Here is a 72,089-nt window from a genome sequence, read left to right on the forward strand (position 1 = left end):
CACCGCAATACAGACACAAGTTATTCTGGCGTCTACGCAGTCTTTCCTCACTGGTGAGAGGGGTTCGAACCAGTCCGAGTTGCATGGGTTCCGGGTCTGGAAGACTGCCGTGTTGAGGAGCCACAGGAGGGGATGCAGCTGTAACTACCCTGGGTGGAACCCAAGCAGGGCGTGAAGTCTGGAAGCGCTCAGTGCGTCGTTCTCGTAAACGTCGGTCCAGCTGGGTGGCGGACTGGATCAAGGCCTCTAACGAAGCGGGAGCCTCGGTTCTTGCCAACTCATCCTTGAGAGTTTCTGAGAGTCCCTGGCGGAATTGGTATTTTAGTGCTGCGTCATTCCAGCCGGTGTCAGCTGACCATTTGCGGAATTCCGCGGTATAATCCTCTACCGGACGCCTCCCCTGGGTTAGATTATGGAGGACGGTCTCAGCAGAAGCCATACGCTGCGGGTCATCATATAACTGAGCCATATGATCAAAGAAAGAGTCCAGTGAATCTAGGATCGGACTTTGTTTTTCCATTAGGCTGTGCGCCCAAGCCTGGGGTTCTTCGGACAAGAGGGAAATAACAAATCCAACTTTCACGGCCTCGGAGAAAAAAGTTCTAGGCTGGAGGTCCAAGTATAAAGTACACGCGTTTTTGAACGCCCGATATTTTCGGCGTTCGCCAGAAAAACGCTCCGGAGGAGGGACCCGAGGTTCCGGGTGGATCAATCCGACAGCTGAACTGGGAATGGACTGTGATGAGGAAGTCCCGACAGCAGATGCAGCAGGTGGGGGTGCTACACCAGGAGACCCAGTTAACTGTTGTAGACAGCCATCGACTTGGACATATCCCTCCTGAAGTTTCTGCACCGCCTCGGTAAGCGCGGACACCTGCTGGCAAAGTGTCTCGAAAGGTGAACGCACCCTGTCGGTCTGGGACATTTTTTTGTTTTTGGCTGGTTTATACTATCAGGAATCAAGTACTCACCGAGACCGAACTGCCGAGGGTGGTTCACCTTTACGACCAAGCGCGCCCGCCCACTGAGTTTTGGAACAGGTGGCAGAAGCACGAGGCGGTACCGGTGCCAGTGGAGAAGCGTTGACCGGTGACGGTTGTAGATGACAGGTGCTTCTGGGTGACTGCAGACGGAAACAGGAACAAACAATACTGAAGCCGGATAACCGGTACTGAAAGAGTCCAAGAAACAAACTGGAAAGTCCGGGGTGCAAGCCAAGGTTCGGGGAGCAGAGAAGACAGCAGATCCGGGTCACAAGCCAAGAGGTTCAAGGGCAGGAGAAACAACAACAGAGTCCAGGTCACAAGCCGAGATCGGGGTCAGAAGAGTTCAATAGAGTGGTGAAGCAATCCGAGGTCAGGTTCCAGGTGAGAGGTGAGTCGAACGGAATTCCAACAGGAAATGGTTTCCAGAGACACAGGTTCAGGAAGTAGCTGACGATAAACCAGCAACCTGTCTACTGACAGGAGCTGGTTTAAATAGGGCGGTCACGCTGGTGATGGGCCCCGAGAGGTCACATGCATATGCGCACACGCCTAAAGTGCCCAGTTAGCCGCCGGGAAGCCAATCTACTACGCTGGTGTGTTAAAGGAGGAAGTACAGCGCTTTGGCCCTGACACTTTACAATCACTTTAATTTCTGTAATATAGTCTATGCTAATGTCACAGCCTTCTAAATAACAATACGTGCTAAAGTGGGAACATGATCTGAATTTGGAATTAGATTTTGAGGATTGACACAAACTAGCTGGAAATGCTTCCAGATATGTTAACACGTCTCTCAAAGAAGCTAATTATACATTTTAGCTAGATAGTATATGGTCTTGATAAGGTTGACCTCTTATGTTCCTGGAGCCTCATCATGCTACTTCAAAGGTTGTGGCCAAGAAGGTTCATTCCTCCACACTTGGTGGGAATGCCCAACAGTCTGCAGATTTTGGGTTTGTGTCTACAATTTCTTATATTCCCTAATAGATATTGTAACGGAATGACCTGTGACAACCAGAGTCTTTGGAAGGATGCGGGGTACTCCTGTGCCAGCGTCACTAATGACTCTTGGGTCTAGGGTCACCCTGTGCCCCTTTTGGGCATAGGGTGACTGAGTAATATTAATTATAAATTACATGAGATGGGACATTACTGATAATTCATGTATTGCAGGAGATCTGGACATATTACAGGTGATTTAATTCTGACCCCCAACCGGTCAATATGAGTGTCTCCTTCAATACTAATACTGTTTTGTGTGAAAAGTCTATTGATGATAGAGGTGTTGTGAGTTAGCAGTCTAAAGGTCAGATGTCTCCTTTTAGGGGTAGGGAATCAGCATGTCAATTATGTTTAGTAAAGGAACGTGTATTATGAAGTAGGTGAGAACAGCTTGTGGAGCCATGCTGTCTGGATAATGTTTAGTAATTATCCCATCTGAAGGTATATTGAAGCCCCCCCATTGTGTGCTGTGTGGGTAGAGAGTTCTTTGTCCCTGTGATTAACTTTAACATTCTGTACTGTATATAAGAAAGCTAAGATACCATTAAAAGTGTTCATACATTTTGAAACCAGTAACTAGAGCTTGTGTCTCGGTTATTTGGGAAATGGATGGATCATGTCTGTTGGATGGTTGGAGTGTCAGATAAGCTGGCGTGGTTGATGGAATGGGAATATCGTAAACGGTGGTGACCATTACAGTGGTGGCAGCAGTGGGATGTTTTCATCACCAGAAGAACAGCTACAAGGACACAGGACAATGGAGACACAGTATGAACGGCTGAAGCTCTCTTCCCTCATCGACTTACTGGAGAGCCGGGGCAGACCGGCCAGCAACCGTAAGAAAAGGGACATTATTGCAGAACTTGTCAAAATGGATAGAGCTGAAAGGCCCAGTGTAACAGACAGGACACCCGAGGAAGAAAGTTTTGATCGGGCTGTTAAATGTGGACTGGCACAGTATGGTCCTAACCCTCCACTGGAGATCATAGACCTGGTTATAGCGGCTGTGGATGCCACTTGGCTGCATCAAAGAGGTGCTGCAGCAGCAGAAGTCACAGAAGAGAGAGGAGTGGTACAGATACCAGTCTCCATGGAAGAGGAATTCCGAAGGAGGTTACAAGAGATGCAGGTACAGCACAAAGGACCAGTATCAGAGGAGGCCCTGCTGGGATGGTCGGATGTGATTTGTTGCCAACTCTGGAAGGAAGCGCTAGCTCTTGAGCAGCAACACCAGGGGAAGGTTCTCCCCTCCATCCATGTAAGGTACTGGCCACAGTATGATGCACGAATGCCGTTGTTGGGGGAACAATTAAAGCAGGAGTGGACAGCTGAGTTAAGCAGGCTGATCCGGGCAGAGATGCGGCTGGACAAAAGCTACAGAGCCCTCCGGTGGCATGTAGCCCAAGAGTGCCTGTGGTCAGCGGATGACAGCCCCACAGAGGGCTTTGATTATGATGGCCTGGGACTATTGTATTGGAGGATGTCCAGTGATCCAGACTTCGGGGATGATAGGGAGTGGCGTTTGGAGGACATAATGGAGCACAGAGAGGAAAAATGTAATGTCTCGGAAGGGCACTGGTTACAGGAAGATTTGGAGTTTCTGGCCATTCAGGAATGGGAGCTGGAGATCGCCTTCAAGCAGGTGCTAGACTCTGCTTAGCAGCAGGGTGGGGCTCCCATTGCCTGGGACTATGAGGAAATTTCAGATGACAGCTCTGAAATCCTAGCTGATGAATCGGCAGTGGAAAATATGGAGATTGCCATTCCCAAAGCTGAAGCGGATGGTGTGGAGTTCCAGGGAGCCGGGGCAGTTGGCCCCTCTCTCCAGCAACAAGCTGAGGTGGTAAAGCTTTTACTCCCAGCTGAATCACTGGCAGCAGGGCAGGATGCTACTGGCCACTGCACACAACTGCAGCTTGAGCTGACATCGGTGGATGGGACTGTGGTCTCCACTCACAGCAACTCAGCCAAAGAGCTGGCAATAGAGCAGAGTGCCACGAGCCTCTGCTCTCAACTAGCAGGAGAGGGAGTTCCTGTGGTAGTGGATGGGACTGTGGTCCCCACTCACAGCAACCCAGCAGAAGAGCCGGCAACAGAGCAGAGTGCCACAGGCCTCTGCTCTCAACTAACGGAAGAGGGAGTTCCTGGGGTAGTGGATGGGACTTCAGTCTTCACTGACACAACCCCAGAAAATGGTGCGGCACTGAGACAGGAGGATGTCAGCTTTGCTTTGTAAGCACCGGGAGATTTTCACCTACCACCAGTGGATGGGACTTCAGTCTCCATTGGTATACCCCAGGGGTTGGGGCCAGTGCCCAGATCCCCAACAGCATGATGGACTGAGCCCAGTCACCCTGTCTTCTCTCCAACGGCTGAAAGGACTCCAGGGAGAAGGGCCAGTCCAGGCCTCTCCCCAGCGGCAGGCATGTTCTCTGAGAGAGGCAGAGGTTGGCTGGGTGAGTAATGCTCTGTTTGGAGCAATTTATTTGGGGTACGGTATGGATACCAGCATTGGGGGACTGGAACTACTGACTAACTTCAGAGTCAACCCTTTTGGGGTTCCCTCCTGTGTCAGTCTCCCACCGAAAGGGGAGAGATGTAACGGAATGACCCGTGACAACCAGAGACTTTGGAAGCATGGGGGGTACTAGATATGTGCATTCCCGTTCGTACGAATGTTATTTTCGTACGAAAATGTTCATTTTCGTACCCGCAGAATAATGTGTACATACGAAAAAATTAAAGCACCAAAATACGAAAACGACAGGATTACGATTGAGCCGCATAACGAACAACCGCAAATACGAACGAACGATCTGACAAAAATACGACAAAACGAAAACGGCAAAAGGACGAAAATTACATCTATAACAAAAGATTTGCATTCTGTATCCTGTTTGAATCCCCTCTCTGCTCGTATCCTCAGCCGCATGTCCACATGACACCTACAACAAAAGATTTGCATTCTGTATTTTGTTTGAATCCCCTCTCTGTTCGTATCCTCAGCCGTATGTTCACACGACATCCACAACAAAAGATTTGCATTCTGTATCCTGTTTGAATCCCTTCTCTGTTCGCACCCTCAGTCGTATGCTCATATGACATCCACAACAAAAGACCCGCACTCTGCATTTTGTTTGAATCCTTTCCCTGTCCGCATCCCCAGTCGCATGCTCACACGACATCCACAACAAAAGATTTGCATTCTGTATCCTGTTTGAATCCCCTCTCTGTTCGTATCCTCAGCCGTATGTTCACACGACATCCACAACAAAAGATTTGCACTCTGTATCTTGTTTGAATCCCTTCTCTGTTCGCACCCTCAGTCGTATGCTCACACGACATCCACAACAAAAGACCCGCACCCTGTATTTTGTTTGAATCCTTTCCCTGTCCGCATCCCCAGTCGCATGCTCACACGTCATCCACAACAAAAGATTTGCATTCTGTATCTTGTTTGAATCCCTTCTCTGTTCGCACCCTCAGTCGTATGCTCACACGACATCCACAACAAAAGACCCGCACCCTGTATTTTGAATTCCTTTTTTCTGTTCGTATTTTGGATTCAACAGAATGCAAATCTTTTGCCACAGATGTCACAGGAACACACGACCGAAAACACCAAAAGAAAAAGGACCCAAAACACAGAATGCAAATCCCTTGCCACAGATGTAATTTTCGTTTTTTTGAATGGGCAGTGAGTATAGTTAGTAAAGCAGCTTCTCTTTTGTGCTGAGTAGTACAGTAAAGCCAAAGGGAGATCAGTTGGCCAGACTTTTGAACCCAAAAATGGTTTTCTGATGGAGTTTAAAAACGAACAAATTTTCTGAGAACGAACGGAAAACGATAGTTTTTATGTTTGTTGTTGAAAAAGTCTGACCAAGTGTATGGGGCTTAACAATCGTTAATATGGATGAGCCGCGTGTTGAAAGTGCTGCGAATCCCGCGATATATTTACGAAAGTACAAAATGACGAAAATCCTTTTTCTGTTCATATCTTCAGTCGCATGCCCACATGACATCCACAACAAATTGTCATAGATGTCACACGAACACATGACCGAAAACATGAACAGAAAAAGGAATCCAAAACACAGAATGCAAATCATTGAAGAAAATTCACGAACATGAATTAAACAGAATAACGAACCATCCCGCATGTACGAAAATAAAACGGTAACGAAAATACGAAACGATCGGAATACGAAAAAATCTCGTCGTACGAAAAACAAACGGGAACGAACAGGAAAACGGGCGTCTTACGAAAAATGAACGGAAACGAACCTACGGAACGATACGAAACAGAACAAAAAAAACATTTTTTTTTCCTGTCTAGGGGGTACTCCTGTGCCAGCGTCACTAATGACTCTTGGGTCTAGGGTCACCCTGTGCCCCTTTTGGGCATAGGGTGACTGAGAAATATTAATTATAAATTGCATGAGATGGGACATTACTGATAATTCATGTATTGCAGGAGATCTGGACATATTACAGGTGATTTAATTCTGACCCCCAACCGGTCAATAAGAGTGTCTCCTTCAATGCTAATACTGTTTTGTGTGAAGTCTATTGATGATAGAGGTGTTGTGAGTTAGCAGTCTAAGGCCTGAATCACACTAGTGCGTTGCGTTTTGGAGCTCCGTTGTCTTTGCGAATTTCTCTATAAGGTGTTCTGCAGATCAACTGCGTTTTAGCTGCAGATCAGGTGCGAATTTGGAGACCTGGGAGAGGGGAGGGGGAGGGGGGAAGTGTATTGAACTGAATGAGACAAATACTGATGAGAAATGAACACATCTGCGAATTCAGCTGCGTACCCATAGAAGATAATGGGACTGAATTCGCACCTGAGCCGCACCGCAAGACATAAAAACCGCACACGGTTTGGAGGCAATGCGCAGTGCGGATGCATCGCACATATGTGAACCAGCCTCATTGAAAACAATGTATTTTGAAATGTCCTGCGAATTAGATGCGGTTTAAGCTGCACTCAATTCGCATAGGTGTGAACCTGGCCTAAAGGTCAGATGTCTCCTTTCAGGGGTAGGGAATTAGCATGTCAATTATGTTTAGTAAAGGAACGTGTATTATGAAGTACGTGAGAACAGCTTGGCGGAGCCATGCTGTCTGGATAATGTTTAGTAATTAGTCCATCTGAAGGTGTATTGAAGCCCCCCCATTGTGTGCTGTCTGGGTGGAGAGTTCTTTGTCCCTGTGATTAACTTTAACATGCTGTACTGTATATAAGAAAGCTAAGATACCATTAAAAGTGTTCATACATTTTGAAACCAGTAACTAGAGCTTGTGTCTCGGTTATTTGGGAAATGGAATGGATCGTGTCTGTTGGATGGTTGGAGTGTCAGATAAGCTGTCTTGGTTGATGGAATGGGAATATCGTAAACGGTGGTGACCGTTACAGATATAAATCTTAAAAAAAAAAAACACACCAGGCTTTATTGGGCTGACCCATTTTAGAAGCCCTGTGGCATTTGAGAAGGCTGATCTCTTTTGTGCTTTTAACCTCCCTGGCGGTAAACCCAAGCGTGACTCGGGGGTGGATTTATTATGCTATTATCGGTATCCCCGAGTCACGCTCGGGGTGGATGTGCAGAGTGTGCAGCGGCGTGCAGCGGCTTACCTTCTCTCTGGATCCACAGGCAAGTTACTTACCTTGTCCCTGGATCCAGCGATGCATACCCTCTATGTGAGCGAGCGGGTCCTCGCTCGATTCACAGTGTCCCCGTGTGCCGCCGATCTCCGTTCCCTGCGACGTTACGACGCACGGGGCAGAGAACGGCGCCAAATTAAAAAAGTAAACAAACACATTACATACAGTTTACTGTAATATTATAGATTACAGTACTGTATGTAAAAAATACACACCCCCTTGTCCCTAGTGGTCTGCCCAGTGCCCTACATGTACATTTATATAATAAAAACTGTTCTTTCTGCCTGCAAACTGTAGATTGTCCATAGCAACCAAAAGTGTCCCTTTATGTCAAAAATGGTTTTAGATCAGCTAGAAAAGAGCAATAATAAATTATAATCACTTGCAGAATTGTGCGATAGCGATTTGTGGGGAAATTCGTCATAAAAAAATAAAAGTAATGACAGCGACAATTCTGCAACTGAGCAAATTTCAGTGATTTTGAGTTGATTACATTATTGAATCATTTTTATTATAATTATATTATTATTTGTTATAATTATTTATAATTATTTATTATATTATAATTTATAATTTTGTTTTTAAAAAAAAAATCATACCCGGGATGCCTACAAGACTCTTGTTTGGTCAGATTTAAATGAGTTATTCCTAAAAATTACAGGCCTACAGTATAAAACGCCAAATTTCCTTGCAAAATAATTGTACCGCTTTTGGTACATAATTCCAGACAGAATCATACCGCCAGGGAGGTTAACAGTGATTGCGATATTGCGATAGCTAGGTTGTGGAAGTTACATAGTTACATAGTTACATAGTTAGTCAGGTTGAAAAAAGACACAAGTCCATCCAGTTCAACCACAAAAAATAAAAAAACAAAATAAAAAACACTGTACAATCCTATACACCCAACTCCATACCCACAGTTGATCCAGAGGAAGGCAAAAAACCCCAGCAGAGCATGATCCAATTTGCTACAGCAGGGGAAAAAATTCCTTCCTGATCCCCCGAGAGGCAATCGGATTTACCCTGGATCAACTTTACCTACAAATCTTAGTACTCAGTTATATTCTGTACATTTAGGAAAGCATCCAGGCCTTTCATAAAGCAATCTACTGAGCTGGCCAGAACCACCTCTGGAGGGAGTCTGTTCCACATTTTCACAGCTCTTACTGTGAAAAAACCTTTCCGTATTTGGAGGTGAAATCTCTTTTCCTCTAGACGTAAAGAGTGCCCCCTTGTCCTCAGTGTTGACCGTAAAGTGAATAACTCAACACCAAGTTCACTGTATGGACCTCTTATATATTTGTACATGTTGATCATATCCCCCCTTATTCTCCTCTTCTCAAGAGTGAATAAATTTAGTTCTTCTAATCTTTCCTCATAGCTGAGCTCCTCCATTCCTCTTATCAGTTTGGTTGCCCTTCTCTGCACTTTCTCCAGTTCTCCGATATCCTTTTTGAGAACTGGTGCCCAAAACTGAACTGCATATTCCAGTTCTCACTATATTATTTTATATGATTAAGACTAAACTCTCCTGGATAATGGTCAACAAGAAAACTATCGGCTATCTTAAATGATAAATTCTTTTTAGGTTGAAAAGACTTGGGAGCCCTGGATCACATATCTTTCAGGGAACACCTGGAGTCCACAAGCGATCCTGAAGCTTAGGTACTGAGTATTTTGATTGCACAGACTACTCTATACACATTTATTTTCTTCCTTTCTTTTCTCTTATTCCTCCTGGATGTATTCTGTAACCCCCAGATTTGTTATTTTGGGAATTGTCTAATGAGTCTGGGAAATATTGCTATCCAGGGGATGATAAAAAAAAAATCTCTTTCTAGGTTTTTTGAACGTTACTGTATGCTGATTATGTTCAAATACCAACTTTCCAACAGTTTGTATTTGTATTGTATGCATAATTACAATTTTCTCTCCCATGAAATCAGATCAATGTTAATAGATTCCAGAAGGCGCTAGAACAATTCTATAGATCCAAAGTATGGAGTGTGAGGCCTACTGAATGACCGTTTTCATCGGTCAAAACCGATCGCGTGTGGGCCCCATAGGTTAGTTATCCTTCGGTCAAAAAAATAGGAACTTGCTTTAAAATGTAACCAACAGACGCCTAACCGATAGGTCAAAACCAATCGTTAGTATGCAAAAGCATCAGTTAAAAACCCGCGCATGCTCAGAATCAAGTCGAAGCAGTGAACTTTGTTTTTTTCAGCATGTCGTTGTGTTTTACGTCACCGCGTTCTGACACGATCGTTTTTTTAAGCGATGGTGTGTAGGCATAACGGACCATCAGTCAGCTTCATCAGTTAACCGATGAAAACGGTCCATCGGTCCGTTCTCATCAGATGGACTGATCGTGTGTACGCGGCATGAGACATGTGTGGTTCATTCCATTCTGAATTGAAATTCAAACAAATTTTTCATTATTCCCAAAATGCGGATGTATCTAAATTCCGAAATTACAATAGTAAGAAATGTAAACAAATCTGAATTAACAAATTCAAATTTCGGCCGAAATTCGAATTTGAATAGTTTTCAAATCAAATTCAAATTTCTGAAGAGATTAAAATATAATAGAAAATAAAGGAATAGAACAGAAAATAAAAGAATAGAAGAAATTGAATAGAAAAAAGAAGAATAGAAAATAAAAGAACAATATAAAATAGAATAGAAAATAAAGGAATAAATGAAAAAACATAGAATATAGTAAAATAGAATGAATATAACCATCTTTTGAACTTTGAATTTCAATATAGCAGAAAATAATGGAATGGAAAATAAAAGAATATTAGCATTTCCCAAAATTCTAATAAATCTAATTTGAATTAGAATAGAATAGAAAATAACACATTAGCATAGAATAGAAAAAAAATAGAAATTACTATTTGAGTAGAAAAAAAAAGAATATAATAGAATATATTAAAAAAAACAATAGAAAATAATCATCTTAATAAATTTGAATTCAAATAGAATAGAATAGAAAATAAAATAAACTAGAAAAGAATAGAATAGAATAAACAATTGAGAATATAACATAATAGTGTGGAAAGAGAATAACAATATAATCATTTTCCGAAATTCCAATTTTGAATAGAATACAAAAAATAGAATATAACAGAAAATAAAAAACAATAGAAAATAATGGAATAGAAAGAATAATAATTTTCCAAAATGTTAATGTTGAATAGAATCAATTTATAATGGAATTAGATTCAAATTTAAATGGAATTTAAATGGAATTAAAAACAATTCTAATTGATTTGAATACACAAAACCAGTTCCAAAAATGAATTAAACTTCTAAACAAATGTAACCAAACAAATTTATGTAAATAACTAATCGAAATGAAACAAAACAAAATCATTTTCTTTTTGTTCTGCACATGTCAAGTCTCACTCGCCTAATGGTTATGCCTCCCATATAATGCTTGACATAAATTCTTCAGAATGCACCACAGGGTCTTCCTATACACTGGTATTAATGGTAATCTAGTGGTTTCTCAGATATTGGGCAAGGAAAAGGGAACTCACATAGTGTATCACCATAAAAACATTTAAATGTATTAAACATCCAATAACTACTTACAAACATAAAGATGTCCAAGGCATATCATTTATTCCAGCTGATCACTTAGCAGCAATTGGCTGTCCACACATCTTCAGCAAAACTTTCAGGATATGTGTAGTGTCAATACAGATTGCCATGCAGCTGCACCCTGACGCAGTGTTTCACCCACTGATTTTTTTCAAAGGTTATTGGAGTTATTGGATGATTAATCAATTTTAATGTTTTTATGGTAGTACATTATGTATTTTTGCAAGTTTCCTTTTAAGTAGGGATGGGCTTGATGTTCAAGTCAAATGTAACTTTGAGTCGATATATACAGTATATATATATATATATATATATATATATATATATATATATATATATATATATATATATATATATATATATATATATATATATATATATATATATATATATAGTAGTAGACAATATATATACACAAAAACTGTCTATTGTGGTTTTTACCCTTTGACACATAGGGGGGCGGGATCTGGGGGCCTTGAAGGGGGATTCCAGATTCTGCTACACCCCCACCTGCAGACCCCGACAACCAATGGCCAGGGTTGTTGGCAAGAGGCCATTGTCTCCATCAACATGTTGTTTTCTTCCTTGTTTTTGCATCTATATTGCCAGGAGCCAGCAATACATTACAGCCGCAAGCAAGTTTAAATTACATTTTCTCTTTTAAAAATGTAATTTTGCTGCAGGACTGTTCTACACATTGAACAGATGTGCCACTTTACAGGCAGATTAAGGGGACTCCACAGGCACAATATTTAAAGGAATATTTCATTTTTATCGTTTTATAGCATTACTAAAAATCAATGCTCCTAAAAAAGCACAATTTTTAAAACTTTTTTTGCACTGACACATGTCCCCCCGGGCATTACCCAGGTCCCCATACACTTTTTATGGCAAAAACTTTTAACATTTAAAATGAGAACTTTTGATTCTTCATGTTCGTGTCCCATAGACTTTAATAGAGTTTGCATGTTTGGTAGAACTATTTCCCTGTTCGAGATGGTCTGGTGCAAACTGAATATGGGGATATTCGGCCCATCTCTAATTCTGAGCGATTTATTCTGAGCATTTATATGCAAGGCATAACCATTTGGAGAGTGAGCACTTGAGGTGATTACTTGTGGAGTGAGCATATTAACACAGCTATTTGCAGTTATATTATGTATGTACTTTTGCACTGATGTTTTAATGAACTTTAAAACTTCATACTTTGGATTTCTATTAAAGTGTTTCTTAACCCATAAAAATATATATACTGTATATATTTTGGTCCCTTAAAGTAGATTACACAGCACAGTGTTTGTGCTGTGTAATCTGTCCCCCTCTAAACTGTAAAAAAAACTTCCTGATCATGCCACTTCCTGTATGCTCTCTCTATACTGACCAAGATAACCAGGGCCTCGCCCTTACCACCGTGGTCAGAGTACGTCCCTCCATCATATGTAGCTGTTCTCTCTGCTCTCCTTTCTCGCCCTCACCCCCTCCTTCCTGCCTGTTAGTGCCTTCTCTGTGTCTCTGTCTCAGCCCCGCCCCCCTATTAAAAATAAAAACCCTACATTGGTCAATACTAGCCCCTCTATTAGAGGCTGGCATACCACAATATGCAAGTCCTTTGTAAAAGCTAGCATTCTAAATACCTCTTTAGAGCTGTCTTCAGGTCGGTCACATGACTCGCTGCCACTTTACAGCTCTGAGACATCGCTTCTGCGGGAGGTCACATGATCTCCCCGGATGATGTCAGAGGGAGATCGCGTCTAAGGTTAATTTTTACAGCACGGTGTTACTAGATTTTTATTATACTTACGATTAGGGATGAGCGCGATGTTCAAGTCGAACATAAGTTCGACTCGAACATTGGGTGTGTATCTGTTCGCCAAATAGTGAACAATTTGGGGTGTTCGCGGCAAATTCGAAAGCTGCAGAACACCCTTTAAATGTCTATGGGAGAAATCAAAAGTGTTAATTTTAATTTTAAAGGTTAATATGCAAGTTATTGTCTTAAAAAGTGTTTGGGGACCTGGGTCTTGCCCCGGGGGACATGTATCAATGCAAAAATAAGTTTAGTTTTAAAAACTGCCATTTTTGCGGGAGTAGTGATTTTAATAATGCTTAAAGTGAAACAATAAAAGTGAAATATTCCTTTGAATTTCGTACCTGGGGGGTGTCTATAGTATGCCTGTGTAGCACACCCCTGAGGGAGCTGTTTTTGTTTGTTCAGTCCGTTACTCTGCCTATCAACCCCAATGAACTGTCCCAGCCCCTCTGGCACACTTAGCAATGTGATTAAAGGAATAACTCAGCAGGAATACACAACACAGTTCTTCTTGTAGTTTACTTGAAGAAAAGTAAAATTCAGGTTAACATTAGTCAGCCAGGACCTGTGTAAGCACCCAGGACTTGGTTGAAACAGTTTAAAGAAGTCAGGAACACTATGCAAACAACAAAAGCAATAGGTAACAATATGTACAGATTAAATAGACTCCCCAATAACTTTTGGTGTGTGTGGAATTCTGTGGCTAAAGGGGAACTCCAGGCCAGCCTACGATACCTCTATTACACACCCAGTGAAATATCAATACCCGTGGTGTGTCTCCTTTAAGAGCAACCATAGGAATGTCCTGGAGACAAAGATTTGTGTTTTATTATCTTCATCAGCAATGTATGAGCTCTGTGAACAATACTTGGGTGTGGTATTCTTTGAAAAGCATTAAAGGTTCCTGGGCAAAGCCCCCTCACCAAATCCTGTACACAGTCAGTGGTCCTCCCCTGAGCAATCGATCGATATTAGATGCAGGTGTGTCGCAGTGGCATTCAGTCCTTGAGCTGTTGCAGGATGTCCGTCTTTAGCATTGACAGTCTGTTCCTCTGGGCTGGATCTGCGTGAACAATTTGTTCCTCTGGGCTGAAGCTGCATGCACAATCTGTTCCTCTGTGCTAGAGGCTGTGTGTCCCCTGGTAGGCCGCAATTCCACACACATGTAGAATGCAGATGCTCTCCTGATGGGGTGCAGGCAAAAAGAGGCTCTGGCCTAGTTCCTCTAGCTTTTAATCCTCTTCCCCACAGTCCTTTGCTGCCGTCTAATGATTGGCTCAGGTTCTTCCAATAGGGAGTTTACAGACAACCTCCAATAGGGAGTTCCCAAACAAGCAGCTCTGAGTGTTTGTGTGAAGAGAGAAAGGGGGGGGAGTGAAAAAGCCCACGCTGTTGCAGCAGACAGCTGTCCCCTAATAGATTAGATCAGTCTGGAAAAGTAACTGCTACACCTGTAAAGTAGTGTGTTGTTCCCGTGTTTAGAACAGTCTCTGCACAAAATGACATTTCTAAAGAAAAAAAAGTCATTTAAATAATGAATTGTCGGGTCCCGGCAATACAGATAAAAGTCATTGAAAAAAACCAGCATGGGTTCCCCCCCAGTCCATTACCAGGCCCTTCAGGTCTGGTATGGATATTAAGGGGAACTCTGCACCAATTAAAAAAATAATGGTGTAGGGGTCCCCCTCAAAATAAAAAAATGGTGTGGGGTTCTCCCCAAAAATCAATACCAGACCCTTATCCGAGCACGAAACCTGGCAGGCCGCAGGAAAAGAGGGGGGGCGAGAGAGCGGCCCCCCTCCTGAACCGTACCAGGCCACATCCCCACAACCCTTGCCCGGTGGTTGTGGGGGTCTGCGGACGAGGGGGGTTAATCAGAATCTGGAAGCCCCCTTTAGTAAAGGGGACCCCCAGATCACGCCCCCCTATGTGAATTGGCAACTGGGTACATTGAACCCCTACCATTTCACAAAAAAAGTGTCAAAAATTTTAAAAACCACAGTAGACAGCTTGGGACAAGTTCTTTATTAACCACATACCTACCGGGCCATAGCCGAAAGATGGCTACAGCACAGTTGGCTTATTCTGGGAGGGCGTCCATGGACGTCCTCCCAGAATCTTTCTCCCCTGTGCTCTCCTGGAAATATCCTTGGCTGCTGGGTCCGGAAAACCCGGCACATCACGGGTTAACGGTGCTGATAGCAGCCATTTACCACGTGATCACTTCGTCATGACGGAGCGATCACTTGTAAACAAACCATTTCTCTCTCCCCTCTCTGTACCGCTCGGTACATTGTGAGAGGAGAGGGGGAGAGATTGTTTGCAGCAGCGCTGTGGGCTGGATCTGTAGTGCCCACAGCGCTGCTCATTGCCCATTCCAGCCATGCCAATACTCTGCAATACTCTGCAATATCCTGCAAAATACTCTGCAATACCCTGCCAATACTCTGCCAATACCCTGCCAATACCCTGCCAATACTCTGCCAAATACCCTGCAATACCCTGCCAATACCCTGCCAATACTCTGCAATACTCTGCCAATACTTATCCATACTCTGCCATACTCATCCGTCCATCCATACTCTGCAATACTCATCCATCTATCCATACTCTGCTATACTCATCCGTCCATCCATACTCTACAATACTCATCCATCCATACTGTGCAATCTTCATCCATCCATCCATACTCTGCAATACTCATCCGTCCATACTCAGCCACACCCAGCTATACTCAGCCATACCCACTCAGCCATCCCATCCATACCCAGACATCCACATCCATGGCTCATCCATGCCACATCAGTTTGCATCCATGCCACTACAGTGCCTCGAAGTGTAATAGATAGTCAAATTAGACTTGAATTGTATGCCCCTAGAACGCCTGCTGGTGCTCCCTGATTGTTGGGCCTCTTTATGTGTTCACACTGTGTAAAAGTCTGACATGTGGTATCGCCATACTCAGGAGGAGTAACAGAATGTATTTTGGGGTGTAATTTGTGGTATGCATATGCTGTGTGTGAGAAATAACCTGATAATGACAATTTTTTTTTTTTTTTGCAAAGAATTGTGGGAAAAAAAATCCAACTTCAAAAACCTCACCATGTCTTTTTCTAAATATCTTGGAATGTATACTTTCCAAAAAATGGTAATTTGGGGGGTATTTGGACTTTCCTGGCATGTTAGGATCTCAAGAAATGAGATAGGGCTCTTTCACACATGCAGACCGTATGTCCACTTTTTCATCAAAAAAAATAAACGGGTGGACCTCTGCTTTTAAAATTGATTTGGTTAGGAAGGGGGTTTAAGTGTCCAGTGGTTAAAAAGAAAAAAGAAATCCAGCAACGTAAATCCTTTCTCGAGCGGAGGATATGGAGAACACACAGACACGATCCTGTCTCCATGGGAGGCACCAGCCATATGATGCTCTCCCACCATTACAGCTCTTATATAGCTGAGGGCGGGGCCACCCATCAGGTGACGCAAAGGGAAACCCATGTTGCATCCGAGGGGGCTGGGTCATCCGTACATGTCACTGGGTAACTCCGGTGTTTCCCGTTGTGTCAGAGGGGGCGGGTAACCAGAGTGATGGGTGGCCCTGCCCTCCGCAATATAAGAGCTGTTACAGCGGGAGAGCATCAAACGGCTGGTGCTTCCCATGGAGGCAGGATTGTGTCGGTGTGTTCTGTGTATCTTCTGCTCGAGAATGGATTTACATTGCTGGAATTCTTTTCTTTTTTTTAACCACTTGACCACTGGGCAGTTAAACCTAACTAGAACAATTTTCAGCTTTCGGTGCTCTCACACTTTGAATCACAATTACTCATGCAACACTATTCCCATATGAAATGTTTGTCCTTTTTTTCACACAAATACTGCTTTCTTTTGATTTTTCATGTTCATGTCCCATAGACTTTAATGGTGTTTGTGTGTTCGAATACATTTTTTGCTGCAAACTGAACCAAGGGGGTGCTCGGATCATCCCTATTTACAACGTTGCCAATAAAAAGGATTGGAGAAATAAAATCTTAAAAAAAAATTGTCATTAAAAATATTTAAACATGAAATCTATGAATTGAGTTTAATGTGTGTGCGTACATCAAATTGGATAGAATATCTAGGGAATAATATTACAAATGATGCACAAGTTCTATATTGTTGCAATTATAGACCAGTGTATAGGGAACTTTTTGTGTTTCTTAAGCACTTATTGCAATATATCAGGGATCTCCAAACTTTTCAAACAAAGGGCCACTTTATTGCCCTTCAGACTTTAGGAGGGCCGGATTGGGGCCAGCAAGGAAAGAAAATGTCACGGGCCCGGCATCAGTGAGAACAAATATGGCCCCAGGGTGGTCAATAGGAAGAGGAGTATTCCCCCTATTAGTAGGAGGAATAGTATCCCATCATTGTATCAGTGGATAATATAGTGCCCCATTGTTGGTGTCAATGGGAGGAATAGTGCCTCATGTCAGTGGGAGGAATTGTGCCCCAAGGGTCGGATAAAGGCTAGCAAAGGGCCACATCTGGCCCTCTGGCCGCAGTTTGGAGACCCCTGCAATATATCATAGATAGATATCATAGATATACAGTATACTGTATTATATTATTCTCCAAAATTTGACTTTTAGGTCACTGCTGAGCTTAGTATGCATAACTAAAAAAAATAGGTGCGCAATCCCAAGATATAATGTGCAAAATAATGAAATAGTGAATAATGAAATAGTGAATATATAAAAAATCGTGCGACAAAGCAGACAAGGGGTGAATATAAACCAAAAAGGTGATTGGTTAAGAAACAATTTTTATTTATTTACCGTATTTTCCGGCGTATAAGACGACTTTCTGGATGCAAACAAATGCATCCAAAGTCGGGGGTCGTCTTATACGCCGGGTACGGTCTCCGTGCTGTGATAGGTGGAACACAAATCTTCCCAGCAGCGCCTCTGTTCTGTGTTCCTCCTATCACAGATGCCTTCTCATCCTCGGACGAGATGAGAAGATGTCCGTGATAGGCGGAACACAGAACAGAGGTGCTGCTGGGAAATTTTGTGTTCCGCCTAACACGGGACAGTCTGAGGAGAAGGCGCGTCTTTTAAATCATTGATGCTCGCAGCACGGAGACTGTCACCGCACCGCCTATTCAGAAAAAAAGTGAGTGATGGCACTGTTTGCAGTGATTGCACTGGGGGCAAGTTCAGGCACAGAGAGGGGCAAGTGATGGCACAGAGAGGGGGCAAGTGATGGCACAGAGAGAGGGGGCAAGTGATGGCACAGAGAGGGGGCAAGTGATGGCACAGAGAGGGGGCAAGTGATGGCACAGAGAGGGGGCAAGTGATGGCACAGTGAGGGGCAAGTGATGGCACAGTGAGGGGCAAGTGGGGGCAAGTGATGGCACAGTGGGGGCAAGTGATGGCACAGTCAGGGCATGTAATGTAATGACACAGTGAGGAATGTAATGTAATGTAATGGCACAGTGAGATTTGGAAAAAGCCTGTTTCTGTCAGCGGTTCTGGCTACCCCTCAGCTTCCAGAAAGACTAGTAAGAAGGGGGTAGTCTTATACAGTGAGTATATCCCAAAACCAACATTTTTCCAGGAAAATTAGGGGGTTGTCTTATACACCCAGTCGTCTTATACACCGGAAAATACGGTATTTTTTTTTTTATTATTTTTTTTTATTATTAACCAATCACCTTTTTGGTTTATATTCACCTCTTGTGTGCTTTGTCGCATGATTTTTTATATATTCACTATTTCATTATTCACTATTTCATTATTTTGCACATTATATCTTGGGATTGCGCACCTATTTTTTTGTATTGTATGTGTTCTTGAGCTTTTGGTATTTAAGCCTTTATAGGCTGCAGCATCCCTCTTTTTGTATCACATTTGTATTCACGCATCCTAGATACTTTTTTACTAAGTTATTTTTTAAATTTTTCTCATCACATGTGAGTGGGTTTAGCGCAGAGTTATTTATTTTTTCTTTTTTGTTTACTAGAATGCATAACTGATATTATTAGATTACAAAACACATACAATAAAGTAAAAGATCCTGAATTGGGTTGGGAGTTACTTATATAAGAAACTACTGCAGATGTATATTTTTCAGCTCTTCATAGTCTAAAAATATGGGTAATACAGTCCTTAAGGACACCTTAACGAGTTTGGTTGTGCTGATATCACTTTCACACAGTAATCTGAGCTGTTAAATAAATAAATAAAATACAGAGATTTACATGTTTTCACACTGGGTCATCTCGCTAGTTCATTTTATTTGATAGATGTCAACTTATCCTCTCAGCATGAGATAGATTTAGCATAAAGTGAGCTCTTGAATCTTGCTCTAGTCTAGATTACCGTAGTCCATGGTTTAACAGCAACATAATCAATACATAAAGAATGGGCATTATTATCCGTAGAGAAGGTATTGAATGATTTCAGGCATCAAAGGATCTCAACAGGCAGTGTATGCTATTCTTATATTTACCAGTTCAGTGTTGACAACATAAATAAGTGGTCCAATTTAATGTCATAGCCAAGTGTACTGTAAGCTGTGAGAATCAGAATTCAGTTTTCATCTGTACTACACTGCACTGATGTGGAGAACATCACATGGCTTGCAACACACATTTGTGTTTTTTGCCTGATGCGATTGCCATTGTAATGAATTTAAATGCTTAAAAACATATAAACAAATGCGGTTAAAACATACATCAACACATGACAATACATGTGTAGCACTACCCCCGGAGGAGCTGCTGGTTTGTTTTGGGTGGCACATTAACTTGTGGCTCTCCGAATTCCTAGGGGTGTATGGTGCATATAGCAGCAGTAAAGGAATGTCCGCAACAGGTGTCTCTTTATTACCCAGCTGGGTAAAAACAATAAACTTGTGGTGAAAGGATAGAGTTGAATGAAGAAGGAGAACAGCAGATTCAGGCGTAGTATTTGGAAACAGTCCTGCTCCCATATGTAACACTTTCTGCACCACTCCTGCCTGAGTGGGCTTAGCGTACCCGGACAGTAGGGATGAGCCGAAAACCCCCTCGTTCGGTTCGCACCAGAACCGTCGAACGGACCGAACGTTCTCGCGGACATTTAGAACCCCATTGACGTCTATGGGACTCGAAAGTTCAAATTAAAAAGTGCTCATTTTAAAGCCCAATATACAAGTTATTGTCGGAAAACGGGTTTAGGGACCCGGGTCTTGCCCCAGGGAACATGTATCAATGAAAAAAAAGTTTTAAAAGCTGTCGTTTTTTTTCTGGAGCAGCGATTTGATGCTTAAAGTAAAAAAAAAATGCAAAATTCCTTTAAATATCGTACCTGCTGGGTGTTTATAGTATGCCTGTGAGGTGGCACGTGTTTAGAACTGTCCCTGCACAAAATGAGATTACTATAAGAAAAAAGTAATTTAATACTGCCTGCGACTTTAATGTAATGTTTGGTCCCTGCAATATGGATGAAAATCACTGAAAAAAATAGCATGAGTTTCCCCACCCCCACTCCCCCCAGGTCATGACAAGACCCTTTGGCCCTATATAAGAATAAATAATTTTTTTGGGAAAGAAAAATTCTAGAAAAAAGGGGGGTTGCCATCCGGGGCCCCCTTTGAACGAATTCTGTGAAGAACTCCTGTTCTCTGAAGGCCTCCATCATTTCTGCAAGTCAAAATTAAGCAAAAAAGCTAATATCAGTCAAGCCTCTACTACTAAGCTTTCTCCTAATATCTAACCCACAAACTCATCCACTGATCATAAAGTCCAAAATCAAGTTACGTACCGTCGTAGTACATGGTCGTTTCTTCCGCCTTCTTCCACAGACTGTGAACAACGTTTTCACTCACGCGGTATCCCTTTATACACTGCGCATGCGAGAAGCTCCGCACGTTTTCCCGCCCCTGACGATCGTTATAGTACTTTCCCTGCCCCTTCTCGGTCGTTTACTGCAATACAACACGGAGGACGCTCGTCAAATTGCAACCTCAAGCCAGGAGCGAAGCCAGGCGGTAGCACACACCAGATACAGGAGCAGGAGGTACAAGGCCACAAATATGGCGTTTGAGGAGATGGTGGAAATGGTGGCAATCTTAAGGAGGGAGGATTATGATGGAAAACATGGCCCTTACAATAATCCAAACAAAGTGAAGGCCCAAATCATGGACAATGTGCTGAAGGGTCTCCACCATAAATTCGGGGTGCACAGGTCAAAGGAACAGCTCCGCAAAGGTGGTCTGACCTTAAATTAAGAGAGCCGGAGCAAATGGAGAAGATTAAAAAAGTCATTAGAAGAAGTAAGTCAATTGCATGTGTACTCTGATTAGTTTTTTTATTATTGTGCGGCATGTGCTTTTTCTTTCAGGTTGTATATATACAGTTCAAGAATAGATGTCTCAAGGTTCATGTTTGTGGGCATAATAATTGGTCGTATGAGTCGTCGTTCATTCGCTCACTAATAATAAAATACAGACAAAAAAAATGTATTTTATTAATAGTGAGCGAATGAACGACGACTCATACGACCAATTATTGTGCCCACTACACACAAACATGAAACTTGAGACATCTTGATCTATTTATGTGAGACCAATTTTTTATTTAATGTAGATGTGTTCTTAACTAGATTTAAATAATACAACTTAAAGCGGGGGTTCACCCTGTTAAAAAAAAAAAAAAAGTTTTTTTTTATTAGACCATTAAATTCGGCATCGTAGCGTGAGCTACGGTATGCCGGTCTTACATTTTTTATGCCCGTACTCACTGTGCTATCGATGATTGAAGAATCCGGGGAATGGGCGTTCCTATGGTGAGAGAAGGTGATTGACGGCCGGCCCTGGCACGTCCCGCTTCTCCGGAAATAGCCGAAATAGGCTTGGCTATTCACGGCGCCTGCGCATAGCCTGTGCGCAGGCGTCGTGAATAGCCGAGACCTACTCCGGCTGTCTTCGGGGAGCGTGACGTGCCAGAGCCGGCCGTCAATCATCCTCCCTCTCCATAGGCACGCCCATTCCCCGCGGGAGTCGGATTCTTCAATCATCGATACCACAGTGAGTACGGGGATTAAAAATTTAAGACCGGCATACCGTAGCTCGCGCTACGATGCCGAATTTAATGGTCTAATGATGGAAAGGAGGGTGAACTACCGCTTTAAGTCAATATACAGTAAAAGGAGAGTATGCTCAGCAGTTGGTTACACATATGGGGCCGGATTCAGATACAATGGCGTATCTGTCCGGCCCGCGTAACGTATCTCAGATATGTTACACCGCTCTAACTTTTGGCGCAAGTTCTTTATTCAGAAAGAACTTGCGCCCTTAGTTATGGCGGCGTAACGTATGTGTTACGGCGTAAGGCCGCGTAATTCAAATGGGGATGTTGGGGGCGTGTATTATTCAAATCTAACTTGACCCCGCGTTTTTTACGTATTATTTGAACGGCGCATGCGCCGTCCGTAAAATATCCCAGTGTGCATTGCTCTAAATGACGTCGCAAGGACGTCATTGCTTTCGACGTGAACGTAAATTACGTCCAGCCGTATTCGCGAATGACTTACGCAAACAACGTAAAATTTCAAAACTCGGCGCGGGAACGACGGCCATACTTAACGTTAGCTACCCCTCATATAGCAGGGGTAACTATATGCCAGAAAAAGCCGAACGCAAACAACGTAAAAAAAAACGCCGGGCGGTCGTCCGTTTCTGAATCGGCGTAAATCCTCATTTGCATATTCCTTGCGTAAAAATACGGAAGCGCCACCTAGCGGCCAGCCTGGAATTGCAGCCTAAGATCCGACGGTGTAAGACACACCTGTCGGATCTTAGGCATATCTATGCATAACTGATTCTCTGAATCAGTCGCATAGATACGACCGGCGGAACTCAGAGATACGACGGCGTATCAGGAGATACCCCGTCGTATCTCTTTCTGAATCCGGCCCACGGACTCAGTAGCACAAGTGTTGGCCACAAGAACAACCTATTTAGGGTGTCACACAGAGGTGATCCAGTGGATACTTGGTGTGTTTCCATGTAGGAAACTTGGCCAAATATAGAGAAATGTAGCAGCTTTGGTAATGGATACAATCCTGTGTTAAGCTGAGAAGGATTTTAAAAACAAACAATTGTACCACACTTTATAAAAAGAATGATTCATATTCCTCTTTCAGGCCTCTAATCTTTTTGAATCATGTTTCCCTTTTTTACAATCTGGTAGGGCGCAATCAAGCTTCAAGACTGGAGCAGAGAAACCCCACACATCATACCCAAGCCCCACCCCCGTGGGATGTGCAGGAAGTGGAAACTGCCACCACATCAGGTCATTGTCATACACCACAGCTTCAGGTAATAGATGTAGGCCTGCATAATTTTAATACATGGTTTGTTTCCAAATTTCAGGAGGTTTTCGTGCTGGTGATGGTGTATTGGACACATACAGCACCCAGCTGGTAATTGGAGAGGTGTTGTCCTGTAGGGCTGAAATTGAGGACATCCACATCTGTTTGGGGCAAATGAGAAAAAAAAAACGGTGGAGCGAAAACTAAAGAATTTAATGGATGTTCTGGGGAGGGTTTAAAAAAAAATTAAAGTTGTCTTTGTTTTTATATGTATGTTTTGTTTTAATTTTTTTAAAGTGGAATCTCTAGTTTTCTGGCTAAAACGCATGAACAATGACAAATGCTAAAAAGTTGGTCATTGTTCATGCGTTTTAACCAGAATTTTTTTAATTTTGGTATTCTCAAAGAAAATACAAAAAAAAAAAAAAAGATATCTAAGAAAAAAAAAAGATATCTCTAAAAAAATAACAAGAAAAATATCAAAAAAAATTTGATGTTGACAAATATTTCTAGCTAAAAATATATTTCTTGATAAAAAAAAAAATTCTAATGAGATATTTTTGGATAAAAAATAAATAAAAATAATGACACATTTTAAATGTGAAACAATAAATATTTTTGTATACTCAACAATGTGTGGCTTATTATTATATCAATGCTGCCTAAAAGAACAAATCTAGATTTGTGGGGGCAGATTCACGTACATCGGTGCATATTTGCGTCGGGTGTAGCGTATCCAAGATACACTACGCCGCCGTAACCTACTTTTTTTGGAATCCTCAAAGAATTTGCGCCGTAAGTTACGGCGGCGTAGTGTATCTTTGGCGAGTAAGGGTGCGGAATTCAAATGGATGTGATGGGGGCGTGTTTTATGTAAATACGTCGTGACCCGACGTAAACAACGTTATTTTTGAACGGAGCAGGTGCCGTCCATGGAGGTATCCCATTGCGCATGCTCGAAATTAAACCGGAACAAGCCAATGTTTACGACGGTGACATCATTCTACGCAAATCCCTATTCGCGAACGACTTACGCAAACGACGTAAAAAAATTAAAAGGCGACGCGGGAACGACGGCCATACTTAACATTGAGTACGCCTCATAATAGCAGGGGTAACTATACGCCGGAAAAAGCCGGCCGGACGTACGTTCGTGGATCGCCGTAACTAGCTAATTTGCATACTCGATACGGAATTCGACGGAAACGCCACCTAGCGGCCGCCGAAAAAATGCACCTAAGATCCGACGGCGTACTAAGACGTACGCCTGTCGGATCGATCCCAGATGCAGTCGTATCTTGTTTTGTAGATACAAAACAAAGATACGACGCGGGAACTTTAAAATTATGCGGCGTATCAATAGATACGCCGGCGTAATTCTTTTGTGGATCTTCCCCGTGGTGTTTACATTGACAATGATGAGTATTTAGTACAGGAAAATAAACATGGCACTATGATAACCTAGGAGAAAGCTACAATAAACCCAAATTAGAAAATAATCAAACAAAAAAAAATACTAGAACAGGGGCAGAAAAATTGGGCCTTAGGCACTGGTGCTGGTGCCACAACACTGCAACCCCTCACAGATACTGTAGTTGGAGCGCAGTAATAAGCCCTGCTGCAAAGTATTGCATCAAAAATTATAATTACACGGCCCTGTTAAACAGGGGCAGAAAAATTGGGCCTTAGGCACTGGTGCTGGTGCCACAACACTGCAACCCCTCACAGATACTGTAATTGGAGCGAAGCAAAGAGCCTCATGCAAAGAATTGCGTCAAAAATTGTTATTACACGCCCCTGTTAAACAGGGGCAGAAAAAATGGGCCTTAGGCACTGGTGGCAGTGCCCAGAACCAACAATGTTCTTAGAAAATATCAGCAAGATCATTGAGGAGGAAAAGGATATTCAGTCAGCATAACAGGATAGTCACTCAGCATCAGCATAGGCAGTCTCCAAGGGATCTGACATTTCAAAAAAATTATTCAGTTACATCAATTACATGATCCCTCTCCTTGATAGCACGAATACGAGGATCCTTCCGCAGGCTTTGCAGGATCAGGGAGGCCATGCAGCGTAGGTTTGCTGAGGCATTTGGGGCAGAGTCCTCTGGGTCACTGAGGACGACATGATCTGCAGCCACCTCATCCCAGCCACGTACAAGTCCATGGGTTCCTTGGGACTGATGCTGATGCTGAGTGCTAGGCTCCACCTCCATGCTGCTGATACAATCCTCCTCCTCCTCGTCCTCTTCCGGTGTGCTAGGCGGGCAAGCAGGACCACTGTCTAGATAAAGGGGGCCTTGAGAGGTAAGGAAGACCTCTTCCTCCCTCTGTTCTTCCTCAAGGGCCCTGTCCATTATTCCACGTAGCGTGTGCTCCAACATGTGAATAAGAGGGACAGTCTCACTGATGCATGCACTGTCACTGCTCATCATCCTCGTGGCATCCTCAAATGGTGACAGGACAGTGCATGCATCCCTGATCAAGTCCCACTGGCGTGGGGAAAAAAAACCAAGCAAAAACCAAGCTCCCCTGACCCAGTTCTGCTGCCATATTGGCACAGATACTCATTGATGGCCCTCTGCTGCGCGTGCAGCTGCTGCAGCATGGCCAACGTAGAGTTCCACCTGGTGGGCATGTCACAGATTAGGCGGTTCTTGGGCAGGTTGTATTTCCTTTGGAGGTCTGTCAGCTGAGCACTGGCATTATATGACCTTCGGAAATGCACACAGACTTTCCTAGCCTGCTTCAGGACATCCTGTAAGCCCGGATACCTGCCCAAGAACCACTGCATCACCAAATTTAGGACATGAGCAAAACAGGGCACATGGGTCAGTTGTCCCTGTCGCAGGGCAGAGAGGAGGTTGGTGCCAGTGTCGCTAACCACCATTCCTGACTTAAGCTGGCGTGGCGTCAACCACCTCTGAGCCTGCCCCTGCAGAGCTGACAGAACCTCTGCCCCAGTGTGGCTCCTGTCTCCCAAGCACACCAGCTTTAGCACCGCATGGCATCTCTTTGCCTGTATTCCTGCCCCTTGTACGTCTACGGAGCACCGCTGGTTCCGAGGACACATCAGCACAGGAAAGGCCACAGAGGGAGAGAAGGGGGTGGAGGAGAGAGGTGTGTCACAACCAGTAGTAGTATTTTGGAGGCGTGGTGGCGGAACAACCTCCAACACTACTGTACCTAGCCCTGCGGCCTTTCCTAGCTGCCAGCAGAGTCAACCAATGCGCCGTGAAAGAGAGGTAATGTCCCTGTCCATGCCTGCTGGACCATGAGCCAGCGGTAATATGCACCTTACCACTGACCGCCCTGTCCAGCGAGGCATGGACATTGCCTTCCACATGGCGGTAGAGAGCTGGAATCGCCTTCCGTGAGGAAAAAGTGGCGTTTGGGAACTTGCCACTGAGGTACCGCACATTCCACAAACTCATGGAAGGGGGCAGAATCTACCAACTGAAAAGGCAGCAGTTGAAGTGCTAACAATTTAGCTAAGCTAGCATTCAACCGATGGGCATGTGGATGGCTGGGAGAGAACTTCTTTCGGCGCTGCAGCAGCTGGGGCAGGGAAATTTGCCTGGTACAATCTGCCATCGGTGTATCAATAGTAGATTGCCTGCATGTACTACTAGGTTGTGAAACACCTAATTCTACACCTTCAGTCCTATCAGGGCAGGCTTCAGAGAGGACTGAGTGTATAGTGGGGTTGGAGATCCCAGCTGATGAGGGGCAAGGGGTGGTCCGCTTTGTTCTTTGGTGTAGAGGACAAAGGCAGTACACACACTACGTAGCTTTAGGTGCAAACTGCAGAGGACACGGGCAGTACACACCACGTAGCTTTATGGTGCACACTGCAGAGGACACGGGCAGTACACACCAAGTAGCTTTAGGTGCAAACTGCAGAGGACAAAGGCAGTACACACCATGTAGCTTTATGGTGCACACTGCAGAGGACACAGGCAGTACATACTACGTAGCTTTAGGTGCAAACTGCAGAGGACATGGGCAGTACACACCAAGTAGCTTTAGGTGCAAACTGCAGAGGACAAATTTAGTACACACACCACTTAGCTTTATGGTGCACACTGCAGAGGACACAAGCAGTACACACTACGTAGTTTTGGTGCAAACTGCAGAAGACACGGGCAGTACACACCAAGTAGCTTTAGGTGCAAACTGCAGAGGACAAAGGTAGTACACACACCACAGAGCTTTATGGTGCATACTGCAGAGGACACAGGCAGTAAACACTACGTAGCTTTAGGTGCAAACTGCAGAGGACACAGGCAGTACACACCAAGTAGCTTTAGGTGCAAACTGCAGAGGACAAAGGCAGTACACACACCACATAGCTTTATGGTGCACACTGCAGAGGACACAGGCAGTACACACTACGTAGCTTTAGGTGCAAACTGCAGAGGACACGGGCAGTACACACCAAGTAGCTTCAGGTGCAAACTGCAGAGGTCAAAGGCAGTACACACACCACGTATCTTTATGGTGCACACTGCAGAGGACACAGGCAGTACACACTATGTAGCTTTAGGTGCAAACTGCAAATGACAAAGGCAGTACACACCAAGTAGCTTTAGGTGCAAACTGCAGAGGACAAAGGCAGTACACACACTACGTAGCTTTGGGTGCAAACTGCAGAGGACACGGGCAGTACACACCACGTAGCTTTAGGTGCAAACTGCAGAGGACACGGGCAGTACACACCAAGTAGCTTTAGGTGCAAACTGCAGAGGACAAAGGCAGTACACACACTACGTAGCTTTAGGTGCAAACTGCAGAGGACACGGGCAGTACACACCACGTAGCTTTAGGTGCAAACTGCAGAGGACACTGGCAGTACACACCAAGTAGCTTTAGGTGCAAACTGCAGGGAACAAAGGCAGTACACACACTACGTAGCTTTAGGTGTAAACTGCAGAGGACACGGGCAGTACACACCAAGTAGCTTCAGGTGCAAACTACAGAGGTCAAAGGCAGTACACACACCACGTATCTTTATGGTGCACACTGCAGAGGACACATGCAGTACACACTATGTAGCTTTAGGTGCAAACTGCAAATGACAAAGGCAGTACACACCAAGTAGCTTTAGGTGCAAACTGCAGAGGACAAAGGCAGTACACACACTACGTAGCTTTGGGTGCAAACTGCAGAGGACACGGGCAGTACACACCACGTAGCTTTAGGTGCAAACTGCAGAGGACACGGGCAGTACACACCAAGTAGCTTTAGGTGCAAACTGCAGAGGACAAAGGCAGTACACACACTACGTAGCTTTATGGTGCACACTGCAGAGGACACAGGCAGTACACACTACGTAGCTTTAGTTACAAACTGCAGAGGACACGGGCAGTACACACCAAGTAGCTTTAGGTGCAAACTGCAGAGGACAAAGGCAGTACACACACCACATAGCTTTATGGTGCACACTGCAGAGGACACAGGCAGTACACACTACATAGCTTTAGGTGCAAACTGCAGAGGACAAAGGCAGTACACACACTACTTAGCTTTATGGTGCACACTGCAGAGGACACAGGCATAGTGCATGCTTGGCCAATCATCAGCCAGCAATGCACTGCGATACCGCAGTGAATTATGGGCCGTAACGCGCCACTAGAAATTTGGCGCGAACGGCCCGTAACATTCGTAATTCGACGAACGGCCGAACATACGATGTTCGAGTCGAACATGGGTTCGACTCGAACAAGAAGCTCATCCCTAATGGATACCACACTTAACGTGGATGTAAAAATAACGTTATGTTTATCATAATATGAGGTGATCCACAGTATAAAAAGTGAGAAATCCACCCCTCCCCCACATAACACATCCTGGTAATATACAATGAACTGTGGATCACCTCATATTATGATAAACATAACATATGATAAACATGTCCAAGCTACATATGTAAATAACCTGTCACTCAAAGCAAGGAGAGAGGAAAGGACTTTGTATTTAGACAGGTTTTTATCTGGAAGTCTGTTAATCTTCACTGAACAATAAAAGAGGATTGCTCATAGCTGCATTAACTCTGTGTGGCAAGACTGGGCACAGATGATAGGACATCTTATACTCTACAATGTGACATCAAAAAATAAATAAAAAATGGGGGTTTACATCCACTTTAAGGATATTCTCATTTCCTTGCGGAGCACTATCAACAATGATATGATGACATGCATGAGGAAGTTTAATACAGAACTTTCTGCGGTGGGGGACAGAGTGGATCATATTGAAACAAAAATGGGGGAATACGCCACTACTATTAATGATCTAGTAGACGCCCATGACACAGCAGAGGAAAAGCAAACATGGATCAAGACAAAGTTAGCTGATTTAGAGGACAGATCTCGGAGAAATAATGTCAAAGTAAGAGGGATACCAGAAACGGTTCAATCTTCTGATCTACGCTCTTATGCTGCTACAATGCTGGCAGCCCTTATGCCTGAACTCCCTGCTATAGAACTTTCTATAGATAGAATCCACCGTCCGCCGAAACCCTCTTTCATTCCAGAGACTGCACCCAGGGATGTATTGTTTTGAATGCGTTTCTATCAATCAAAGGAAAGGCTGATGTCATTAACAAGTAAAGGGGAGCACCGTGACACCGAGTATTCCTCACTGCAATTTTATGTGGATCTTTCGCAATTTACCTTGAAGCTTCGCAAAAATCTGAACAATGTTACTAAAGCTCTGAGGAACCATAACATTGGGGTAGATTCAGGTAGATTTGCCCATTTTTTACACATGCGCAGCGCAGCTCAATTGCTCTGCGCCGGCGCAATTGGGCGAGATTGCCACCTGATTCAAGATGCCTTTTGTGTGTAAATTTGCGCCTGTGTAAGCTAAAATTGAGGGCGCAAGCCAGCGCAAGTGAAAGTGGGTGTGCCCCTATGCAAATGATGGTCTGTCCGCTCAGCAGTGGCTTGCGCCCGGCGCATCCTCGACGGCGCATGCGCAGATCGAACGCTCCCGTGTGCGCATGCGTGCAACTGCACCTGTCCTACTTCCTGGGCTACGCCGGCCCACCTGCTTGCACTGAGCAAATAAATAGGGGCAGACCTGCGCATGTCCTGTGCAAAATTACATCCTGCTTTTTCCACCCCCCCCCGAGCAAGGTAATTTTGCCCTTTATTTGCGATGGCACCTCCTCGGAGGGAAAAAAAGAGAAAAAATAATTTCAATCTCTCTGAGATGGAGATTATGCTGGCGGCACTCACTCGCCATACTGCTGTCCTGTATGGTGCCCAGCGGAAGAACACCACCACAGCCCAAAGGAGGGCAATCTTTGATGCCATCACTTTGGACGTGAATGCGCTGGGCAATGAGGAGAGGACCTGGGACGAGATCCAGAAAAAATTAAAAGATATGCGGCGTCGGGTCCGGGACAAACTGGTGTTAATCCGCAAGCATACCAGGGGCACGGGAGGAGGACCAGCCTGCCCTTTACGTTTGAATGCGGAGGAGGAGGTGATTGCCCAAGTTTTGCGCTGTTGGGGACTTGGGGACAGGTAAGTGTGGTTTATCTCATATTTGCTGTGTATCATGGGAGGGGGTAGAAGAGAACATGTGAGGGGGTAGAAGGGAACATGTGACAAGTGTGTGGCTCCACCAACATGTATTTTTTTGTGTCATACACAGATGTTGAGGATGAAGCTGGGCTGTCGTCGGCTGCAGGGTGACTCACGCCATCCCCACAACATCATGGGGTCCAGTCAACCCCCATGCAAGTACTAGGCATGTTGGTGGAGGAGGAGAGCGCCCATAGGCCATCTATGGAGGAGGAAGTGGTGGAGGAGTCGATTGACCTCCACCAGGAGGCCTCTATATACCTCCAGGAGGATCCCACCATCCTTGACCTCCCCACCACCCCCTGACCATAACGTCATCCCCCTCCAGGGCAAGCCCCTCCAGTGTCCCTCCCACCATTGTCCCTCCCACCATTGTCGCCCCCTCCAGTGTCCCTACCACCAGTGTGACCCCCTCCCCTTCTTCTCCCTCAGTACGGGCCCCAGCCTCTCCTCCCACTAAGGCTCTCTCCAAAACGAGGGGTGTACCCTCCAGCCTCCGAGAAGGGCTGCAGGAGGAACAGGCCCGGCAGACCCGCCATATAGGGGCCATGGTGGGTGATTTGAGGCGGGTGGCGGACAGCCTGGCATCCTCCTCCTCCTCAGTGCAGCAGGCCCTCACCCTGCATGCTGACCTGGGGAAAAGAGACACAGAGGGCCTGGAGGAAGTCAGCGCGAACTGTCTAGCCATGGCCATCTGTATGGTAGAGCAGCAGGACGCCACCGCTTTGGTCACAGCGGAGGTGAGCAGGTTGGCAGGGGCGGTGGAGGCCAACACTGATGCTGTGCGGGAGGAGGGGAGACGAAAACCGGCGGCAACAGAGGAACACTACCACCCGGCAGCTGCGGATGTTGGCACAAACCAACAGTGTGCTCACCTGCCTGGCCAACGCCATGGAGGGCAGGCAGGCACCACCTGTAAGGAAGTAGGGGATGATGCTCCTCCCCCCCCTCCATCCCCACCCCATGCTCCATCCCCACCCCAGGCTCCATCCTCAGCCCAGGCTCCACCACGCCGACTGAGGAGCCAGAGCCGGGGCACCCTTGGCACCAGGATATCGAAAAGAAAAAAATAATAATTTTCCTGTGCCTTTTTTTTTTTTTTTACATATCCCTTGGTGCTCAGATGAGGAGCTTTTTCTATTTAGTTGGATTATGCTCATATGATGATTTTTTTTATATTTATTTTTTGCTCAGATTATGAGCTTTTCTATATTTATTTAATGCTCAGATGATGAGCTTTTATATTTTTATTTTATGCTCAAAGTTTGAGTTTTTATTTTATTTTGTAGTCCCTACACACGGTGAGGAGAGTATACTACAGTGTGACTGGTGTGTGAATGGGGGGGGTGTCACTCCTGCTGGAAAAGGGGTGTCACCCTCTGCCATGTGAAAGGTGTATGAATGGACAGCAACATAATTGGAGCCTTGACGCGGCGTTGTGGCTCCCTAATACCATGGGGTATCCTTGGGTCTAATCCAATTTTGGGTGCATGTGGGGTGTGTGTGCTAGGGACCACAGTGGTGTGCATGCGTGCATTCTACTTGTGACATGATTAATGTGTGTTTAACGTGCAAAGATGCGTTCCACGAGACCACTCCTGATTGCTCTTCCCTCAGTAGACTGGGTAGAGTTTCTTGGGGGGGATTGTGTGGTTCGGGGGTCAGGTCATCACATAGGTCAATCTCCAGGCACTTTCTCATGGTGAAGTTGTGCAGAATACAACATGCCCCGATGATCTGGCACACAAAGTTTGGGGAATACAACAGGGTACCCCAGACTTATCCAGGCATCGGAAACGGGACTTCATGAGGCCAAATGTGCGTTCCACCACTGCATGGGTACGTGTGTGAGCTTCATTATACCTTTCCTCTCCTGGGGTTTGGGGGTTCTGGAATGGGGTCATAAGATGGGGTCCCAGTGCATATGCCGCATCACCAAAAAACAGGAGAATGTTAGTCATGCATGTGCCCCTCGTGATGTCTGCATCATGGGGGGGACAGTCATACCAGACACCCATGTCACTCACCAACCAGCCAGCTGTCCCCGTACATGTTCTGGTCAAATTCTGTTGGGATGCTGCTCTGACGGAATATGAAGCTGTCATGACAGGACCCTGGATGTTTGGCACGGACGTGCCATATGAGGCCATGGGCATCCACTATCACCTGGACATTGATGGAATGCCAATGTTTCCTATTGCAGTATATATGCTCGGTCTCACGGGGGGGGCTGTAGTGCCACATGGGTGCAATCAATGGCGCCGATGGTGCGTGGGAATCTGGCAATTTGATAGAAATCTGTCACTGCCCTCTGCCGCTGGACCTCCTGGGTGGGTTTGATGAATTGATTGGACATGCGTCTGAGGATTGCAGGGATAACCTGGTGCACACATCTGCTCATGGAGGATTGTGACATCCCAGCCACCATTCCACCTGTATGCTGAAAAGAGCCAGTGGCCAGGAAATGCAGGGTTGCCACTACCTTGACCAGTGGCTCCACTGCATGTCCACGATGTGTCTGGCTGGTGATGTCATCATGCAGGATTGTGGCTAATTCCAGGATGACTTCAGGGCTGAATCTAAACATGCGATACACCTCCGAATCCCCCATGGCAAAGATGTTCCTGCACACTCGGTATATCCTCTCCCGTGCCCTCCTACGAGTCAGTTCACTCAGTAGTATTGCTAGAACCATAGCTGCCCCTGGCATGTTGGCACACAGATGTGAGGTCCTGCAAGTGTGGGTGCTCTGCTTGCTCAGCTCGTCCGTAATGGTGCTGCTGTAGTTGCTCTCCAGCTGACCTGTGGACGTCTGTTGCCAAGTTGCCCCTGCTTTTATGAGTAGCAATTTTGCCCTGGCCAAACAGCTTGCGTGCTTGGTGTGCAAACTGCGCCTCACACGCGCAGGTTTTTGAATCAGCGTTAGTTCCTCATTTGCATATTTGCTGAGGGAAAACAATGAGAGCGCAAGTTGCACCCTGCGCAAAAATGCTCATTACATGCGCCGGGGCAGAGAAACTGCGTCCGTTGAAAAAAGCCTAATTTCAGGCTTAGCTTGTTTTCTGGGTCATCCGCATATTTGCCTGGGCGCAAATCTATACTTGCGCGGCGCATATCGCGATTGCGCACGCGCAAGTCGTACCTGAATCCGGGCCATTGTCTATAAATGTGGATTTCCAACAAAACTTATGGTGACTAAAGATGGAACAACGCAGGTGATCACGTCCCCCACTAAAGGCTTTCGGCTACTTCAAAAATTTAAAATTCTGCCAGATGACCAACTTCTAACTCTGCTACTCCAGGCAGAATCTCCCCAGAGTGGACAAAAGTCTCTAAGTAGGGTTGAGCGAACCCGAACTGTAAAGTTCGGGTTCGGTACAGACTTTGGGTTTTTCCCGAACCCAGACCCGAACCCGAATAATTGGAAAAAGTCTGGGTTCGGGATCGGAGTTTGGGTATGTTTTGGCGCGCTGCACGGCAGCCAATCGCCATTCGTGTTACTACTGTGACTGGGAACTGATCACATCCATGCCTACTTATGGCATGGCTGTGATTGGCCAGTGCAGCATGTGACTCATCATATGACCAGTCTCTATATTAGATAGAGGCACACAGCACAGATCGTCACTCTGCTTCACTCATGATAGGGAAAGGCTGCTGGAATCTGCTGCTTAGGGAAAGTCTTAGGTGTATCTGGCTCGTTTTCACTGTATTTCACTTATGTGAGGGAAAGGTTGCTGAATCTGCTCAGGGACAGTGTTAGGTCTATGCTGGTATACTGCTCCAGAAATATCAAGAAGCACACTTTATTTCTTTGATATCTGCATCATCTTATGGCATCGGGCTCGTTGTCACTGCTTCACTAATGTGAGGGAAAGGCTGCTGCATCATAGGGACAGTTTTAGGTGTATGCTGCTATGCTGCTCCAGAAATATCAAGAGGCACACTTTATTTCTTTGATATCTGCATCATCTTATGGCATCTGGCTCGTTGTCACTGCTTCACTTATGTGAGGGAAAGGCTGCTGAATCATAGGGACAGTTTTAGGTGTATGTTGCTCCAGAAATATCAACAAGCACTCTATTCCTGTGACATCTGCTGTGCTTCATATAGTTTAGGAATTTTGTTCAACTTTAGGGGCAGTTTGCAATCTATAGGTGACTGAGTATTTCAACAGCACTACACCTGCCACACCACCTGTGCACCTGTGATATACTGTGTTTCTGTCAAGTACATAGTCAGGGAGAGTTTCCTGAAATATTTTTTCTATAGGGGCAGTCAGCACTATATAGGTGACTGAGTATTTCAACAGCACTACACCTGCCACACCACCTGTGCATCTGTGATATACTGTGTTTCTGTCAAGTACATAGTCAGGGAGAGTTTCCTGAAATATTTTTCCTATAGGGGCAGTCAGCACTCTATAGGAGACTGAGTATTTCAACAGCACTACACCTGCCACACCACCTGTGCACATGTGATATACTGTGTTTCTGTCAAGTACATAGTCAGGGAGAGTTTCCTAAAATATTTTTCCTATAGGGGCAGTCAGCACTCTATAGGTGACTGAGTATTTCAACAGCACTACACCTGCCACACCACCTGTGCACCTGTGATATACTGTGTTTCTGTCAAGTACATAGTCAGGGAGAGTTTCCTGAAATATTTTTCCTATAGGGGCAGTCAGCAATCTATAGGTGGCTCTGTGTATTTCAACAGCACTGCACCTGTCCCCTGTGATATACTGTCTGTGCAGTACATTGTTTAGGGCTGGGTTCCTGCTTCTTGCTATATGTGGAGAAATATATAGGTGAATCTCTGCCTATTTCACCAGCTTAGACTTTTTTGTATTTAACATTTTTTAAAATTAGGGCAATACCCTAAATTTGAGAAATATATAGGTGAATCTCTGCCCATTTCACCAGCACTCCACCTTTCCCCTGTGATATACTGTCTGTGCAGTACATTGTTTAGTGCTGGCTTCCTGCTTATTGCTATAGCTAGAGAAATATATAGGTGAATCTCTGCCTATTTCACCAGCTTACACTATTTTTGTATTTAAAATTTCTCAAAATTAGGGCAAGACCCTAAATTTGAGAAATATGAGGAAAACGTCAAATAAGGGACGTGGCCGCGGTCGTGGTGCTGCTGGTGGAGCTCCTGTTACAGGGAGAGGACATGGTCGATCTGTGCCAGCTACAAGCACAAGTGAAACACCTTTCTCAGGTGTGAGTAGCCGACAGAGCCTGCAGTGGTATTTGGTCGGGCCTAATCCAGCTCTACGAATGTTGAGGCCAGGAGCAGAACAGGCAGTAGTAGATTGGGTTACTGACAGTGTCTCCAGTTCCTTCACATTGTTTTCCAACCAGTCTTGTGCTGAAAGCTCAGAGTTGGCACCTGCAGCCGATGTCCACCATCAGTCTTTCACCTCACCCCCTTGCAAATCAGCCAAGCAGTCTGAGCCCCAAAGCATGCAGCAGTCTCTTCTTTTTTTTGATGAGTCTGTTAGCATGTGTTCCCAGGGCCATCCACCTAGCCCAGCCCCAGAAGGGGAAGAGATTGAGTGCACCGATGCCCAACCACTTATATTTCAGGATGAGTTCATGGGGGGACCATCACAGCACATCTTGCATGATGATGATGAAACACTGGTGCTTTTGCAATTGTGCAGACCGACAAGAAGGGCAGTGGTGAAGACTGGGTGGAAGATGATGTGGAGGACGATGAGGTCCTTGACCTGACATGGAATCAACGTCATGCAGGTGACCCATGTAGTTCGGAGGAAGAGGCGGTGGTCGCACAGAGCAACCAGCACAGCAGAAGAGGGAGCAGGGTGCCAAAGCAGAGCGTCCGTCCCCTAGACAGTACGCCTGCTACTGCCCAACGCAGCAAGGGACCGAGCACACCAAAGCCAGGTCAAAGGAGTTCCCTAGCATGGCAGTTCTTCACACAATGTGCTGATGACAAGACACGCGTGGTTTGCACGTTGTGCAATCAGAGCCTGAAGCGAGGCATAAACGTTCTCAACCTGAGCACAACCTGCATGACCAGGCATCTAAGTGCAAAGCACGAGCTGCAGTGGAGTAGACACCTCAAAAACCAAGAAAGGTCTCTGGCTCCTCCTGCTTCCTCTTCTGCATCAGTCTCGGGCCTCTCTGCCTCTTCATCCACCTCCGTAGTGACAGTGCCAACCCTCAATTAGAGGACCGGCAAGCAACACTACCACCTGGGTCACCAAACATCTCCACAATGTCCCATGGAAGCATTCAGCTCTCCATCTCCCAAACACTGGAGCGTAAAAGGAAGTACCCCTCTACCCACCCGCGATCCCTGGCCCTGAATGCCAGCATTTCAAAATTACTGGCCTTTGAAATGCTGTCATTCCGTCTGGTGGAGACTCAGTTTTAAAAGCCTGATGGCATTGGCTGTCCCACAGTACGTCGTGCCCAGCCGCCACTACTTTTCCAGGCGAGCCATCCCTTCCCTGCACAACCAAGTGGGGGACAAAATCAGGTGTGCACTGCGCAACGCCATCTGTGCCAATGTCCACCTAACTACGGATACGTGGACCAGTAAGCACGGTCAGGGACGTTATATTTCCCTAACAGCGCACTGGGTAAATGCAGTGGCGGCTGGGCCTGAGGCGGATAGCAGTTTGGCGCATGTCCTTCCACCATCGAGGATTGCAGGGCGCTTCAGTTTGCCTCCTGTTCCTAACTCCTTCTACTCCGTTTCCTCATCCTCTACCGCCTCCTCATCCAGTCAGCGTAACAAATTTACCACCAACTTCAGCACAGCCATGGGTAAACGCCAGCAGGCAGTTTTAAAACTTTCCTGTTTTGGGGAAAAACCACACACCGCGCAGGAGTTGTGGAGGGACATGGAACAACAGACCGATGAGATGATTGGCATCAGTGAGCCTCAAGCCGGGCCTGGTGGTGTGCGATAACGGGCGAAATCTCGTAGCAGCTCTGGGCCTAGCCGGTTTGACGCACATTCCTTGCCTGGCGCATGTGCTGAATTTGGTGGTGCAGAGTTTCCTGAGAACTTACCCCAATATGCCACAGCTGCTGCAGAAAGTGCGGGCCGTCTGTGCGCACTTTCGGCGTTCTCACCCTGCTGCTGCTCGCCTGGCAGCGCTGCAGCGTAACTTGGGCCTTCCCGCTCACCGCCTCATATGTGATGTGCCCACAAGGTGGAACTCCACCTTGCACATGCTGGCCAGACTGTGCGAGCAGCAGCAGGCGATAGTGGAGTTCCAGCTGCAGCACGCATGCGTGAGTCGCTCTGCGGAACAGAACCACTTTACCACCAATAACTGGGCCTCCATGCGAGACCTGTGTGCCTTGTTGCGCTGTTTTGAGTACTCCACCAACATGGCCAGTGCCAATGACGCTGCTCTCAGCGTGACTATCCCACTTCTATGCCTCCTTGAAAAAACGCTATGGGCGATGATGGAAGAGGATGTGGCACAGGAGGAGGAGGAGGAATCGGGATCATTTGCAAGGCTTTCAGGGCAGTCATTCACAAGTGGCTCCGAGGCTGGGTTTGTGCACCAACAAAGGCCAGGTACACAATTGTCTAGCAAGGGCACAGTTCTGGAGGATGACGCGGTGGAGGATGAGGAGGAGGAAGACATGGAGGAGGAGGAGGAACCATGTTCACAGCAGGATGGCAACCAGACCAGCTCATGGCCATTACTGGTGCGTGGCTGGGGGGATACAGAGGACACAGATGATACACCTCCCACAGAGGACAGCTTTTCATTGCCTCTGGGCAGCCTGGCGCACATGAGCAATTACATGCTGCAGTTTCTCCGCAATGACCGGCGTGTTTCTCACATTATGACAGGTGCTGATTACTGGGTGGCCACGCTGCTGGATCCCCGTTACAAGGACAATGTACCATCCTTAATCCCCTCACTGGAGCGTGAACGCAAGATGCGCGAGTATAAGCACACGCTGTTAGACGCGCTGCTGGTGCAATTCCCACCTGGCAGCGGGGCCACAGTGGAAGCAGAAGGCGAAGGCAGAGGAGGTTGAAGAGGTCGCCAACGCAGCAGGGGCACCGCCAGCACCTCAGAAGGCAGGGTTAGCATGGCCGAAATGTGGAAAAGCTTTGTCAGCACGCCACAACAAACAGCACCACCAGCTGATATGGAACGTTTTAGCAGGAGGCAGCATTTCAGCAACATGGTGAAGCAGTATGTGAGCACACCCCTACACGTACTGAATGATGGCTATGCCCCCTTAAACTTCTGGGTCTCCAAATTGGGCACATGGCCTGAGCTTGCCCTTTACGCCTTGGAGGTGCTGGCCTGCCCTGCGGCCAGTGTATTGTCTGAACGTGTATTTAGCATGGCAGGGGGCGTTATCACAGACAAGCGCAGCCGCCTGTCCAGATCCAATGTGGACAAGCTCACGTTCATTAAAATGAACCAGGCATGGATCCCAGAGGAGTTGTCCATACCTTGTGCAGAATAGACACCAGGCCGGCCTTACCCAGCCATTGTTTTTTTCTGAGCTTTCTAGGGTTGCCATCTCATCCCTTTCAAAGAAAAAACATATTAATTACACAGGTTCTCTGGCTGATTAAGGTGCTGTTAATTAAACTCACTTGGTGCCTTATCGAATCTATCGACATTAAATTAGCCCCAGAACCTGTGTAACTCTGTGTTCAGGTTTAAAGGGATGAGGTAGCAACCCTAGATCTGTCTCACTATTTTGGGGTTTACCCTAATTTAAAAAAATAAATCAATTAAAAACCAAAACCTGCTGTGTTGGCTACCTCCTCCTCCTCCTCCTCCACCACCGCTTCCAAATTCAGTCACATTCTTAGGCTTGCGCACTGCAACTGCTTTCTTTAAGTCCCACCAGAGGTTCTCAATCGGATTTAAGTCTGGTGACTGCGATGGCCACTCCAAAATATTCCAGCCTTTAGTCTGCAACCATGCTCTAGTGGAGTTGGAGGTATGCTTGGGATCATTGTCCTGTTGAAAGGTCCAACGTCTCCCAAGCCTCAGGTTTGTGACGGACTGCATCACATTGTCATCCAATATCTCCTGGTACTGAAGAGAATTCATGGTACCTTGCACACGCTGAAGCTTCCCTGTACCTGCAGAAGCAAAACAGCCCCAAAGCATGATTGACCCCCGCCATGCTTCACAGTAGGCAAGGTGTTCTTTTCATCATAGGCCTTGTTCTTCCTCCTCCAAACATAGCGTTGATCCATGGGCGCAAACAGTTGTAATTTTGTTTCATCAGTCCACAGAACACAATCCCAAAACGTGTGTGGTTTGCCCACATGACTTTCGGCATACTGCAGTCGACTCTTATTCTTTGGAGATAGCAAGGGGGTGCGCCTGGGAGTTCTGGCATGGAGGCCTTCATTACGCAGTGTGCGCCGTATTGTCTGAGCAGAAACTTCAGTACCCACATCTGACAAATATTTTCTCAGTTCCTCAGCAGTCACACGGGGACTTTTCTCCACTCTACGCTTCAGGTAGCGCACAGCAGTCGAAGTCAGCATCTTCTTTCTGCCACGACCAGGTAGTGTTTCAACAGTGCCCATTGCCTTGAATTTTGCATTTACTACTGTATTACAAAACCAATTGATGTCATATTAGTTGCATATGGTTCTTTATGAAGTCCTTGTAGGATTTAATTCTGAATACAATTACAAATGTACACTAAATTCCCTAAAACCCTTTACAGCATTGGGGGGTTCAATAATTTTAAACAAAACTGTATTAACTACGATTAAGTGGCGTAGTTCAGCCACGCAACGCGTCAGATGTTTGGAGAAGTGCCGTCGGTGACATTATTTCCGCTCGTGGCCGAGAGCGGAGATTAGCTGTCTGTCATTTCGTTTGTCTGTGAACCGTTTGCTGTTGCTGCTGGTGTTCAAAGATTTTAACTGTAAGTGATACTATGTGTTATTAAATGTTATTCCTACCTACTACACTATGGAGTTTTGCCTTATGCTTTATTGAGAGCGGCTGGGACCTTATGTGATGAAAATTACCTGGGACCTTATGTGATGAAAATTACCTGGGCTGCCCTGGATCCAGAGCTATCCCCTGCTGACCTTCATATTACCTAAAGGCTCTAATTAGCCTTTCATGAGGTGAGAGGCTAGTATTTACCTTCTGATTCTGCACTACTACACGGAATGGATCGTGCATTGGATTGCAGCATCATCCTCTAACCCAGCACTATTGCACTTTTTGGGAATTTTTGCATCAAGCACTTTATTATTTATTCCACGTTCACTGTGATACAATTATCCTGTTTTTTGCATGGGAATTTTTTTGGGACACTTTGATTACTGGAACATTATTTATTTATTTGGCACATTTAATTAGTGCACCTAACTGTAACATTATTTATTAATTATATATTTATATATTTTTAGGCACAGACTTTATAGTGCACGTACTGTCATTTGGGTTCACCATTTTACTACGTTTATTTGTGGTTACATGGATTCACTCTTACAAATGCAATTATCCACATTTTGCTTCATCATATATGATTGTGTATGAACTCAAGACTTTGAGTCATAAATATTGTTTGGATCTCATTATCTTCACACAATCCCTCCTTCACATCATAGTCATTGATGTGAGAGGAGTTTATAGAGGAATTTGGAGTGGAACACATTTTTTTGGACATTATCACACGTTGATGTGCATTTTTTTTTTTTGCCTATTATTATAGTATTATAGTGCACGTACTGTCATTTGGGTTCACCCTTTTACTACGTTTATTTGTGGTTACATGGATTCACTCATACAAATGCAATTATCCACATTTTGCTTCATCATATATGATTGTGTATGAACTCTAGACATTGAGTCATAAATATTGTTTGGATCTCATTATCTTCACACATCCCCTCCTTCACATCTTAAGTCATTGATGCGAGAGGATTATAAAGAGGAATTTGGAGTGGAACACATTTTTTTGGACATTATCACACGTTGCTGTGCGTTTCTTGTCTATTTTATTTATTTATTTACTGCAAGCGCCACTACACCCCCTCTTTCTTATAAAACTGTATGGACCTCGTCCTCAAAGGTCAAAAATCATTATATATATATATATATATATTTTTTATGTTATTTTAAGTTATTTCCCTATCCACATTTATTTCCAGAGTACTTGCCATGCTCTTCCCGACGTTTTGCTGCCATTTGCAGCCCTCCAGCCCGTTCCCTTAGTTTTTTAGAGACATTTTTGTAGTCAAAAGTCCGGGTCCCCATTGACTTCAATGGGGTTCGGGTTCGGGTCAAAGTCCGGGTTCGGGTTCGGTCCCGAACCCAAACTTTTTTTTCAAAGTCCGGGTTCGGGTCCGAACCCGAACATCCAGGTGTCCACTTAACTCTATCTCTAAGTCATCATGAACTCTCGGACTGTAGGTTTTGTACCATTGTTCCATGGTTTCCATTGGGAGTAGAAATTTGCACATCTACCCTCTATTGATGCTAACATAGTCTCACATGTAAAATGCAACGACAACGTTCGGATGACTTTGTTTATTTCAGGAGTCGCGGATGACTATCATAACCTGAGTATTACTAGTTTGGTGGCTAAGAGCAAATGTATAGTAAACTTCCTGAAAGGGGGCGGAATGCCTTCACTCTTCAATACCTAAGTGCAATATGGCCAAGGATGGAGAGGGTAGTATGTGTAACCCTGTGACCTGCTGGAGAATTGAAAAAAATGGTAATCCAAAATTTGGCTATTTTCCCACAGGACCACAAAATGTGGAATAGGGTGCCCGGTTGTGAGCAATGTCTGCAACATAATGGAGACGTGTTGGAATCAAATTTTGTGGGGGAGCTTCCCCCACATAGTAAGCTCCCACTTTCTTGAGCAGGACTTTTCTGCACTTGAGTTATGGCGATCCTCCTTTTAAGTTCCAGTTTATGTTTTTTTTTGTTTCTCAGTTTTTCTCTCAGGAACTGCACCTACCGAGACCTACGGGACTTTACAATTTTTATTGTCTAATCGAGCGGGACTGCCATGGCACCTTTATGGACTTTGTCAGAAATGGACAGTGGTTATTCTGCCTCTATAGCATGCTCTCCATTCGGCCTGTTTGTAAGTTTGATCTCCTCATGATAACCACAGCATTTTTACTTGTTTTTAATGCCAGTTAGAATCCTCTCAGTTAACACCCATGGCTTGAATCACCCTGTTAAGAGGGCTTCTCTATGGCGGGAGGTTGATTCTTCGCAATGTGACATACTCTGCGTTCAAGAGACTCACTTTCATAAGAGAGCTCCGCCTAAATGCACCCATAAATATTTCCAGTACTACTTTACCTCCAATATGGATGCAAAAAATAGAGGGGTTCTGATTGCGTTTAAAGATACCATTTCATTCAACCTGTTATCGGAACATTCTGATCCAATGGGTCGTTATCTGATTATCGTTTAACAACGTTCGCTATACTCTAGTGAATGTCTATGTCCCCAACAGGTGCTAAATTAATTTTCTGAATGGACTTATGCGCAAAGTACGGAAGTCTCAACAGGGTTCCCTTATACTTCGCAGGGACTTTAACATAGTGCCCAACCCTACGTTGGACACCACCACAGCTCTGTCTAAGAGCACTCCATCTCTGATGATTTTTTTATGTTCTCATGACTTGTATGATGCATGGCAATGTATGCATGCTAGTGAAAGGGATTATTCCTTTTTTCCCATAGGCATTGCTCTTATTTGAGGATTGATCTGTTTCTATTGGACAAGTGGTTGCTACAAAAGGTTACCCAGACCAAAATTAACACAATAGCATGGTCTGATCATGCTCCCATCCTCCTGGTCTTGGGGGACACATACCCTGATACCACCACTTACGTATGGCGCGCTAGTTCTCAAATTATTTAGAACCCTTCCACTAAGGAAGTGTTGAATGACGGCTTGTCGGAGTACTTTCAGATCAATTCCTCTTCGACAGATAATTTTTTTACTTTATGTAATGCCCATAAGGCGTACATAAGGGGAATATTTATCCAATTGGGAACCAGGAATAAGAGGCAGAGGCAGCTGAATATTACCATCCTAATGACAGAAATTGATGCATTGGAAGACTTAAATAAAAAGTGTCCTTCCCCCTCCACTAGTAACAAACTTACCACTTTAAGACATGATCTTAGACTGGTTCTTCTCCAAAATTTTGAACAAAGGGAGCGTAGCATGAGAATGTCCTTTTATTCTACCAACAATAAAGCAGGGAAGGTGTTAGCATGACAGATACAGGGACAGCGCTTTTAGACGAAGATAACTCGACTAACCCATCCTAAAATTAAGGAAACAGTGTATGATCCACAAGGCATCGCTGATGCGTTTAGTGACTATTATAGCTCCATTTATAATCTAAGCCAGGATGACACGACAAGTCAACCATCCCTGCTTCATATAGAAGGAATTCTATCCAACTATCCAAACTTAGACTTCCTAGTTTCTCCCAAGAACAACATCAAGAATTAAACTCCCCTTTCTCACTGACGGAGTTGCTAAGAGCCATAAAGACTCTCCCTAGCAATAAATCCCCAGACCCGGACAGACTACTATAGGACCTTTCAAACAGTCTTAGGCCCGTATCTTCTCAAAGTTTTTGAATCTGCTGTTGCCTCAGCCTCTTTTCCACCTGAAATGTTGGAGGCGTTGATTGTTACATTGCCCAAACCTGGGAAGTCACTGGATGTTCCTCAAAACTTTAGGCCTATATCGCTCTTGAATAATGATCTCAAGATTTATGCTAACATGATAGCTTTAAGACTAGTTAATAGCTTGCCTACTTTGATTGACCCTGACCAGTCAGGATTCATAAAAGGTAGACAGGCATTGGACGCTACGAGATGCCTGATTAATATTACGCATATTGCTAAGGGGACTCAGACGCCTTCTCTGCTCCTAGCTTTTTATACAGAGAAGGCATTCGATAGAATGCATTGGCTATATTTAAAATGTACTTTAAAAAAATTTGGATTCACAAACCACTTGCTTTCGGCTATTTTGGCCTTATATACGACCCCTTCAGCCAAAGTTTATACGTCAGGGATGTTGTCCAAACCCTTTGGCATCACAAATGGCACGAGGCAGGGGTGCCCATTGTCCCCCCTCATTTTTAATCTCCTAATGGAGCCCTTAGCCGCATTTATTAGACAAATGCCTGAGGTACAAGGATTCACACTTGACAATAGTAAACGTGTCATCAGTCTTTTTGCCGATGATGTGATATTAATGCTCACAAATCCGGTGACTTCCTTGGATAGGGTTTCTTGCTTACTCCAGGAATATGGTAGGGTATCGTATTATAAAGTGAATGACTCAAAGTCTTACATTCTGGATCTAGGGGTCGCTAATCATGATAAAATGCTACTGCAATCCAAATTTCCGTATGTATGGAATAAGGTAAAAGAAGGAACGAAAAAATTGAGTAAACACGTGCTATCATGGACAGGTAAATTGGCTGCATTCAAAATGCAGATTCTGCCCCAAATATTATAGGTATTCAGGACGGTTCCTATACCAATTCCTAAGATGTTTCTCTGTAATTTACAGAGGACACTCTCAGGCTTCCTTTGGGACTGCAAAAAGGTGTGGAGTGCCTTCGCCAAACTTACTAAACTTTGGATGGTGGGTGGAATGGGAGTACCATTTTTTTCTGATTATCATACGGCTACAGTGCTAGAGCAGGCTAGAGGTTGGTTCCTACATCAACCTATTCCACTTTGGGGTCTCCTTAAACAGCATCAGATACCAGGGCGCGATCTGAGAGATTATATACTAGCCTGTTCCTTCCTTAAAACTCCATATACAATTTACTCTCCTCCAATGAGAGCGACACTAGAAACATGGAAGAAACTGGTTGAGTCTAAATCACCTTTAACGCCAACGACTAACCTAGAGATGCCCATCACTTCCATTGCTCTGATAATACCTAAGTTAAACCTACAGAAATGGGTCTCCAGGGGAATAAAATGGGTCTCGGACCTATACTTGGGTAGAGTCTTGAAATCTTTTATGCAAATACAATTAGAGTATTGCCTTCCAGGTTCTGAACAATTCAGCTTCCTTAGCGTAGTATCGTTCCTTAAAAGTAAACATTATAGATCGTATAAAATATTTTGGAAGAATTATATCTTCCTTACCTCGGCTGACAACCGTGGTAAAGGCATTACGCTATTTTATAATTTTCTCAATAACAAATCATTATTCAAAAAATCAAATTCATTGGTGGCGTGGGAGAGAGATTTGGAGGTCTCTTACTCAGACGATCAATGGATCAAAGCTATTCGATATACCCATTCAGCCACCAAATGTGCTAATCTTTGGGAACTCTCACATAAAGTCACTCAAGGATGGTACCTCACGCCATTTAGAATTGCAAAATTTGATTCCAACACGTCTCCATTATGTTGCAGACATTGCTCACAACCGGGCACCCTATTCCACATTTTGTGGTCCTGTGGGAAAAAAGCCAAATTTTGGATTACCATTTTTTTCAATTCTCCAGCAGGTCACAGGGTTACACATACTACCCTCTCCATCCTTGGCCATATTGCACTTAGGTATTGAAGAGTGAAGGCATTCCGCCCCCTTTCAGGAAGTTTACTATACATTTGCTCTTAGCCACCAAACTAGTAATACTCAGGTTATGATAGTCACCCGCGACTCCTGAAATAAACAAAGTATTCCGATCGTTGTCGTTGCATTTTACATATGAGACTATGTTAGCATCAATAGAGGGTAGATGTGCAAATTTCTACTCCCAATGGAAACCATGGAACAATGGTACAAAACCTACAAGGTCAGTCAATGCTATTGAGTCCTGATTAACATCAACTTAATGTAGGCAGTTATGGTGCTAGTTCCTTCTTTTTCCTTATGTTTCGGGTTATTTTTTCCCTTACTTCCAAGTTTACTCACGCTTATTTTCCCTTCTTTATCTAGAATGGATAACATATATTACATGCAAGTGTACACGTACTGTATATGGATAAGCGATTGTACTGGTAGAAAATCTTTGGTATTTTGTTTATTCATTCCAACTATGTTTGGCTGGTACTGATCTTACAGGTCACAGTTAGTATCCAGAGGGGTGACCTGGTGTGCTGCTAGACTCCTGACAGTTGCTTATTCTGTCAAGTTTAAGCATTTGCCTGCTTATGTAATATTGGAATGTGTTTTCACTGTAATGATGATCACTTTTGTCTGCTACATTGGACAAGCACTTGTATTGTGTTTCTTGCTTTTTTGTCTTAATTTGAAACTCAATAAAAACATTATTGATAAAAAAAAAAAAAAAAGAATCACAAAGCCAAAAATTGAAGATGCACACAAATTGTGCCAAAACATTATTTTTTTCCTCATGATGACATGCCTAAAATGTGTGTCTTTCCCTACATCTAGTTTGCTAAAGCACCAAAACACACAGTGTGTCAACATGTGTTAGCTCCCATCATGGGGTATCAATGGACGTGTTTTGGAGGTGCGACCCCCTCCTCTCACCTACTTTAGTTACACACATTTTCATCAGGGGATCATAAGGGACATTTAACAGTTATGCCTCTACGTGTACATGGCTTCAAATTTTGGCTATTAGAGGGGTGATATCACCCCATCTGAGAAAGGCAACATCAACACAGTCTTGGGATACTAATGTCTCATATGGCCTTCACTTTACCAAACTCAAAATGTGTTAGTTCCTGAGTTGGTGATGTGTATCTTATGTTTTCAAACATGCCTGTTTAGCCCCAAAAAATGCAAAATATTGACAAACATACATGTTATACACCAAGATGTTGGTTTGTACTAAAACCTTAAAATGCACATGTGAATGTGCTTTGAGTAAAATGTTTTTTTACTAAACAATGTGTGGATTCTTATTTCAATGCTCAATACCAGTGTATTTGTTAAGTTGGTGTAGTTACAGTGACAATGTGCTCTAAAATGTGGCTAACTTAGGCAATTTTATGGCCTCAAAAATGTTTATTAAAGGAAAAGGCATAATGTTTTTCAAAAATTAATGCATTAGATAATTTAAGAAAAAAACATTGTGTGTGTGTAGCAGACCCACAGCACAGCATACTAGTTAGCTTAAAAAGAGATTGTAACCCCATGTAGCAAATAATATACGTTTGCACTATTGTACAAAATGGGCAAAATAAATGCCATTTGAGAACCTAGTATACAACAGATATGAAACACAAACAACACTAGTTAAATTGAAATAGAAGTTTATGATCAAATGAAATATTTATTTGGGATCAGCTACAGTTTTCTGCCAAGCCACCGCCCCTCTACCCACAAAATAGTCCATGTATTTTTGCCAGATATCTTGGGCATTTTGGGAGGGCAACCCAGCACGGACAGTTTCAGGAGCTGCCATCACCCCCACTGATGGATGAGCTGTAGCCTTTTCAGCTGGGCATGACACTGCGGGGTCCACATTAGTTGGCACTGAGGCAAGGTAGCTGCTAGCATTTCTCTGTAAAAATTGTGGAGGATGCAGCAGCACAATACAACATGATTGATTTTATATTATGCCAGGTGAATAGAAGTTAAAAACATCCTGAAGCGACTGGAGAGGATGCCAAAAGCCTTTTCAACCACCCTTCTGGCATGAGAGAGCCTATAATTAAATATTTTCTGCTCTGGGGTGAGGTTCCTCACAGGAAAGGGCATCATAAGATTTTCCCCCAGAGCAAAGGCCTCATCTGCCACAAAAACAAAATTGGCCCTCACAATTGTCCTCAGCAGGTGGCAAATTTAAGGTGCCATTCTGGAGCCGATGGTAGAACTCTGTCTGCATAATGACACCTCCATCAAAGTTGCAGATGTTCTTCCCAACATCCAAAAACAGGAACTCATGTTGCAGACACTACAGTTAGCAGGACTATTCTGCGAAAGCCCTTGTAATTATAATAATATGAGCCCAAGTTGGGTGATGGGAAAATCCTGGCATGTTTCCCATCAATAGCACCACCACAGTTGGGAAAATCCCACTGATGCTGGAACTTGGCTGCATCATCCTGCTATTGCTGTGGGTTAGAAGGAAACTGTGGAGTCAAAAAACATTGAAAGCAGATTTGACACAAAAAAATCTTGGCCAACATAAGTATAAAATGTAAATGAGTATTTAAAGCCAAAAATATAAGGTCAACTTATCAGATTCTTCACCCAGGGGTGGGAGGTAATGGGTAGATGTTTTGCACAGATAACCCTCTCCACTTCCATGAGAGCTGGATGCATAAATAATTTGTGATACTTTGGCCAGCCCCTCCTTACTTACACTATTGGCAGCAAAGTGGACAGGTAAGAAGTATCATAATCCAAAAATATGGATACACGCTGTCCAAATTGAAGCACATTTTGACATTCATAAATTACCTATCAAGATAAGACAAAAGACAAAAACTTTCAACATTACAATTTGAAGGTAATTAGGCAGGCCCTTGAACTACATGCTTTGGTAATTTCATCCAGAAATATGACCACAAAATAGGTATAGTGTGTATGGGTTTTGCAAAGTCAGCAGATAGAGTATTTGGATCGGCAACAACAACATTGGGACATATTTAAGGGGGTGTTTAGGGTAAACACAAAAATGTAGCCGACAAAAAACATTGTTAAGTTACTAGGCTAGGTGTTTATGGGCCCATAGAATAGCATCCTGGGAGGTTAGTAAAGGAAAATATGCATGTAGGCCAAAAAAGAGCTGAAGTTAAAAGATAAAACTTACCCAAATATAGTCCTTCTGCAGGACTTGAATAATGGCAGAACAGGTCTCTGGAATAATGAGTCCCAGAGCCCCAGAGCCTGGGGGAGAACCCAGTGGTATACTTGAGGTTCTGGAGAGTTCTCCCCATCGCCAAGTACTGCAAGGTGGCTGTGAGCTTTTGCTCGGGCGTAATGGCAAGCCTCATCCATGTTTCCTGCTTCTTAATATAGGGGATCAACAATGCCAAGAGACGTGAAATCAGGGGTTTATTGCCAAGTCAAGATGTGCCATGTTGATGGACTCATATGGAAACCATGGAACAATGGTACAAAACCTACAAGGTCAGTCAATGCTATTGAGTCCTGATTAACATCAACTTAATGTAGGCAGTTATGGTGCTAGTTCCTTCTTTTTCCTTATGTTTCGGGTTATTTTTTCCCTTACTTCCAAGTTTACTCACGCTTATTTTCCCTTCTTTATCTAGAATGGATAACATATATTACATGCAAGTGTACACGTACTGTATATGGATAAGCGATTGTACTGGTAGAAAATCTTTGGTATTTTGTTTATTCATTCCAACTATGTTTGGCTGGTACTGATCTTACAGGTCACAGTTAGTATCCAGAGGGGTGACCTGGTGTGCTGCTAGACTCCTGACAGTTGCTTATTCTGTCAAGTTTAAGCATTTGCCTGCTTATGTAATATTGGAATGTGTTTTCACTGTAATGATGATCACTTTTGTCTGCTACATTGGACAAGCACTTGTATTGTGTTTCTTGCTTTTTTGTCTTAATTTGAAACTCAATAAAAACATTATTGATAAAAAAAAAAAAAAAAGAATCACAAAGCCAAAAATTGAAGATGCACACAAATTGTGCCAAAACATTATTTTTTTCCTCATGATGACATGCCTAAAATGTGTGTCTTTCCCTACATCTAGTTTGCTAAAGCACCAAAACACACAGTGTGTCAACATGTGTTAGCTCCCATCATGGGGTATCAATGGACGTGTTTTGGAGGTGCGACCCCCTCCTCTCACCTACTTTAGTTACACACATTTTCATCAGGGGATCATAAGGGACATTTAACAGTTATGCCTCTACGTGTACATGGCTTCAAATTTTGGCTATTAGAGGGGTGATATCACCCCATCTGAGAAAGGCAACATCAACACAGTCTTGGGATACTAATGTCTCATATGGCCTTCACTTTACCAAACTCAAAATGTGTTAGTTCCTGAGTTGGTGATGTGTATCTTATGTTTTCAAACATGCCTGTTTAGCCCCAAAAAATGCAAAATATTGACAAACATACATGTTATACACCAAGATGTTGGTTTGTACTAAAACCTTAAAATGCACATGTGAATGTGCTTTGAGTAAAATGTTTTTTTACTAAACAATGTGTGGATTCTTATTTCAATGCTCAATACCAGTGTATTTGTTAAGTTGGTGTAGTTACAGTGACAATGTGCTCTAAAATGTGGCTAACTTAGGCAATTTTATGGCCTCAAAAATGTTTATTAAAGGAAAAGGCATAATGTTTTTCAAAAATTAATGCATTAGATAATTTAAGAAAAAAACATTGTGTGTGTGTGTAGCAGACCCACAGCACAGCATACTAGTTAGCTTAAAAAGAGATTGTAACCCCATGTAGCAAATAATATACTTTGCACTATTGTACAAAATGGGCAAAATAAATGCCATTTGAGAACCTAGTATACAACAGATATGAAACACAAACAACACTAGTTAAATTGAAATAGAAGTTTATGATCAAATGAAATATTTATTTGGGATCAGCTACAGTTTTCTGCCAAGCCACCGCCCCTCTACCCACAAAATAGTCCATGTATTTTTGCCAGATATCTTGGGCATTTTGGGAGGGCAACCCAGCACGGACAGTTTCAGGAGCTGCCATCACCCCCACTGATGGATGAGCTGTAGCCTTTTCAGCTGGGCATGACACTGCGGGGTCCACATTAGTTGGCACTGAGGCAAGGTAGCTGCTAGCATTTCTCTGTAAAAATTGTGGAGGATGCAGCAGCACAATACAACATGATTGATTTTATATTATGCCAGGTGAATAGAAGTTAAAAACATCCTGAAGCGACTGGAGAGGATGCCAAAAGCCTTTTCAACCACCCTTCTGGCATGAGAGAGCCTATAATTAAATATTTTCTGCTCTGGGGTGAGGTTCCTCACAGGAAAGGGCATCATAAGATTTTCCCCCAGAGCAAAGGCCTCATCTGCCACAAAAACAAAATTGGCCCTCACAATTGTCCTCAGCAGGTGGCAAATTTAAGGTGCCATTCTGGAGCCGATGGTAGAACTCTGTCTGCATAATGACACCTCCATCAAAGTTGCAGATGTTCTTCCCAACATCCAAAAACAGGAACTCATGTTGCAGACACTACAGTTAGCAGGACTATTCTGCGAAAGCCCTTGTAATTATAATAATATGAGCCCAAGTTGGGTGATGGGAAAATCCTGGCATGTTTCCCATCAATAGCACCACCACAGTTGGGAAAATCCCACTGATGCTGGAACTTGGCTGCATCATCCTGCTATTGCTGTGGGTTAGAAGGAAACTGTGGAGTCAAAAAACATTGAAAGCAGATTTGACACAAAAAAATCTTGGCCAACATAAGTATAAAATGTAAATGAGTATTTAAAGCCAAAAATATAAGGTCAACTTATCAGATTCTTCACCCAGGGGTGGGAGGTAATGGGTAGATGTTTTGCACAGATAACCCTCTCCACTTCCATGAGAGCTGGATGCATAAATAATTTGTGATACTTTGGCCAGCCCCTCCTTACTTACACTATTGGCAGCAAAGTGGACAGGTAAGAAGTATCATAATCCAAAAATATGGATACACGCTGTCCAAATTGAAGCACATTTTGACATTCATAAATTACCTATCAAGATAAGACAAAAGACAAAAACTTTCAACATTACAATTTGAAGGTAATTAGGCAGGCCCTTGAACTACATGCTTTGGTAATTTCATCCAGAAATATGACCACAAAATAGGTATAGTGTGTATGGGTTTTGCAAAGTCAGCAGATAGAGTATTTGGATCGGCAACAACAACATTGGGACATATTTAAGGGGGTGTTTAGGGTAAACACAAAAATGTAGCCGACAAAAAACATTGTTAAGTTACTAGGCTAGGTGTTTATGGGCCCATAGAATAGCATCCTGGGAGGTTAGTAAAGGAAAATATGCATGTAGGCCAAAAAAGAGCTGAAGTTAAAAGATAAAACTTACCCAAATATAGTCCTTCTGCAGGACTTGAATAATGGCAGAACAGGTCTCTGGAATAATGAGTCCCAGAGCCCCAGAGCCTGGGGGAGAACCCAGTGGTATACTTGAGGTTCTGGAGAGTTCTCCCCATCGCCAAGTACTGCAAGGTGGCTGTGAGCTTTTGCTCGGGCGTAATGGCAAGCCTCATCCATGTTTCCTGCTTCTTAATATAGGGGATCAACAATGCCAAGAGACGTGAAATCAGGGGTTTATTGCCAAGTCAAGATGTGCCATGTTGATGGACTCATACCCAAAGAGACTGAGTGCTGTAATAAGATCAAAAGGTGCTTTAACAAAGTATTAGTTTAAAGGTGTGCACACTTATGCAACCATATTATTTTATTTTTTTATTTTATATTTTACTACTTACTTCAATTTGTAGTTCCTCTAAGTTGTACAGTTTATAGGTCGTATTAAAGGTGGAAAAAGTTTTGAAATGATTTATCTTTGTCTCATTTTTTTACATAACAGAAACCTAACATTTTAACAGGGGTGTATAGACTTTTTATACCTACTGTAGATAGATAGATAGATAGATAGATAGATAGATAGATAGATAGATAGATAGATAGATAGATAGATAGATAGATAGATAGATAGATAGATAGATAGATAGATACATTGTAGTGAAAAAAACAATGGTACCCAAACACTTAAATAAATAAAATAAATGTGCTGTTATTCAGCTAACACAAAACACTGGCTTAACAAATGAAGAGTATAAGAAACTTGACATTGCTGAATAATGTTCTTCAGTCAAAGGTTAAAATGAAATATTCTAAACAAAGGTTATATATAAAGCACTTATAAAGCCAAGCTTCTTTTTCTAGTTTTGAAAAGTCTTTCTTAACAAGAAAGTCGCCATAGTAACGTGTTTTCCCAGTGTGCCCAATGAACTGTATGCTAGATAAGACAACTAAACTCATATAAGACTGAAATTGTGAAATGCATATTTTTTTTGGCTTCAGTGAAAAAACTGGAAAGAAAAAATAAATAAAATGAAACTCTATACCATCAAATTGGGAAACAATTGCTCCTATCATTGTCAATCATGCTTTAGCAAGAGAACTTTGAAAAAATAAAGAAATAAGTAATTTGACACTGTATTTGGTATGTAGTTTTCACAATGGAAGGATTGGTGGGAAGGAAAGAAAGAAAACATTTAGATGAGAACATATTTTTGACAAGAGAGGTGGCTTATCACAATATTAATCATGGAAAAAACAAAAAACTGCGCTAATTACAAATAAACAAATAAAAATATAAAACATTGCTCAGAAATTAACTGAATGAATTGTTAAATATGGAAGCCAGCAGCTTGCGTGCGATACAGAAAACAGGAATAGAAAAAAAGGTTATCTTCCAAAGCTTCCACACCACCGTGACATTAAATATGTTTCCATACTGAAGTGAAGACCCACCACTGAGTGTTAAAGATGCTTACCAGAGAGGCAAGCTTGATTAGCAATCGGCTATAGCCCAGCCGCGGCCTTTAGAAACTGTAGTGGACTCACAGGGTTAAAGGTTTCAGGAGATGGCTTCCAGCACATTCATGGACTCATCCAGAAAGACATGGGTAGAGAAAAGGTGCACCATAGCGTAATTCCGTAAAACTGGTTTATTTTAAAAAAGATGCTTCTGTAAGTACCTCTTACATTTTTAAAATAAACCAGTTTCTAAAGGCCGCGGCTGGGCTATAGCCGATTGCTAATCGAGCTTGCCCCTCTGGTAACACTCGGTGGTGGGTCTTCACTTCAGTATGGAAACATATTTGATGTCACGGTGGTGTTGAAGCTTTGGAAGATTTATCTTCAGGATTGTTTATTTGTGTGCACACTCAATAGTGCACATTGGGACTATACATATATATATATATTTCTTTATTTTAGTTTCAGTAGACTTTTATTTTTGGTTCAGTGGCACAGCTTTAACCTTTTTTTCTACAATATTAATCACGATTGTCATTGAGGTGATTTTGAATGGTCACATTTCATAAAGTAGATGGAAGTGGGAGGTTGGGGCAGGGGAAGAAGGAGGGGGTAAGAGTGAGATAAAGGGATGGTGGGGTTTGGGAAGTGAGGCCTGGTAGGTTTGATCGCTCTCTTGGTGAGGTTTAGGTGGATCAATATGTTTTTTTTTTTAAATAAGGTCATTGCCTCCTTTTTTTCATGACAATAGAATTGGGACCTAGGCTTATACCTCTTTATATATGTATGTCATCCATTCCCTTTTGTGTTGAGTATGCATTTTTTTGTTGTTGTTTTATTTTTAATGTTCCTGTTTCATTATTTTTTTGGAAATGTTTTGTATTGTATCTAAAACAAATAAAAAAATAAAGAAAAAATTAAAAAAGTAAAGAACAGTTTTAAATACATGTATATTAACAATTTTTTTTCTTGTGTAAATAAGAAGATTATGTCTTTCAAAATTCAAGGATCTAGTGACACAGAAGTGGTAAAGTATTGATGTTTTGTCAGTGTAGTTTAAATATTTCAAGATTACAGGTCTAGAAGAGTTTATGTTGGTTTACAGTGGCCTGTGAGTATGCTCTAATACACAAGGTGAAGGGAGAGCCAGGGCTTGCGGCTTAAAGGTTTCTGGCAACCCAGTGATTAACAAATTTCCCTTTTGGAGCCAGTCTCTAAATTGACAATTTTGTTATGTAGGGTCTGTAAAACATTGTGTTTTGTTAAGAAACTTTTGAAAGCTGCTCCATAAGATCATCTTCCAATGATGATATGTGCTGTTCCACTTCATAAGGTTTGCGAGGCTGTGTGGTTAGTCCATGGCATAGTTGTTATAAGCCACGTTACTTTGCTTTCTCCACCACTTCTGTAATAGTGTGGCACCATAGTTTTGTCACTGCTTCAATGATTTTAGCATGATGGCCATGTATATCTGACTCAGAAAAGGAGAGTAAAGCCCTGTACACACAATAGGTTAACCAGAGGACAACGGTCTGAAGGACCGTTGTCTTAGGTTAACCGATGAAGCTGACTGATGGTCCATCATGCCTACACACCATAGGTTAAATAACCGATCGTGTTAGAACGCGGTGACGTAAAACACAACGATGTGCTGAAAAAAACAAAGTTCAATGCTTCCAAGCATGCGTCGACTTGATTCTGAGCATGCACAGGTTTTTAACCGATGGTTTTGCATACTAACGATCGGTTTTGACCTATCGGTTATCAATCCATCGGTTAAATTTTAAATCAAGTTTTTTTTTTTTAACCGATGGTTAAATAACCTATGGGGCCCACACACGATCGGTTTTGTCCGATGAAAACGGTCCTTCAGACCGTTGTCCTCTGGTTAACTTATCGTGTGTACGAGGCCTAAAAGGTTTCCAAAGAGGCAAGGGGTGGATGCTGACCATCTTGGATGGTTAAGAGTCTCTCGTTATCTTGGAACAGAGTTAGAGTCCATGTATGTTTTTGCCAGGGAACCCTCCACAGTTTCTGTTAAATGAGAAACTGGGAGCTTTGGAGAGGAGGGTCATGCCTCATATTCATAGAAATAGACATTGGTACGGCTGGAGCTCTCCAACCCAGTTGCGACTGCATGCCAGAACTGTAGGTCCAACATGTTGTTTGGTAGCATAGGTGCATGAAACACAACCTGATTTTCTGTTGCTATTGCCCTTCCTTCATCTACAGGATGGGCCATTTATATGGATACACCTTATTAAAATGGGAATGGTTGGTGATATTAAATTCCTGTTTGTGGCACATTAGTAGATGTGAGGGGGAAACTTATCAAGATGGGTGGTGACCATGGTGGCCATTTTGAATTCAGCCATTTTGAATCCAACTTTTTTTTTTCAATAGGAAGAGGGTCATGTGACCATATACATGGCCCACCCTGTAGTTTGGGTTCTTCTGTTCAAAGGACAACAAGAAACTAATTTAAAGTAAAATTCAGGTTCAGGTTATTTTTACTTATTTTGTAACTTCAATAACTGTTGTTATTTTATTATAATTAGTATTTTTAATATCTAGAGTTCAGCGTATGCATGTGACAACAAAGTATAATGACTGAATTGATCTTTTTTTTTTTTCCGATTTACATTTTTTATTTGATGAAAACAGAGATATACAAACAAAAGTAAGCACAAAGTACAAAGGACATAGTTGCCTTTCATACAACATAACATTGTAATACAGAAAACTGTCAAGGCCTTTCTGTAGGGAGACATAATCTGGATTTATTTCCTAAATGTCTAGTTTTAGATAGTATGGCCCAGATTCACAGAGAGCGGGCGCACATTACGCCGCTGTAGTATTAATTAATATACGCTACGCAGATGGGCAAGCATGGAATTCACAAAGCAAGTGCTCCCAAAACTGTGCTGGGTTTCGAAGGCGTAAGTCGGCGTAGGTGGAAGTGGGCGTGAGCCATGCAAATGATGGGCCGAGCGCCATACAGATACGTATCACCAACTGCGCATGCGCCGAGACGTGGACGCATCTATCTGCGCATGATCATAACCACGTCGGAACATCTACCTAAACTACGCCGGATCACTGCCTATGCCATGAACGTAACCTACGCCCAGCCATACACACGTCCAACGTAAACAAGGTAAAATACGCCGGCTTGAGTTCCCTGGTGCAGACCTTTGAATGTCTGCTGCTGGGTTACACCTCCTTTATGGGGCTTAACTTTACACCGGACGTACAACTTACACGCACATCGCGTAGCCTGAGTCGGGCGCACGTACGTTCGTGAATCGGCGTATTTTCCTCATTTGCATATTTGAATGGCTGATCAATGTGAGCACCAACATGCGTCCAGCGTAAATGTGTGCCCACCCTATGCTGGCGTAGGCAAGTTACGTCAGCAGGATGAAACCTGTTTTTAGGCGCATCTTAGTTTGTGGGTCCGGCGCAGAAATACGTCGACGCAAGTGCTTTGTGAATCTGGGCCTATGTGTTACCAAAGCCAAATAATGTGGCCTTAACACTAAGTAAATTAGGGTTGACTACTTTTGGAAGCACAGCATTAGCTAGCGCTAGAGCATACAAGTCAGAGTTCTTAGTGGAGTTTTGTTCTATGTTCAACCATAATTTGTCTTTCTGGGGAGAGAACCAGTACTTCATCTGATCTAAGATGGCAGCGTAATAGTAATTCCTGATATCTGGTAAATTCATGCCTCCGTGAATTTTAACCACTTAAGGACCGCCTCCTGCACATATATGTCGGCAGAATGGCACGGCTGGGCACAAGCACGTACAGGTATGTCCTCTTTAAGTGCCCAGCCGCGGGTCGCGGGCACGCAGCGTGGTCCCGCGACCCGGTCCGAAGCTCAGTGACCGTGACCCACAGACCCGATCGCCGCTGGAGTCCCGCTATCGGTCCTCGGAGCTGAAGAACGGGGAGAGCTGTGTGTAAACACAGCTTCACCGTTCTTTACTGTGGCGCCGTCATCGATTGTGTGTTCTCTTATATAGGGAACCACAATCAATGATGTCACACCTACAGCCACACCCCCTACAGTTAGAAACACAGATGGGGTCATACATAACCCCATCAGTGCCCCCTTGTGGTTAACTCCCAAACTGCAATTAGCATTTTCACAGTAAACAATGCATTTTAAATGCATTTTTTTGCTGCGAAAATGACAATGGTCCCAAAAATGTGTCAAAATTGTCTGAAGTGTCCGCCATAATGTCGCAGGCACGAAAAAAAATCGCTGATCGCCGCCATTAGTAGTAAAACATTTTTTTTAATAAAAATGCAATAAAACTATCCCCTATTTTGTAAACGCTATAAATTTTGCGCAAACCAACCGATAAACGCTTATTGTGATTTTTTTTACCAAAAATAGGTAGAAGAATACGTATTAGCCTAAACTGAGAAAAAATAATTTTTTTATATATTTTTGGGGGATATTTATTATAGCAAAAAGTAAAAAATATTGAATTTTTTTCAAAATTGTCGCTCTATTTTTGTTTATAGCGCAAAAAATAAAAACCGCAGAGGTGATCAAATACCACCAAAAAGAAAGCTCTATTTGTGGGGAAAAAGGGACGCACGATCGCGCAATTGTTAGTTAAAGCGACGCAGTGCCGTACCGCAAAAATTGGCCGGGTCCTTTAGCTGCCTAAAGGTCCGGGTCTTAAGTGGTTAATAGTGGTTAGGATGTAAAATGCAATCCTTGTTTTTTTTTTTATTCCAAATAAATTGTTTAAGTTTGGCATTTAATTGCTGAAAAAAAATGGCAGGTATAGGGATAGGAAGGCACCTAAAATAATAACGTTTTTTTTGGCATTGTCTGCATCTTAAATGCAGCTATTTTCCCAACTCCAGATAGTTGAGTATTCTGTATGTTTATTAGGTCTTGATTAATACAATCTAAGATGGGAGGAAAGTTATTTTCATACATTTTGGTTGGTTGTGAGGTTAGTTGTATTCCTAAGTAAGTTAATGAGGTGTTGTTCCAGCTGAAACCATACTGTGTCCTTGGATTGTTTGCTAATAATTTGGTATGTTCATGGGTAGGATATAATATTTATTTTGATTGATTTTATAGTATGATGCGGTGTTGAATTTTTCTAATGCAACAATTACTGACGGTAAGGATATTTCAGGGTTAGCTAAAGTTAATATAATTTCATCCTCAAATAAACCTAATTTGTGTTCGTCTTGACCCAGATGTCAAAGGTATTAACCTTTGACATCTGGGGAGGAACGTATATATTCCGCTAGGGGTTATATCGTTAGGGAAAATATTAACGGGGATAGAGGGCATCCTTTTCTGGTCCCGTTTGTAAGTGCAAAATTTCTAGAGAGCGTGCCTGATGAGAAAACCCTTGCTGTGGGATTAGTGTATAAAGTCATAATGGCAGAATGAATAAAGCCATGAAGGCCGAATTTAGTCAGAGTTAGAGAAATATATTCCCAATGCATCCTATCCAATGGATAGGATGCATTGTGAATTGAACATTTTAATTAAAAGACAGGCTGTTTTATGAATCTTTGCCTGGAGTTCAACATTAAGTAAAATAAATACATAGGGCCAGATTCAGAGAACACTTACGCTGGCGTATCTACAGATACGCAGCGTAAGTGTCCAGATGCGCCGTTGTATCTATGCGCCTGATTCCTAACACTAGATATGCCTGAAATATGGCTTCAGCTGACCGACGTAAGTTACCGTACGCCGTCGTATCTTGGGTGCATATTTACGCTGGGCGCAAGGGGCGCTTCCGTAGATTTATGAGTTGAATATGCAAATGACCTAGATATGCCGATTCACGAACGTACTTGCGCCCGTCGGATTTAGCTATGCCGTTTACGTAAGGCTTACATCCGGCATAAAGTTACCCCTGCTATATGAGGCGCAGGTAATGCAAAGTATGGACGTCGGAACAAGCGTATATTTTTACGTTGTTTACGTAAGTCGTACGTCAATGGGGCTGGGCGTAGGTTCCGTTCACGTCGTTGCCATTGAGCCGTCGTATCTTAGGGCGTAAATTCGATGTGATTCTGAGCATGCACGCGCATGCGCCATTCGTACGGCGTTTCATTTACATGGGGTCACGATTCATTATAATACAACACGCCCACTACCAGCCTACTTTGAATTACGCTGGCTTTCGTCGGCCCATTTACGTTACGCCGCCGTAAGTTAGGGAGCAAGTGTCTTGTGAATACTGTACTTGCCTCTCTAGGTTACGTCGGCGTAGCGCATATGAGATGCGCTACGCCCGCACAGAGATACGCCGATCTCTGTGAATCTGGCCCATACTGTATGTCCCTTATCTTTTATTTTTATAATATTTCTACATGTTTAAATATAACTACAAATAGATGAAGGGGCTGCTGGAAAACCACACTTCTTATATATGTGTTACAATAAAAGCCAGTTTTATTTTGGTCCACTTTATTGGTTTTATGCTTACATGAACATGCCCTAACAAATTTCCAAATTACTCTTTCTTTCCTACCTGGCACAGCAGGGAAAACGTCAGATCTCATGTTGTTATTTTATTAATGTATTGTGTTTTAAACCTTCGACTTGAATATAAAGTTACAACATAAATACTGTATCAAAGTAAATACACAATATTTTTTTTTATACGCTTGTTTATATAAAATGTGAAATCACCTGCTATTTACTATGCTCAGCTTTAAAGTGATACATGATTGTTTCAGCCTTGTTTTTTGTTAAATAGATATTTACTTTTATAAAATACTAATTTAAGTACTATGAATATATATATGTATATATATATATGTATATGTATATATATATATGTGTATATATATATATATATATATATATATATATATATATATATATATATATATATATATATATAAATATATATATATATAAATATATATATATATACACTATATTGCCAAAAGTGTTGAGAAGCCTGCCTTTACATGCACATATACTTTAATGGCATCCCAGTCTCAGTTCCTAGGATTCAATATTGAGTTGGCCTAACCCTTTGATGCTATAACAGCCTTGTGGATGGCTTCCCACAAGCTTTAGGAGTGTGTCTATGGGAATGTTTGACCATTCTTTCAGAAGCACATTTGTGAGGTCAGGCACTGATGTTGGACGGGAATGCCTGGCTCGCAGTTTCTGCTCTAATTCATCGCAATGGTGTTCTATCAGGTTGAGATCAGGACTCTGTGCAGGCCAGTCAAGTTTCTCTACCTCAAACTCGCACTATAAAGGGGAAGTACCATTCGGATGGCGCCACCCTTGGGGCTGCTTTTGCTGATTTCGTGTTAATAAAACTTTGGTGAGAGACGATTCGCGCTTTTCAGTCTGTTAAAGCATGATGAATGTGCTATCTCCATTACAAACGCTAGTTTTACCAAAGCCCACACACGACCATTTTTTACGACGTTAAAAACGACAACGTTAAAAACGCAGCGAAAATTTAGAGCATGTTCTAAATTTTTAATGGCCATTTTTAATGTCGCAAAAATTGCTCTGGCCGTCGTTCCCACGTCGAAATTTGAAAATTTTACGTTGTTTGCGTAAGTCGTCTGTGAACAGGGCTGGGCGTAATTTAAGTCCACGTCGAAACCAATACGTCCTTGTGGCGTACTTTGCCGCAATGCACACTGGTATATGTACACGGACGGTGCATGCGCCGTTCGTAAAAAACGTCAATCACGTCAGGTCACCCTCCATTACCATAAAACACGCCCCCTCAGCCTAATTTGAATTAGGCGCGCTTACGCCGGCCCAATTTACGCTACGCCGCCGTAAGTTAGGAGGCAAGTACTTTGGGCCTGATTCCCAAAAACCTGTGTAAATTTAGGATTATCTAACTTATGTCATTTAAGTTACGGCGCCCTAAGTTGGTGTCGTAAGTACCGTATTCTCAGCGCATTTGCGGTCAAAATTGCGCCATCCTTAACCTAAGTTCCAATGCGTAAGGCGTGGTAATGGCAAGTGGGAATGAAGTGGGCATGCTTCATTGTAATGAGCCGTGACCCCATGCAAATGAAGTGCCGGCCGTACTGCACATGCGCGCACGAATCTGGACCTCACTGCGCATGTGCAGAACTTTGGTCAGCGCAATCAGTGAGATAGGTAAAAGGCCAAGCGTACTTAGTTTGAGGATCGCCCTGTGTCTAAATAGCCCCAGTCAAACACACTTCTATTGCAAAAGTATTTCCCTGTGTTCCCTTCCTAAAGCAAGTTGCTTCTGCTTTGAACGTTTGTCAGTGTTTGTTGGTAAGATTTGTTTGTGAGAAAAGTGTTTGTGGAGTTGGAGGGTATAGTTGGTGTTTGTTTTTGCTAATTTGTTCTTTGTTTTGATTGTTTGCCTGTTTGTTTTTGATAAGTGTTTCTTTTTTGGTGTGTGATTGTTTTTTGTTTCCCTTTTTTGCCTGTTTGTTTTTGAATTTATAGTAGCTGTCTGTAATTTTTTTTTTTTGCTTGTTTTTATTTTCTTTGTTGTGTGTGTGTATTGTTGTTTGTTTTTTGGGTGAGTTCCCTGTTGCTGGGTGTTGTCTGTCATGGCTCCCAAGCGCAGGAAGCTTAATTTTACACTGGCAGAGAAGCATATACTTGCTCAGGGCGTCATTAAATATGGGCGATTTCTCCATGGCCCTGAGAGCCACAACACCACCCCGGCCAGGAGGAAGGAGATCCTTAAAAATATTACCGATCGGATCAATGCGGCGGGGGGGGGGAGACCAGGACCATCGCTGGAGTTCAAAAAAAAATAAATGACTTGAGGAGCGTGTCCCGGAACAAGCTGGCAACGCTGCATGCCCATACCAGGGGCACTGGAGGAGGGGGACCCTGCCCAGTCAGGATGAGTGAGGAGGAATGGGCAGTGGCCCAGTGTTTCCACCCACAGCAGGTGGTGGGCCTGCCTGGCTTTGACAATGATCCTCTTATGAGGACAGGTAATTTTTTGGAATTTCTATCTGGTGATTAGCATGTGTGGGTGGGGGAAGGGAAGATGTGCCAAGTGTGTGGATCCAACAACCTGTGATTGTTTTGTGTCCTCCCCAGATGGCCAGGAGGTTGCAGCCCCATCAGCCCAGGAGTTTGCTGGGTCATCAGCCCAGGAGGTGGCAGCCCCATCAGGGCAGGAGGTGGCAGCCCCATCAGGGCAGGAGGTGGCAACCCCTATCAGGGCAGGAGGTGGCAGCCCCATCAGGTCAGGAGGTTGCTGGCCCATCAGGGCAGGCTGCTGCACCACCCCCAAGACAGGCTGATGCAGAGTCCCAAGAAGGGCAGGATTCGCCATGGGAGGGGAGTGCCTACAACTCCCCTAATTTGGATGTTGAGTGGGAGGAGGATGAGGGGGAGGAAGATGACAATATTGAGATTGGGCAGCAAATCATGATGGGCCAAGATATGACCTTTGAGTCATCCCCTGAGGGAACCCCACAGGCGCCCAGCAGTCAGGCCACCATCATGGGTCGCCCCTTCCAACCCTCCTCCAACATGCAGCAGCACCCATGGCTCACTCCAACTCCTCCTCCAAGGCCACAAGCCTCAGGGGCAAGTAGGAGGCCGACCCTGGAAAACAGGGGGGGGTTGGTGCGTCTGCCGGTCAGTCTGTTGAGGGACAATGTCCGGCAGACCCGCAGTCTGTCTGCAATCAAAAAAACTATGACCAACGTGGAGCACAGCCTGGGTGCAATGAGGGAGTCACTGGGTGAGGTGGCCACCAACTCAGTGGGGGTCATCACGTGTTTGTGGGACCTGAAAAACGCAACAACAGGCGTGGCCCAGGAGGTGACTGCCCTCACCCAGGCTGTGCAGGCCAATACCCGGGCTGTGCAGGCCAATACCCGGGCTGGCCAGGCTAATACGGCTGACATTACTTCCTGTCTGACAAGGATAGCCGTTGCCTTGGAGGGAAGGCCAGCAGGAGGACAGACACCAGGGGAGGCTCCTTCTTCCCCTGCACAGACCCCCCCCCATGAAAATACTCCCTCCCCTGCACAGACCCCCCCCATGAAAATACTCCCTCCCCTGCACAGACCCCCCCCGTGAAGATCCCCCAGTCGGCCGTGGCCGTGGCCGTGCCCGTGCCCGTGCCCGTGCCCGTGGCCGTGGGCAGCCCAGAAGGAGCACTCGGCAACATCCTTAAGTTGCAGGGGTACTTATTTTTTTTTATTTTTTTTGCTACTGTACTTATGATTTGGTTTATGTGTGTGAATGATGTGTGAATGTGGGGGGGTGGCATTCCTGAAAACATAAGGGTGTCACCCTCAGTTTTGGTGGAGTATGGATCCCCAGGACCAGGGAGAAGTCATCCTAGGTTCCTGAATGGTGTATGAATGCACAGTGACATAATTGGAGCCGTGGCAGGGCGTTACTGCTCCCAAGTACCAAAGGGGGGGGGGGGGGGTACTTGGATCTAATCCAATTCGATGTGCATGTGATGTGTCTGTGCTAGGGACCACAGTGACGTGCATTCATGCATTCTCATTGTGAGATAATTAATGTGCGTTTTGTACCAAAAAAAAACATTCTCATTGTCATATAAGTAATGTGCATTTTATGTGCAAAGAAAATGTTTAAAGGTCACATAATCTCTGTGATTTATTCTGGGCAAAGCAAAAAAATAAAGATAATTAGGGTCCATTTACTGGGCAAAGATGCCTTCAGCCAGTTGTCTCCTTATTACCTGGCCCTCAGCAGTCTGGGTAGAGGGGTTTGGGGGGGGGATTGCCTGGGTGGGGGGTTAGGTCAGGACATATCTCAACATGCAGGCCCCCTCTCACAGCATAATTATGGAGGATGCAACATGCCCCAATAATTTGGCAGACAAAGTCTGGGGAATACAAGAGTGTACCCCCAGTCTTGTCAAGGCATCTGAATCTGGACTTGAGAAGGCCAAATGTCCGCTCTACTATTGCCCGGGTCTGGATGTGCACCTCGTTGAATTTGCGTTCTCCGGGTGTTTGGGGGTTCCTAAAGGGGGTCATCAGGTGGGGTCCCAACGCATATCCAGAGTCACCTGTAAGGGAAAAGACAGGAGGATATTAGTCATGCATGTGCCCCTTGTGATGTCTGCATCACGGGGGGGGGCATACCTGACACCAATGTCACTCACCAATCAGCCAGCTGTCTCCATACACATTCTGCTCCAAGTCTTGGTAGATCTTGGTCTGCCGTAGGATGTAACTGTCGTGGCACGACCCTGGAAACTTGGCACAAACGTGTCAGATGAGGCCATGGGCATCTACGATCACCTGGACATTGATCGAATGCCAGCCTTTCCTGTTTCTGAACAGGTGTTCAGTTTCATGGGGGGGCTGTAGTGCCACATGGGTGCAGTCCATCGCCCCGATGGTCCTTGGGAAGCCAGCAATGCTGTAGAAGTCTGTCATGGCTTGCAGACGCTGCTCCTCCTGGGTGGGCATCACAAACTGGTTGGTCATGCGCCGCAGTATGGCAGGGACCACCTGATGGACACATTTGCTCATTGTCGACTGCACCATCCCAGCCAGACCTCCAGATGCACTCTGGAATGAGCCACTGGATAAAAAAAGGAGGGTTGCCATCACTTTATGAAGAGGTGTCAGGGCATGGGAGCGTCTGGTTGGGGTGATAAGATCCTCATGAAGTAGTTTGAATCCATAGTCCATTCACTATAAGCCAGCTTAAAACTTAAAATGTAACTTTCAACTACTCCCTTGTGAAACCTAAATAATGGCTAAATCAACTGGTCATCTAATGATCCAGTTGACACTATTTCATAAATATCATAACAACAGTTCCCTTTAGTTTCTTCTTTAAAACATTGTACAAACAACTGTACTATCTCATTCTATGTCCACTGTCCTTGGTGTTTATTTCCTATTGTATCTCCCGATATTAACACACATTAACAAGATAATCACTTTTAGCAACACAATAGTACTTGCCTACGCCTTACAATTAACATTTTTATCATCTATTTTTGCTTTCGTTTTTGCTTCATCTTCAGCAAGAACTACAATAAAGAGTTAAGATATTATATCTTTAAACTTTTGCTTCAGCACGATACTTAAGGCGCAAACTACTATTTAGAAAAAATACCACCCAAGGGTGATATTCTAGGCTGATAACCCAGCCGGCCCTGATGGCCACACATAGGACATTCACTACTCCGATCAAGTAGTACAAATCAATACTATCGTCTGTTCTATCCAAAATTCCAAGTTCCTTCACACTGGTGTATCGCATTGCGCTAATTACTGATACAAATTCAAGAACGATCGCTATTGTTGCTTGACACCAATCAAGACTTCAACATAAAACACCCACTGACTAATTGTGCAGCACGTCCAGGAAGAAGCTACGCCACTAAGCACGGCGAAACGCGTCGACGTCACAACCCGACGCCCGCTACGCCTACACCGGCGTTCAGCCGGCTGACGGGAGAACGAAAGACCGGTTTCTTTGAAACAACAGCATACAAGCCGAGGAACCGAGGAGGCGCCTTGCGATAGACAAACTACCTGCAAGTTTGCATCAAAGCACACACGCCACCCAGCGCCTATTGTGCAGCCTCTTTAACAACGTATTGAGAGAGAAAAAACCATCTTGGGGAATCTCCGCAACCAGCGCATCAAGGTCATTAATGACCACCCGGACCAACTGAAACTTGCTGGTAAACTTGCTACAATATAGCCATGGATGCCGTTACTAACTAGACGAGCAACAAACACAGGTCGGTAATTTTACCTATATAAGATCAGATGATCAAAGACCTAATTGTATTTATGCCAAGGTAACAAATGGAAATATAAAAGCAAGCAGCACAATTGTTCTGGAACCCTAACATACGTTATGGACAGCAGTTCCCTATGAAGCCTGGTTTACTGTTTGTCATTAAACCATACTACAAATACTATTATATTACCAGAAATCAATTTACAAATTAAATCCAACGGATACTCTGAGCAATATTTATAATGACCTCCTTACTTGATTAACCAATATTGACATTATTTATATATTTTATATCAATTGTACTAACAAAGTATCACTACTACTTTTGATTCATATGATACTAATACAGCCAGAATTTTCAACAGCTATCCAGTATCAAATTCATCAATTTTGGCTTAAAATCATTTATGGACTTCCATCAAAATTTGTAAATATTATTTTTTACTTTTTCTAAACAATTCTGGGTATTGACAAACACACGGTACACCTTACACCTCCCCCCTCTCCCCATCTCCCTAGTCACTGGTTCACCCACCAGGTAATGCATCAATTCGACATCACAGTGTTACTAACGTGGTGAGACTTTTGGTTTCCCACATATGACCACCCAACACATAGTCCCCATGATCCATGATCGGGCTATTCAAAATCGTCATACTCATATGATGCATGTCACTGATGTGTGAACTTTCAGCGCGCGTAGACGGGCGCCGTTATCTGTAGTCTTAGTGAGTCTTGTCCGTCTTGTTATATGTGTCCAGGAACTTTCAATATTAATTAGACTTTATATCTGATTACTTTTTAATCGCACGGATTTGTGCTAAATAAACTCAATTTTTGATATATTTCTAATCAAGTCTCATGGTCAATTACTGCTACTAATAGTAACCCTCTTATCTAAACTCTATAGTTTTTTCTTAGACTAATTCCCATCCCCCAACTTATCTATTTCATCAATTTAATTTTTGATCTCCAGGATGGCCTCCCTATCAAACCTGTAGTTGCCATACACCTCATAATCTGGCATTTGCAAAAGATCACGCCATGGACGATAAACTCTCGCCTGTGCCCTCATCCTCCTCCTCTGTGCCCTCCTCCTCCTTTGTGCCTGTAAGGCAGCAAGTGCCGTCAGAATCATAGCTGGCCCTGGCATTTTTACACAAAGATCCTTCTCAACTATAGCTCTAAGCTCTAGTCACTACCTACAGCAAACCCTTCCACAGCATGTGTAAAATTAGGGCTGGTTTTATTATGTGGAAATTTAGTCAGAAAAACTAACAGGTGCGCACAGGGCGGAAAATACGGCGCACACACTTAATTTTGAGAATCGCCCTAACTCCCTCATTTGCATCTTTGCCTATCAAAAACAGCGGCGAGCCTAGCGTAATTTGCGCCCGGGGATGCGCAGGTGTAACTAATTTAAGTACGGCTGAAAATACGGAAATCTTTGCTTAACTCGTTTTGAAGATTGTGCGCAAATATACGCGCCGTGTAAATTTAGAAAACTTGAGTTAAGTCTGCGTATCTCTTTTGGGAATCAGGCCCATTGTGAATACAGTACTTGCCTATCTAACTTAAGGCGGCGTAGCGTAAATACGATACGCTACGCCGCTTTAAAGATGCAGCGGTCTTTTTGAATCCACCTTTTAGAGTAAATCATGCAATAGGGACAAATTATCTAGTCACAGCTAAGAGGGGAATTCTCAAATTAGAGAGATTTTGGTTCACTTTCTGTTGAGGGTCTCCCTGATGCCACACAAAAAATTATAATCATCAAAACAAGTAAAAACCACAAATATTTTAAATAGTATATACTAGTATATAAATAGTTAAAAGAATAGAAATAAAAAACAAAAGACAGATAATAAGAGAAGGATGGGGGGAGTAGTTAGAATGGATTAGAGTTACCTCAGGGTAATTTGTTTAATTAACAATAAATGTTATTTAATAAACATGTTTTTCTTACTTGTAAGGTTGTTTTACCTGCCATAATTTACAGATCAATTGTTTGTATTGTATAGGATGCATAGACTGATTTATTTATCTTTCTCTTTTCACACTGAACTCATTTTGACTAGGGCTGAGCTGAATGTACCTGGGTTCAGTGTGGCGCAGGTTCAGCAAACAGGACTGAAGTTCAATTGAAGTCAATGGGAGCCAAACCTTAGTCATCAGTAATGGTCATTTTTTTTGGCTAATGGGCAAGGGATTTCCAAAAAAAACATTGGGGGCTGAGCAGTGGCCTCAGGGACATGTACAAATGAAAATAAAACCCTGGTATGTAAACAACACAATAAAGGCCATATATCTTACACCAGGGCTCAAAATTTCAAGTCTTGAGCTACTAGCCAGGCCTCAAGGGTTACTCGCCACCAGTTGCCCGCCTAACCTCTACCCTGCCCGGCCCTCCTAAATTATCTCATGAAATGACACTACTTTTATGTTTTGTTTTGAATAACTTAATTCTGTTTTATGCAGAATTAAGTTATACAAATATTAACAACTTTATCCGTGCCCACCAATGCTGCCTGCCCATGTCCAGCAATGCAGCCTGTGTGTGTCCACCATGCAGCCTGTGTGTGTCCCCCATAATGCAGCCTGTGTCCCCCATAATGCAGCCTGTGTCCCCCAGAATTAAGTAATAAAAATATTAACAACTTTATCCGTGCCCACCAATGCCACCTGCCCGTGTCCAGCAATGCAGCCTGTGCCCAGCAATGCAGCCTGTGTGTGTCCTCCATGCAGCCTGTGTGTGTCCCCCATAATACAGCCTGTGTGTCGCACAATACAGCCTGTGTCCCATAATGCAGCCTGTGTCCCATAATACAGCCTGTGTCCCATAATACAGCCTGTGTCCCATAATACAGCCTGTGCCCCATAATACAGCCTGTGCCCCATAATACAGCCTGTGCCCCATAATACAGCCTGTGCCCCATAATACAGCCTGTGTACCATAATACAGCCTGTGTCCCATAATACAGCCTGTGTCCCATAATACAGCCTATGTCCCCCATAATACAGCCTGTGTCCCATAATGCAGCCTACCTGTGGATGGGAAGAGAAGAGAGCCGTTGCTGGATGATCACAGCAGGGAACATCACAGCTTTCATTTCAATAGCTGTGTGTTCCCCTGTGGCGCGCCATTACATAAGCCCCTGCTCTTGTCCGGGGTCCTTTGATTCATGTCACCTGTCCTAGGATTGGACGGTTATCTGTCAATCAAAGTCCCGGAAAAGAATAGGGGCTTATGTGACAGCGCACGGCATGGGGAACACACAGCTATTGAAATGAAAGCTGTGATGTTCCCTGCTGTGATCATCCAGCGACGGCTTTCTTCTCTTCCCCTCTGATCGGAGGTGCTCGCCCCCTGGGGTCCCAGGCAGCCCTTCTCGCCAGCCCTCAAAATCCACTCGCAAAATGCGAATGGGCGAGTGGATTTTTTGAGGGCTGTCTTACACCCAAGGTCTATAATCAAACAGACGGAGGTGAATAGTAGTATGTCCTCCACCAAACACCATCACGCCAGGCCTCTTACCCCAAAGTATGGATCATTAGGTTATAGGTGGTCAAACCGGCACAATGTTAATCCACAGGCTGGTCTCCTCTCCTTTCAGGTAACGTGCAAATGGATCCTGTATATCCCTCAAGGATGGTAAATCTACAGGTCTCATGAATCAAAATAAGAGCAGACAACTCCTCATGGTGCAGTGTATCAAACCAGTATAAATGTTTAATCCAGATAAATCATAATACTCACATTTAAAATGAGTAAAACAAGGGGGCACAGCTACCACATGCTGCTGTATGGACATCTGAAGACACAACTCTAGACAATCCTCTCTATCCGGTGTAGCACTGACCACTTAGACACCAGCCATCACCTGTCTAAGAGACCCACCATCCTACGGAGATGACCCACAAAAGGAAAGGGGCTGTCCAGCCGAAGAAATTGATGGATTTCTTCCCACCGGCGGCTCGTGATACCAGCCAAAATGGCGCCGACCCTCCTGCTTCTTCCGGTACATCTCCCTCTGCCTCACAGAGCCCGTGCTCGCAAGGCAGAACAGCCCGACACTCTCCTGACGCCTCCACACTGCTCTCCAGCAGCCCAGTGAAATCCAGGCCACGCATGGCTGAAGACATCTAGCAGGTGAGCACATAGCTGGACTCTATGGAGGACACGAGGGAGCAGGTGGATTTTATTACTGAGTTCCCCACCTCTGATAAACCTGTGAGGCCCGGTACACACGAGCAAACATGTACGATGAAACCGGTCCGTCGGACCGTTTTCACCGTACATGCCTGCCAGAGGGCTTCTGTACGATGGTTGTACTAACCATCGTACAGAAGTCCGCGCGTAAACAATACGCGGGGCGTGTCCGCGTCGTCGCCGCGGCGATGACGCGGCGACGTGGGCGGGCCTGCCATTTAAAGGCTACCACGCATGCGTCAAAGTCATTCGACGCATGCGAGGGACGGCGGGCGCTCGGACATGTACGGTAGGTCTGTACTGACGACCGTACATGTCCGAGCGGGCAGGATTCCAGCGGACGGTTTTAAAACACGTCCAGGAATATTTGTCTGCTGGGAAAAGGCCCGGCGGGCAAATGTTTGCTGGAATTCGGCCCGCTCGCGCCTACACACGACCAAACATGTATGCTGAAACTGGCCCGCGGACCAGTTTCAGCATACATGTTTGGTCGTGTGTACGGGGCCTATCAGATAATATATTAAAAGACATGCTTATCTCCCTGCGCACCTCCCTGAACGCTGACATGATGCAATGCATAAGCAACTTTAAGGCTGAAGTGGGTGAGCTGGGAAGGTGAATAGATCATATAGAAAAGAAAATGGGTGACTTTGCGTCCACTC

The sequence above is a fragment of the Rana temporaria genome, chromosome 1 (assembly GCF_905171775.1).
Source record: "Rana temporaria chromosome 1, aRanTem1.1, whole genome shotgun sequence".
NCBI classification, from domain to species: domain Eukaryota; kingdom Metazoa; phylum Chordata; class Amphibia; order Anura; family Ranidae; genus Rana; species Rana temporaria.